The sequence below is a fragment of the Chiloscyllium plagiosum genome, unplaced genomic scaffold (assembly GCF_037043375.1).
Source record: "Chiloscyllium plagiosum isolate Xiang-an unplaced genomic scaffold, Cpla_swu_hap1 HiC_scaffold_13, whole genome shotgun sequence".
Taxonomy (NCBI): Eukaryota; Metazoa; Chordata; class Chondrichthyes; order Orectolobiformes; family Hemiscylliidae; genus Chiloscyllium; species Chiloscyllium plagiosum.
In genome coordinates, this window is record NW_028270151.1 from 27,683,077 (window position 1) to 27,755,165 (window position 72,089).

At 41.9% G+C, this 72,089-nt stretch overlaps 1 protein-coding gene across 2 annotated transcripts; it reads left to right on the plus strand.

The window, feature by feature from the left end:
• The first annotated feature begins 4,712 nt into the window (after positions 1-4,712).
• LOC122556098 (claudin-1-like) lies at positions 4,713-50,009 on the plus strand. 2 transcript variants are annotated; one of them, XM_043702559.2, is made up of 5 exons: positions 4,713-4,816; positions 4,931-5,177; positions 31,000-31,164; positions 36,379-36,463; positions 45,958-50,009. In XM_043702559.2, exons 2-5 carry the CDS (start codon positions 4,955-4,957, stop codon positions 46,124-46,126), a joined length of 642 nt encoding a protein of 213 aa, XP_043558494.1. In that variant the 5' UTR covers positions 4,713-4,816; positions 4,931-4,954; the 3' UTR covers positions 46,127-50,009. The 2 variants fall into 2 exon arrangements, with proteins under 2 accessions (XP_043558494.1, XP_087849538.1); XM_087993412.1 differs by lacking the exon at positions 4,713-4,816 and having other exon boundaries at positions 4,877-5,177.
• The last annotated feature ends 22,080 nt before the right edge of the window (positions 50,010-72,089 follow it).

Consider the following 72,089-nt stretch of genomic DNA (forward strand, 5'->3'; position numbering starts at 1 on the left):
CCTCTTAAATGTTGCAATTGTACCAGCCTCCAACACTTCCTCTGGTAGCTCATTCCATACCCGTACCACCGTCTGCGTGAAAACGTTGCCCCTTAGGTCTCTTTTATATCTTTCCCCTCTCACCCTAAACATATGCCCTCTAGTTCTGGACTCCCCGACCCCAGGGAGAAGACTTTGCCTATTTATTCTATCCATGCACCTCATAATTTTGTAAACCTCTATTAAGTCACCCCTCAGCCTCCGATGCTGCAGGGAAAACAGCCCCAGCCTGCTCAGCCTCTCCCTATAGCTCAAATCCTCCAACCCTGGCCAACATCCTTGTAAATCTTTTTGGAACCCTTTCAAGATGACAACATCTTTCCAAAAGAAAGGAGACCAGAATTGCATGCAATATTCCAAAGGTGGCCTAACCAATGTCTTGTACAGCCCCAACATGACCTCCCAACTCCTATACTCAATACTCTGACCAATAAAGGAAAGCATACCAAACGCCTTCTTCACTATCCTATCTACCTGTGACTCCACTTTCAAGGAGCTGTGAACCTGCACTCCAAGGTCTCTCTGTTCAGCAACACTCCCTCGGACCTTACCATTAAGTGTACAAGTCCTGTTAAATTTTGCTTTCCCAAAATGCAGCACCTCGCATTTATCTGAATTAAACTCCATCTGCCACTTCTGAGCCCATTGGCCCATCTGATCAAAATCCGGTTGTAATCTGAGGTAACTCTCTTCGCTCTCCAATTTTGATGTCATCTGCAAACTTACTAACTGTACCTCTTATGCTCGCATCCAAATAATTTATGCAAATGACAAAAAGTAGAAGACCCAGCACCGATCCTTGTGGCACTCCACTGGTCACAGGCCTCCAGTTTGAAAAACAACCCTCCACCACCACCCTCTGTCTTCTACCTTTGAGCCAGTTCTGTATCCAAATGGCTAGTTCTCCCTGTATTCCATGAGATCTAACCTTGCTAGTCAGTCTCCCATGGGGAACCTTGTCGAAGGCCTTACTGAAGTCCATATAGATCACATCTACAGCTCTACCCTCATTGTTACTTCTTCAAAAAACTCTATCAAGTTTGTGAGATATGATTTCCATGCACAAAGCCATGTTGACTATCCCTAATCAGTCCTTGCCTTTCCAAATACATGTACATCCTGTCCCTCAGGATTCCATCCAACAACTTGCCCACCACCGAGGTCAGGCTCACTGGCCTATAGTTCCCTGGCTTGTCCTTACCACCCTTCTTAAACAGTGGCACCACGTTAGCCAACCTCCAGTCCTCCGGCACCTCACCTGTGACGATCGATGATACAAATATCTCAGCAGAGGCCCAGCAATCACTTCTCTAGCTTCCCATAGAGTTCTTGGGTACACCTGATCAGGTCCTGGGGATTTATCCACCTTTACCCATTTCAAGACATCCAGCACGTCCTCCTCTGTAATATGGACATTTTGCAAGATGTCACCATCTATTTCTCTACAGTCTATATCTTCCATATCCTTTTCCACAGTAAATACTAATGCAAAATACTCATTTATATCTCCTCATTTTCTGTGGCTCCACACAAAGGCTGACTTGCTGATCTTTGAGGGGCCCTATTCTCTCCCTAGTTACCCTTTTGTCCTTAATGTATTTGTAAAAACTCTTTGGATTCTCCTTAATTCTATTTGCCAAAGCTATCTTATGTCCCCTTTTTGCCCTCCTGATTTCCCTCTTAAGTATATGCCTATTTCCTTTATAGTCTAAGGATTCACTCGATCTATCCTGTCTATACCTTACACATGCTTCCTTCTTTTTCTTAACCAAACCCTCAATTTCTTTAGTCATCCAGCATTCCCTATACCTACCAGCCTTTCCTTTCACCCTAACAGGAATATACTGTCTCTGGATTCTCGTTATCTCATTTCTGAAGGCTTCCCATTTTCCAGCCATCCCTTTACCTGCGAACATCTGCCCCCATCAGCTTTCGAAAGTTCTTGCATAATACCGTCAAAATTGGCCTTTCTCCAATTTAAAACTTCAACTTTTAGATTTGATCTATCCTTTTCCATCACTATTTTAAATCTAATAGAATTATGGTCGCTGGCCCCAAAGTGCTCCCCCACTGACACATCAGTCACCTGCCCTGCCTTATTTCCCAAGAGTAGGTCAAGTTTTGCATCTTCTCTATTAGGTACATCCACATACTGAATCAGAAAATTGTCTTGTACGGACTTAAGAAATTCCTCTCCATCTAAACATTTAACACTGTGGCAGTCCCAGTCTATGTTTGGAAAGTTAAAATCACTACCATAACCATCCTATTATTCTTACAGATAGCTGAGACCTCCTTCCAAGTTTGTTTCTCAATTTCCCTCTGACTATTAGGGGGTTTATAATACAATCCCAATAAGATGATCATCCCTTTCTTATTTCTCAGTTCCACCCAAATAACTTCCCTGGATGTATTTCCAGGAATATCCTCCCTCAGCACAGCTGTAATGCTATCCCTTATCAAAAATGCCACTCCCCCTCCTCTCTTGCCTTCCTTTCTATCCTTCCTGTAGCATTTGTATCCCGGAACATTAAGCTGCCAGTCCTGCCCATCCCTGAGCCATGTTTCTGTAATTGCTATGATATCCCAGTCCCATGTTCCTAACCATGCCCTGAGTTCATCTGCCTTCTCTGTTAGGCCCCTTGCATTGAAATAAATTGTTTATTTATTACTCCTACCTTGTCCCTGCCTGCCCTGACTGTTTGACTCACTTCTGTTCTCAACTGTACCAGTCTCAGATTGATATCTTTCCTCACTATCTCCCGGGGTCCCACCCCACCCCCCACCTTACTAGTTTAAATCCTCCCGAGCAGCTCTAGCAAATTTCCCTGCCAGTATATTAGTCCCCTTCCAATTTAGGTGCAATCCGTTCTTCTTGTACAGGTCACTTCTACCCCAAAAGAGATTCCAATGATCCAAAAATGTAAATCCTTCTCCCATACACCAGATCCTCAGCCATGCATTCATCTGCTCTATCCTCCTATTCCTGCCCTCTCTAGCTCGTAGCACCGGGAGTAATCCAGACATTCTTGAGGCCTCCTTTTTAAATTCCAGCCTAACTCTCTGTAATCTCCTTCAGAATCTCATCCTTTTCCCTTCGTATGTCATTGGTTCCAATGTGGACAATGACCTCTTGCTGGCCCCTCTCCCCCTTGAGAACATTCTGCATCCTCTCTGAGACATCCTTGATCCTGGCACCAGGGAAGCAACACACCATTCTGATTGGTCGCTGCTGGCCACAGAAACGTCTGTCTGTACCTTGGATTAGAGAATCCCCTAACACAATTGATCTCTTGGAAGCCAACATCCCCCTTGTTGCATTAGAGCCAGTCACAATACCAGAAACTTGGCTGCTCGTGCTACATTCCCCTGAGAATCCATCATCCTCTACATTTTCCAAAACAGCATACCTGTTTGAAATGGGTATATCCACAAAAGACTCCTGCACTAGGTGCCTACCTCTCTTATCTTTCTTGGAGTTAACCCATCTATGTGACTGTATCTGAGACTTTCCCCCTTCCTATAAGTGCCATCCATCACATAGTGTTGCTGTTGCAAATTCCTCATTGCTTCTAACTGTCTCTCCTCCTAACTGTCTCTCCAACCGATCCATTCGATCTGATAAGATTTGCATCCAACCCCATTTATGGCAGATATAATCCGCAGTAACCCTTAAACTCTCTTTAAACTCCCACATCTGACATGAAGTACATATCACTCTACTAAAGGCCATTTTTGCTCCTTCACAGTCTACAGACCCAGAAAATAGCACCCAAAATGGTACATTCAAAAATGCTTTACATATCTATAATTACATTGTTTTACACATATGGAAGGCATTTGTATATGTGTTTATATGAATCCATGTGTTTGTGATTGACAAGGGAATCCAGGGCAATGTGAATAGTCAGGAAAATGGAGTTGAGGCCCTACTCAGATGAGCCATGCCCCTTAATGAATGTGGAGCAGACTCAAGGGGCTACATGGTCTCCTCCTGTTTGTGCTTTTTTTATCTGCATATGTTTTCATGAATGATTATTTCAGTGTCAATGAGCTGGTGGTGTCAGGGGCAATGAATGAAACTTCATTTTGATCTCTATCCAGCACCCTCTAAACAAATGATCTAAGAAGAAACTAGTGCAGAAAGAGCTCTTAGAAAAATAAATTACATTTATCAAATGGAGGTGTCGCAAATTTCCTGGAACATGACGCGGGTGGGGGTGAATTCCTTTTTAAGTTGTTTCCTGGAACTCTCTCCGAAGCTGGAAAACTGGGGACAGAACTGCAGTGTCTTTGAGACTTTGAGAAAAACAGAGACACAGAGTACACTGAGAGAGCAGACTTTGGGAGTGACATGGAGACAAGCATATGGACATGGAGAATTATTTGGTACACGGAGAAACACAGACTTTGAGATACTGAGAGTGATAGAGAGATGGAAAGATATAGGAACTCAGGGACAGGTGTGGGCCATTCGGCCCCTTGAGCCATTCGGCGAGATCATGGCTGGTCTGTGACCTAATTGCCTTTAGCCCGTATCCCTTAATACTTTTGCTGAACGGAAATCCCTGTCTACCTCAGATTTAAAAAGAACAGCTGATGTAGCATCAACTGAAGATTGTTGAAGACTCTGAGCTGGGAGTCACTGAGAGATACCGAGAGTGACATCGGGTTGTGGCCGATGGAAACCTGAATCCGCCCCTTTAAGGTGTGGCTCAGAGCGAAGGTAGATCCCCAGAACTCGGCAGCACAGTAACAAATTCTTCAGCAGAGTCAGGTATAGTTCCAACGAGGGGTGATCTTTGACTGAGGGCTGTTGTCTGTAGGATTGGGGGTGGGGGGGGAGACGGTTTTTCGCTGTGAAGCTGAATTTGCCCCCTTTTCCCTGCAGGCAGAGGTTTTGGTCAGAACGCGAATGGCTAACTCGGGTCTGCAGATCCTGGGCTTCGCCCTGGCTTTTTTCGGATGGATCGGAATCATCACTAGCACCGCTCTACCCCAGTGGAAAACCTCGTCTTACGCGGGCGACAACATCGTGACGGCGCAGGCCATCTATGAGGGGCTCTGGATGTCCTGTGTGTCCCAGAGTACCGGCCAGGTCCAGTGTAAAGTCTACGATTCGCTGCTGAAATTGCACAGTAAGTCGATGTGGGCGACGGAGAGTAGTCTTCCTCTTTCTCTCTCTAACAGAACGGAGTTTTCATTGGTCAGTAGGAGGCTTTAATATCCCCTCTACCAGGTAATGGTTCATCTCCTGAAAGCCTGGACACGCACTTTCCCGGGTCACCGAGTGACTGCAATGATGGGGAAACCGCGTTCTTTCTGCTTTCAGGTCTCCACGCCGAGCACTGAGCTCTTTCTCTCTCCGGAGTGAACGGGCGGATTTACAAGGATTCCCCATTTCCCAGGTCCCGGTACGTGCTCTGTTGCCCAATTGTTTAGAAGTTACTCAATTGTTAACTCCAGTTAACGTGCTGCAGACTACACTGTCTCCGTGTGTCTGGATCTGAGGGCAAGTTGCAACTGGTCTACCTGGGGCAGGCAGCCTCTGAAATTCTTCCCTCTCTTTCTAAAACTGTGAACAAAAATCAATCACCTGTTTCTGCCTCTTCTGTCGCCCGCAGACTAAAACAGAGGGAACTGTGAGTTGGCTGGTTCTGCTCTCACTCTTGGCTGTCCATTCTGAGCCCCAGTTCATTCGTAATGGCTTCCTATCCCTTCCTCTGCTGTTTCCCCTACACACCTTCCTGCACCTCATTGCCATGTTCTCCCATATCTCCCCATCTGTAACCGCTGTCAGTTAGCACATGTAGACTGACCACACCTAGCTGGACCTTGCTCAGTCTCTCTTAACCCCTGTACTGCCTCACGTTCATCAAACTGCTGTTCAGCTCCCAGTGCATGGTAGACAAAAGCCAAATGTGTCTTGCAAAGGCAGAAGCCAGAGTCTTTAGTCCACATTGTAAAGTCCACTCCTTCACCCATGAACCCTGTCCCTGGCAATTGCCAGGGGCTGAACCAGAAACAGAAATCTCACAGTGCAAAAAGGGACCATTTAGCCCATCATGCCAGCATCTTCACATGAGCATCCTTATCTACTGCCTGTTCACAACACTTAGCTTTCTTTTCAGTCAGATATGAATCTCCAATGGCATGCTGCTAATGTTAAGGCTGCCATACACTGCCTTGCTTATCCCCTGATCTTCAAACAATCTGCCTTGCTCTTAACCTTCACTGTTCTTGCATTCTCCTGGCTGGGTTTGCACCTTCCGAAACTTTGCTGCCCATGTCCTGTTCGTCCATCACTGCTCACCTCACGGGTCTCTCACTCCAGGTCTCAATTTTTAATTTTCTCAGCTTTGGTCCCAAGTGCCTCCATCACCTTGCGACTCCATATTTCTGCAAAGTCAAATGATTCTACACCCACTGGTGTTACTTTTGCAATTCTGGATTCCCATCACACATGTTAACATGCCTACATACCTGTTGGTCCAAATCTAGAAAGTGAGTGAATACCTGACAGAATGCATGCAAGTAAATGGAATGGGGCCAGCAACCTTATTCTGTAACTAACTTCCACAATGGGACATTCACTGTTTAAATCCATGACTTACAAGGCTTTAGTTTTTGATTAAATAATTCTCATTATCAATGTGCTCAAAATGCCTTCATTTGCACTGTATTGTTCTTACCCTTTCTTTTGAAGTACAAGCTATGCACTCAATCATGAATGATCTCTTCTTCTCATCTCCTGACAGTTGTGGTTCCATCTCACCCTTTGCTACTCAACTTGAGTGATAGTTCTTTTGGGTACCTTTTAGGTTGAAGTTCTGACAAGCCATTTAATCATTGGGACATCACAGTGAAACCTAATTTTATCTTGTGCAGGATTCTTGATGAGAATCACAGCTACCCAGATTCTGCTTAAAATTTCTCCACAATTAATTAACTCAGGGAAATGTCAACCCCCCACCCCAATATTCCCTCTCTGACCAAGGTAATGATCGAGCTGTCCAAAATAATGAAGCCAATTGAATAAATTGTTGAGAATATGGGAATTGCTAGATGATGAAAGATGACATTCTTTTTGCCATTTTGGTTAGTAACACGATGAAATGGTTCTGGAAAAGTTTCAGTGGATTTGAAAACTGTCAATGTAACACCATTATTCAAAAAGATGAGGGGACAAATAGAACAGGTGACTTAACATCTATGGCGGACATGAAGTGAGAAAGATGTAGTAGACCGCTTAAAGAACCATCGTCCAAAATCACTTGTTCCTCTTCAGGCATATGCATTTTCTGTATATAGTCAAGTCTGCTGTAACATGGTAGTTCTATTCTTGTGCAACCCCATGTTATAAGAAAATCATGTAATAGCAACTAATTTAAACTAATGGGGCTGGAATCATGCTTTAGAAACAGTGACCCCAATTCATCGATCATGTTATTAGTGAATGTGCATTAACAAAATGCATGTTATAGCAGAATGATCTGTACTCTGCCTAATGTTACATAAACATTCAAACAAAATATTATCTTATGAAAAGTGTATTTATTTCATTTGAATAAACCAATACTGTTCCCATCATCTCCCTAAGGAACCTGTTCCATAGGTTGACCACATGCTAGTTGTTTTGCATACTAAGTTTGAATTCGTGCCATTTCAAACACAGCTGTGTCTTCTAGGTCCACTGGGTCATGTAAGAATGGTAGTAACTGGGAATAATCTTTCAAGAATCTTTAGATTCTGGAAACGTTTCAGTGGATTTGAAAACTATCAATGTAACACCATTATTCAAAAAGGTGAGGGGACAAATCAAACAGGTGGCTTAACATCTGTTAATGGGAATATGTGAGAGTCTGTTAGAAAGGAAGTAATAACAGAGCATACAGAAAAAAAAAACAATCAAGTGGAATCAGCATGGTTTCATAAAGCATATAGAGTCATAGAGATGTACAGCACGGAAACAGACCCTTCGGTCCAACTTGTCCATGCCGACCAGATATCCCAACCCAATCTAGTCCCACCTGCCAGCACCCAGCCCATACCCCTCCAAAACTTTCCTATTCAGATACCAGATGCCTTTTAAATGTTGCAATTTTACCAGCCTCCACCACTTTCTCTGGTAGCTCATTCCATACAGGTACCACCATCTGCGTGGAAAAAGTTGCCCCTTAGATCTCTTTTTATATCTTTCCCCTTCACCCTAAACCTATGCCCTCTAGTTCTGGACTCTCCCACCCCAGGGAAAAAGACTTTGTCTATTTATCCTATCCATGCCCCTCATAATTTTGTAAACCTCTATAAGGTCACCCCTCAGCCTCCGATGCTCCAGGGAAAACAGCTCCAGCCTATTCAACCTCTCTCTGTAGCTCAAATCCTCTAACCCTGGCAACATCCTTGTAAATATCTTCTGAACCCTTTCAAGTTTCATGACATCAAGTTTCAGGAAGGAGACCAGAATTGCATGCAATATTCCAAAGGTGGCCTAACCAATATATTGTACAGCCACAACATGACCTCCCAACTCCTGTACTCAATACTCTGACCAATAAAGGAAAGCCTACCAAACACCTTCTTCACTATCCTATCTACCTGCAACTCCACTTTCAAGGAGCTATGAACCTGTACTCCAAGGTCTCGTTGTTCAGCAACACTCCCTAGGGCCTTACCATTAAGTGTATAAGTCCTGCTCTGATTTGCTTTCCCAAAACGCAGCACCTCGCATTTATCTAAATTAAACTCCATCTGTCACTCCTCAGCCCATTTGCCCATCTGATCAGGATCCCGTTGTAATCTGAGGTAACCTTCTTCATTGAACACTACACTTCCAATTTTGGTGTCGTCTAGAAACAAACTAACTATACCTCTTAAGCTCACATCCAAATTGTTTATATAAATGATGAAAAGTAATGGTCCCAGCATCGATCCTTGTGGTACTCCATTGGTCACAGGCTTCCAGTCTGAAAAACAACCCTCCACCATCACCCTCTGTCTTCTACCTTTGAGTCAGTTCTGTATCCAAATGGCTAGTTCTCTTTGTATTCCATGAGATCTAACTTTGCTAACCAGTCTCCCATGGCAAACCTTGTCAAACGCCTTACTGAAGTCCATATAGATCATGCTGGAAGTCCATATTGATCATGAAGTCCATACATATCATGCTGGATGAATGTATTCAAATTCATTATGGAGGTGACAAACAGGATAGGTAAAGAGGAACCAATAGAGATAATAAATTTGGATTTCCATTAGGCATTTGATAAAGTGCTGCACACAAAACGCTACATAAGGCTATTTGATAAGACCAAAAGCTGTTGGCGTTGGGTGTAGTTTTTTTTCGCATAGTTAGAGGATTAGCTAACCAATACAAGATTGGGAGTTGGATAAGTTGTTGGAGTTGCACTCATCCAGGCAAGTGGTGATTTTCCATCACACTCCAGATTTGTGCTTTGTAGATGGTGGGCAAGCTTTGAGGAGTCAGGAAGTGAGTTACTCATTGCAGGATTCCTAACTTCTGACCTAGTCTTGTGGCCTTTGTATTTATATGACTGTTTATATTCAGTTTCTGTTTCTGTTCAAAGTTAATAGTGGAGGATTCAGTGATGGAAAAACCATTGAATGTCAAGTGATAATGATTAGACACACTCTTGTCAGAGATGGTCACTGCCTGGCACTTGTGTGGCGCAAAAGTTGCTTGCCAAATCTGAATATTGTCCAGATCTTGCTGTATTTGGGTATGGACTGCTTCAAGGTCTGAGGAGTCACAAATGGTGCTGACCAATCAACAGTGACCACTTCTGACCTTGTTAGAAGGTAAAGGAAGGAGACAACATCTGATTGCTGTTGAATAAGGTATGTTGCTCTGAGAAACTCTTGCACGGATGGCCTAGAGTTGAAATGATAAACCTCCAACAACCACAATCATCTTCCTTTGCAACAAGCATGTCTTTACTGAGCAGAAAACTTTCCCCTGATTCACATTGAAGCCAGTTTTATTTGGGTTTCCTGATGCCAAACTCCGCCTTGATATCAGTGCTTTGAGGAGTCAGGATGTGAGTCACTTGCAAGAAAGTTCTGCTCTTAAGTCCTATAGTCTTACTACATGGCATTATTTGAAGAAAATTGGAAGCATTCCCTCTGGTGTATTAGCCAATACCTGAATCCATCTTGAGAAAAGATGTTCTCATTACTGCACTGTTGTTCATGAGAGTTTATTGTCCAACAGTTAAAGGTTGTCTTTCCTGCATTACAACACTGGAAAAAAAAATTTTTCAATAGTTTTGCCTATTTGAGAGAATAAGGAGGAATCTTTTTTAAAAAAGGTGTCTTTGGAACATCTCCTGAAAATGTGATGGGAGCAGAGTCCTTGAATATTTTTAAGGCAGAAGTTAATAGACCTTTAAGAAAGGAGGTGGTAAGTTATTGTGGGGAAGGCAAGGATGAGTAATCAGCCATGATCCTATAGAATGATGGAGCAGGCTCAAGGGGCCAGCGACTTACTTCTGCTCCTTATTCATATGTATATTCATCCCCTTTGGCACATTGAGGGTGGAAGGCTCCATAGAAATGCAAGTCTTTCTTTTTGTGAACCACCTCTGTAATGAGCCAAAACTCTCTGGCTGATCTTTTGAATATGGGGAGGGGCTGTCAGCTGTATGTTTCTTTCTGTGTCAGAATCAATCCTTCACTTGTTTTCTTCGTTGTTGGTAACATTGGTGACAAAGTAACTTTGAATTAATGTGGTACAAGGGTCAATTGTTGGTTTCAAGCTGTATATTCTATAATTGAAAGTTAACTAAGAGTGGGTTGTTGGAACAAGTTCAAAAATGATAGTACTGAGGGAGTGCTGCACTGTCAGAGGGCCAGTACAAGTGCACAATCCTTTATCTGAAATGCTCGGGGCCAGCTGACTTTCAGAATTTTTTGAATTTCAGAATAAGTGACAGTTGATGGTGAAATTTTAACAAATCTCACCAGAGGAGCAGACTCGCTGAGTAAAACGGGCCTTGAGAGAGAATTGAGGCATGCCAGTGCTGGGCCACATCCTCACTGTCGCATCTGAGTGACACGCATCAAGTGGGTGTTGACTTGGGTTAACTGTTGGCAAGTCAAACAACCTTGTTAATGAGGAAAAAGAACTTCACAAAAAAAACCTTCGGACTTTGGAGCTTTTGGATTTCAGGATTTCCGATAAAGGGTAGTCTACCTGTACTGAAGAAATGCTGCACTATTGGAGGGTCAGTACTGAGGGAGCGAGGCCTCCTCCTGAGGTCCCCAGCATTACAGATACTACACTTTGACAAATTCAATTGACTCCATGTGGTATCAGGAAATAGTTGAAGGCATCAGATACTGCAAATGCTATGGACTCTGATAACGCTCTGGCAATAAACATACTGTTCCAGTACAGCTATAACACTGGCATCAACTTAGCAATGTGGAAAATTGCCTACTTATGTCTTGTCCATAACAAACAGGACAGGTCCAACCTGGCTAATTATTGCTCTTGATCATCAGCAAAGTGATGAAAAGGGTAATTGACAGTGCCACCAAATGGTATTTACAAAGGAATAACCTGCTCATAGACCCTTGGTTTGCATTCTGTCAGAACCACTTTGTTCCAACCTTGGCCTCCTCCATCGCCACAATGTATTGAACCACAAATTGAAGGAACAACACCTCATCTTCCACCTGCGCAAGCTACAGCCCATAGGATGCAGCATTCAGTTCTCCAATTTCAAATACTGTCCCTTTCCAACCCACAAATCTCTTCCCAGCACCTCCCCCTCCCATCCATTCCTCTCAGCCACTACCAGATTCATTCCTCCCACTGAACAACCAGGTCATACCCTCAACCTGTCTTCACTTATTCCCATCTCACCACCCTGCCCCCACTTCCCCCTTTATCCGCAGTTCCCCCTATGCCCATCCACAGTCCTGAAGAAGGGTTGCACTCAAAACATCGACTTCACCTCCTGATGCTGCCTGGCGTGCTGTGTCCTCCAGCCTCCTGCTCGACATTAAGATAGCATTTGAGTGTGATATCAAAGAACTCTACCAAAATCAGACTCAGTTGGAATCAGTGGGAAAGCTGTGCACTGGTTGGAGTCATACTCTGTATAAAGGAAGATGATTATGGTTGTTGGAGGTCAGTCACCTCAGCTGCAGGACATCTCTGCAGAAGTTCCTCAGGATAGTGTCCTTGGCTGAACCGTCTTCAGTTGCGGTCTGATTGACCTTCTGTCCATCATAAGGTCAGAAGTGAGGATGTTCACGGATGGCTACGCAATGTTCATCTGAATTCAGGATTCCTCCGATTCTGAAGCAGCCCATGTCCAAATGCATCAAGACCTGGACAATATCCAGGTTTGGACTGGTAATGAAAATATTCACACGTGCCAGGCAATGACCATCTCCAACAAAACAGAATCAGAAGGGAAGTTCTGTGATATGACCATCTCTGAATCCCCTCACTATCAGCATCCTGGGGATTACCATTGACCGAAACTGAACTGGACTAGCCATATAAATACGGTGACTGTAAGCAGGTCAGAGGCTAGAAATTCTGCAGTAACCAACTCATCTGATTCCTGAAATCCTATCCATCATCAATAAAGTTGGAAGTGTGATGAAATACTCCCCGTTTGTCTGAATGAGTCAGTGCTATTCCAATAACACTCAAGAAGCTTAACAGGATAATTTGCCTGCCTGTTTGTCATTACATTAGAATTAGAATTCAGTTTTGTTGTCAGGATACCAGAGTACATTGAAACGTGAACTAAATTGCCATGCCTTCGCCATCTTAGGTAGAAAGATATCCAGGTATGGAGAATAAAAATTCTAAACAGAGGTAAATATTTAAAAATTACAGTACTTAAGTGCTGAGCCATGGGCCTGAATTGAGTCCAACACCAGCAGGAAGCAGTTGCTCTGGGCTTGCCCTCCCCCTGGCACTGGGTCCGCTCCTCCCCCTCACCAACACTGGGCCCACTCTCCTCTCTCTCCACTCTGCTCCCCCATGCTGGGCCTGCTCTCCGCTCCCCCATGCTGGGCCTGCTCTCTGCTCCCCCACGATGGGCCCTTTCTCCTCTCCCCCATGCTGGGCCTGCTCTGCTCCCCCTACACTGGGTAAAAACAATGACTGCAGATGGTGGAAACCAGATTCTGAATTAGTGGTGCTGGAAAAGCACAGCAGTTCAGGCAGTATCCGAGGAGCAGTGGGGGGCCATTCCCCCCCCCAGCTCTAAGGCCGCTCTTCTACCCCCTCCACACTGGGCCTGCTCTCTTTCCCCCTCCACACTGGGCCCCACCACCACCACCTGCACTGGTCCCGCTGTCTCCCCCCCAGGCTGGTCCATCTTAAAGTAGAAGGTAGGTAAAAGAGAAAAGCAAGAAGAAAAAAAAGAAACAAGAAGTGCCCAGAGCGGACATGCCCCAACATCAGGACCCCTAATCCACCGCTAACATCCAACTATAGTTAGGAGCAGAAAGTGAGGACTGCAGATGCTAGATCTCAGTGTTGAGAGTGTGGTGCTGGAAAAGCGCAACAGGTCAGTTAACATCCGAGGAGCAGGAGATTCGATGTTTTGGATAAAAGCTCTTCATCAGGAAAGTTAGTAGCAGGAGTGTGGACCATCTATAACATGCACTGAAGATATTCCTTATGTAGCATCTTCTATCAGCCACCATCTAGGAAGACAAAGGTAGCAGATATATGGGAACATTAGCACTTGCCAGTTCCCCTCCAAGCCTCACACCATTCTGGCTTTGAAATATATCATCGTTCCTTCAGTAACCTGAGGATAAAATCCAAGAATCCCCTCCTAACAGCATTGTGCTGTCCATACACGTCATGACTGCAGTGATTACAGAAGGCAGCTCACTGTCACTTCTCCAAGGCAATTAGGGATGGGCAATAAATAGTGGAATAGTCAGCACTGTCCACACACAGGGATGAATTTTGGAAGGAAAGGACTGAGGGTAAGTTACATTTGTTTGGATGAGATGTCACACCAAGGCTCTGACTGTCTTCATGGTCTGATGTAGATCTTATTGCACTAATCTGAAGAGGTGCAGAGGAGTTCTCCCGAGTGTCCTGGCTGATATTTACCTCTCCACTATCATCACCACTAAAATTATAAACTGCTCATTATCCTGGTGTTCTTAGTGGGAATTTGGAAAGTAGGAATTTGCTACCACATTCCCTAAAGCAGCAACTATACATTGAGAGAGCTGTAAAATCCTTTGCAGTATTGTAAATGGCACTATAAAGGCATTTTTTTAGTTGTTGTTTCACTCTACATTTTGCCAAATGGTTTGTTGATCTTGCTTGTTGGCACCGTGGTTCGTAACTAGCATTGAGAGCTGCCTTTAATCAGCTTCAGGCAATTACACTCAAAACAGCCAATCATTAGAACAGAGCTTCCCAAACATCTAATGTTCTGGTCAGTCATGTTGACTGTCAATACTGATCTCTCCCAACACATACAGCAAACTTTTTCCATGTTCCAGCATGTTTTGGTTCCACAATCGTTTGCATTGCAGGCGTGTCCTCTTGTAGACTTTCTACTCGTCTTAATCAGATTAGATTCTGGTGCTGACAAATACTGGCAGTTTCTGAAATTGGTTGAGTTCGATCATTTTTGAGTCACTTGTCAGCCTTGGCTCACTGCATGATGCTTCTGTCTGTGAAGGTCACAGAAACGATCTCCATCCAGTTGAGCATAAATCCCAGGTGAGCTTTCTTCACTATCCAAACTGCCATTTCTCAGAGGTCCGTCTCTCAGATATAAAAGATGTCATGAAATAGTGTGTGCAGACGAGCTCTCCATAATGACCTGGTGAACACTCATTCCTTAATTGTCACCAACAAAACAGATTATTTGGTTGTTATTTCATTCTGCAAGATCCCACAAACAACACATTTCTGAAACATCTCCCAAATTCTAGCAGTGAATACGCTTCAAAAGTAGTTAACTGACTATGTAAAATACTTGGGATGATCTGAAAGTCGATAAATACAATGCAAGTTTGTTCTTGCCCATGCAGCCAGCAACACGATACCTCTGTACTGCATGTAGATCAGTTCAAACATAGATTTTTAGGTAGGTTATTGTTTATAAAGAGACTGCATGGTTTAAGGAGCCAATTGCTGAGAGCAATGCTCCAGAAAGTGAAGGCTTACTTAGTGTGTTGAAAAAAATGAGAGGGTGGAGGGAACACTGAGAAATTTGGCTGCAATATTGTTACAGAGCTGGAAAGGGTAGATGTACAAATGCTGTTGCCCCAATTTAGGGGTCTAGCATTGGTGGACAAAATCTTCAAATAAGGGGCAGATCACTTAGTACTCAGATGAAGAGGAATGTCTTCACTAAGGGTGCTGAATCTTTGGAAATCTTTACTCCCGCCACCAATGGAAGCTCAGTTATTGAGCAGAAACAAGACAGAAATCAATATATTTCTCAATACTAAAAATATCAGTGCAATGAAGGATAACGTGTGAAAATGGCATTGAAATCAATAATTAAATTGCAGAGCACATTTGATTGGCTGCATGGCTTACTGCAGCTCCTGTTTCTTATGATCCTAGAAGCCAGACTTGGGGATGGGGAATTTGGATGGAAATAAAGTGCAAGGATTTTGATAGAGATCAAATAAAAAGAGACCATCAGTGTGGTTTATTGACATGAGTGGAGATTGGAAACTAGGGATCAGGAGGCCTGAATTGATCAATAACAAATCATACAAACATTAGATAGAGGCCCTGAAATAGGCCAGTTGAAGCTTTGAATTTTATTCAATTTGGTGGATCCTCTCTGATCTGGGTTTGGTCTCTGCTTCACTTTCCTGTTCATCTTACACATAACCCTTGACTCCCTTGACTACCGAAAATCTATCTAAATCTGCCTTGAATAAATTTAAGGACCCAGCCTCCATTGCCTTCAAGGGAGGAGAATTCCATACTGAAATAATTTGTCCTCATCTCTGTCTGAAAAAGGGCACTTTTTTTTCAAAACTGTGTACCTTAAGTTTTGACTTGCCCCATATTCTTTAGGAATCCACTCTGTCCAGTTTCATAAGACCAGCTTGTTTTTCTAAAGTTCAATGGGTATGCCCAACCTGTTCAACCTTCCCTCATAAGATAACACCTTCATCCCAGAAATTAGTTGAGTGAACGTTTCTAAACTGCCTCTAAAGTGATTATATTTCCTTTCAAATAAGAAGTCCAAAACTGTGCTCAGTACTCTAGTGTGGTCTCACCAATATCCGATGTAAAACTTCACTATATTTATATTCCATTCCCACATTAAATAAACACTGAAATCAAATAAAGAACTTGGGTGGAATTTCTTAACATCGTGGTGAGAATGTGAAACTCAGAGCTTGTTATATATGAGTCAAGATTTGATGTATAACAGAGACGGAAGTGGAAGAAGAAATGAGAGTGGGTGTAGATTTGTACAGAGTACAAGTACCAGAAGGCCCTTTGGGATGTTGTTGTAATTCTACATTGATGAGAACAACTTTCTGGATGGGCTAAGTTTATGAGGTAGAGCTTTGGGAAGGTGGATGTGTTCCAACAGGTGGAACACCTATTGTGCAGAGATGACAGTAGGTTTTGGCAGTTGCAAAACAAAGGTGAGGGTGAAGGCAGCTATATCATGGAGGTGGAAGGTGGCAGTTTTCTGATAAACAGGACATGGAATCTACACGGCTGGACAGGAGCAGGTAGCTCTGGCATGGCTGCGAGGGAGTCACTGTTGCGAGAGTGACTACTAAGGATGTACTAAACCAAGAGTGAAGGAGCAGAGTTTGTGTTCAATAGCCAATTAAGCATTGGTCTATACTCACACAATGGAAGAAATCCCAGCAGCCATTTTATGCACAGTAAGCTTTCTCAAACTGGAATGTGCTAAGTGACCAGGTCATATGTTTAATGGGATTGGGTGGAGGATTGTTGTTGACCAGGGTGCAGAGAGTGTGCTGCATTGTTGTTCTTTCAATAGTGCCTTAACATCCAACTTGGTGGATCTGTTGGGTCTTCATTTAAGGTTTCATTAGAAATACAATCCCTCCAACAGTGCGACATCCTTTCATTGCCATCCAAAATTGTTAGCATACGTCGTCAGCTCAAATGTGCTTAAACCCTGATCTGGGAGCACAAGGAGTGAGCTGGAAGTCAGGACAAACTAACTTTTTAAAATGTGTCATCATAACCTGAATACAAAGCTCTTTACTGAAAGGAATTAATATTTGTTTTCAAAAAGGATGGAGAGGGACTGACAAGGAGTTAAACATGAACAATTTATTTCTGTGAAGGGACTCTCATTTCCAACTCCTATTAAACTATGGTGGGTAAAAACAATGACTGCAGATGCTGGAAACCAGATTCTGGATTAGTGGTGCTGGAAGAGCACAGCAGTTCAGGCAGCATCCGAGGTGCAGTAAAATCAATGTTTCAGGCAAAAGCCCTTCATCAGGAATAAAGGCTGAGAGCCTGAAGGGTGGAGAGATAAGCTAGAGGATGGTGGGGATGGGGAGAAAGTAGCATAGAGTACAATAGGTGAGTGGGGGAGGGGATGAAGGTGATAGGTCAAGGAGGAGGGTGGAGTGGATAGGTGGAAAAGAAGATAGGCAGGTAGGACAAGTCATGGGGACAGTGCTGAGCTGGAAGTTTGGAACTGTGGTGAGGTGGGGGAAGGGGAAATGAGGAAACTGTTGAAGGCCATATTGATGCCCTGGGGTTGAAGTGTTCCGAGGCTGAAGATGAGGCGTTCTTCCTCCAGGTGTCTGGTGGTGAGGGAGCGGCGGTGAAGGAAGCCCAGGACCTCCATGTCCTCGGCAGAGTGGGAGGGGGAGTTGAAATGTTGGGCCACAGGGCAGTGTGATTGATTGGAGCGGGTGTCCCAGAGATGTTCCCTAAAGCGCTCTGCTAGGAGGCGTCCAGTCTCCCCAATGTAGAGGAGACCGCATCGGGAGCAACAGATACAATACAATTAGTGGATGTGCAGGTAAAACATTGATGGATGTGGAAGGCTCCTTTAGCGCCTTGGATGGAGGTGAGGGAGGAGGTGTGGGCGCAGGTTTTGCAATTGCTGCGGTGGCAGGGGAAGGTGCCAGGATGGGAGGGTGGGTTGTAGGGGGGCGCGGACCTGACCAGGTAGTCACGGAGGGAACAGTCTTTGCGGAAGGCGGAAAGGGGTGGGGAGGGAAATATATCCCTGGTGGTGGGGTCTTTTTGGAGGTGGCGGAAATGTTGGCGGATGATTTGATTTATGCAAAGGTTGTTAGGGTGGAAGGTGAGCACCAGAAGCGTTCTGTCCTTGTTACAGTTGGATGGGCGGGGTCTGATGGCGGAGATGTGGGATGTGGACGAGATGCATTGGAGGGCATCTTTAACCACGTGGGAAGGGAAATTGCAGTCTCTAAAGAAGGAGGCCATCTGGTGTGTTCTGTGGTGGAACTGGTCCTCCTGGGAGCAGATACGGGCGGAGGCGGAGGAATTGGGAATATGGGATGGCATTTTTGCAAGAGGTAGGGTGGAAAGAGGTGTAATCCAGGTAGCTGTGGGAGTCGGTGGGTTTGTAAAAAATGTCTGTGTCAAGTCGGTCGTCATTAATGGAGATGGTGAGGTCCAGGAAGAGGAGAGAGGTGTCAGAGATGGTCCAGGGAAATTTAAGGTCAGGGTGGAATGTGTTGGTGAAGTTGATGAATTGCTCAACCTCCTCGCGGGAGAATGAGGTGGCAACAATGCAGTCATCAATGTAGCGGAGGAAGAGGTGGGGAGTGGTGCCGGTGTAATTACGGAAGATGGACTGTTCTACATAGCCAACAAAGAGACAGGCATAGCTGGGGCCCATACGTGTGCCCATGGCTACCCCTTTGGTCTGGAGGAAGTGGGAGGATTCGAAGGAGAAATTGTTAAGGGTGAGGACCAGTTCGGCCAAACGAATGAGAGTGTTGGTGGAAGGGTACTATTGGGGACATCGGGAGAGGAAAAAACAGAGGGCTTGGAGGCCCTGGTCATGGTGGATGGAGGTGTAGAGGGATTGAATATCCTGTTAAATTATCCCAAGCATCAAACTGTCTTGGTGGAGATAATTTTGAATTATTTGGTCATGTTTTAAAGCTGCTGATATTGAAGACCTGTCACCATCCAATAGTTCAATTTGGTTTAGTGCTGTCACTGAAATAAATTAAGCACATATCCATTGAGTCATTTACTGGTCTGCAGTGTGATTCCTAAGTTGTGTACTAGTTCAAAGTCTAACAGTTGAACTGAAACTAATCCAATGTGTCTATTTCAGTAGTTTTGGTGAGGTAGTGATTTAGTGTTTCAGGTGGAATTACAAGATCATATACTTTTGAAGAACAAGATGTTCTTTAAGCAACACCCAAATCAGATGAACTGATTAGTATTCGTGGGAGCAGACTGTGTTCAAATTGGCTGCAGCATTTCCTGCATATGTGACTGCTATATATTTAAGAGACAAAGTTTCTTTATTGGTTTTGGGATGTGCAAAGGTTGTGAAAGGTGCTATATAAATACAAGTTATTCTTTATGGAGACAGAAATTGATTTAATGTAGCGCTTTTTTTTAGAGGTGGTTCTAGGCTGTTGTCGACATTTCGTTCTGTTATTTTGACTGGGCCCCCCTGTGTATACCAGCTCAAAGGCATGAATTGGAAATTGAGTTTTTAATTACTTTAGTTATTCATCCACTGCCTTTTGTGAAGACCAGATCAATTATATCATCTGCAAGGCAGGTTAGAACAGAACATCCTTCAGCATTATTGATGAATGACTGGTGGGTGCTTGGTTGGCAAAATGTGTGTGATACCACCCAGTGATTACATTGCTGGCAAGCAGTACCTCCTGGCCCAGGAACAATGGCCAAGCAACGAGGAGGAGATTCTGGACTCCAGGAATAGATTCATAACTTCAGATTGCAATTCTTGTTGAAGGCTCTATACCCTAAACATATGTTTCAGTCAGGTTTCGAGTTTTAATAATATCTCCGCTCATACACTTAGCCTTTTTTTGCTGAGCAGGTCAACAGAACTCACTAATTCAGTAACTCCCTGAAGGCAAAACGTCGCCAGGTGAACTTGGATACTGGCCCATTTTGTGTTATCTTTATGACACACTGCCTAGTTAACTGGAATATAATTTGCATCCTCCGTCAACTCCTCCAGTTGTACTGGAACCCCATGTTCTTCCAGTCTCTTGGATGAAATAACATTTTGGAAATACTCAGCATTTCTGATAAAAGTTCAAAAGCCTGAGATATTTACACTGTTTTTCTTTTCACGTGGATACTTCCAGACCTGCACTTCCTATTTTTGGTTAAGATTTCCAATATTTTGTTCTGGCCTCCAGCATGTTGTCTATTTTATTCCACTATTGCTGTTATGCCTCTAGAACATAAGCTCTAGAACTCCCTCCCTAAACCTCTTCTCCTTTTGTCCTTTTAGTCATGACTCTTAATGGCACCTTCTTAGGCTCAATGTAAGTTTTTATCTGAAGCCTCTTGGAAAAAGAACATAATAGGAATAGAATTAGACTTGTTAACCCTTTGATGAGATTATGGTTGAGCTTCTGCCTCAACCATCTCACATTATTCCCATAAAACATCCCTTTGCATCCAAAAATCTGTTCATCTCAGCTTTGAATATTCACAATGATTGAACATCCAATGATTCCCTGCAGCTCCACCTCCATACTGCGGAGGATTCCAAAGATTGACAACATTTGAAGTGAAGACATTTTGCACAACTCAGACTAAAATGGCCAACTCCTTATTCTGAGACAGTGATCTATCATTTTTGACAACACAGATAGGGAAACATCTTCCTAAACCTGCCTTGTCAAGCCTGGTATGTATTTTGTAAATTTCAATACCTCAGGGAAGGAAATGGTCAGAATATCAGGCTGATACTCTGGTGGGATATGAGATTAAATCTCACCATGGTAAATGGTGCAATTTGAATTCTAGAAACATCTGGAATAAAAGGTTAGTCTAATAAAATCCCTGCAGTGTGTAAGTAGGCCATTCAGCCCATCGGGCTAACACTGATCTTCCAAAAAGCATCTCACCCAGACCCACCCCCTGCCCTGTAACCCTGAATTTCCCATGACTAACCCACCTAGCCTGCACATTCCATGGTACTATGTGCAATTTAGCATGGCCAATCCACCTTACCTGCACATCTTTGGACTGTGAGAGGAAACCAGAACACCGAGAGAAACCCCACACAGACTTTGGGAGAAGGTGCAAACTCCAAACAGACAGTTGCCCAAAGCTGGAATTGAACCCTGGCGCTGTGAGACAGCAGTGCTAGCTGCTGAGCCACTGTGCCACCCATATAATGGTGACCGTGTAACTGTTGCCATTTGTTGTAAAAGCTGGTTCGGGTTCACTAACATCCTTTAGGGAAGGCAATCAGTCATCCTTACCCAGTCTAAATCTAGACCCACAGCAGTGGTACTCTTAACTGACCTCTGAAATGGTCCTAACAAACCACTCAGATCAGGAGGGAGTTAGAGATGGGCAATAAATGCTGGCCTAGCCAGTAATGCTCACATCCCATGAATAAAGTTTAAAAGAACACTCATTCTCCTAAATTCTGGAGAATGTAGATCTAATCTGCTCCACCTCTCCTCAAACCCCTCATCATAGGAACCAGTCTTGTGAACCTTCATTGCTGATATAGGTATATCTTTCTCTGAGTAAGGAGATCAAAGCTAAATATCTGGAGTACTGTGAGATCACACCAAGGTTCCATGTTGTTGCAGTTAGACCTATTTATTCACGGTACTCCAGTCCTTTTGTTATTTGCTTTTCTAATTGTTTGCTTTTTTGAAAAAAAAATGTTCATGGCATTTGGGCATTGTTGGTTGAGCCAGGATTCATTATCCATCCCTCATGCACCTTGAACTGAGTTGTTTGCTTGGGCCATTTAAGAGAGTAGTTAACAATCACATTGTTGTGGGTCTGGAGTCATGTGTGGGCCAAACTGGGAAAGGATAACGGATTTTATATTGTAAAGGACATTAGTGAACCAGGAGGGTTTTTACAACAATTGACAGTGGTTTTATGTTCAGCATTTAACTAGCTTTTAAATTTAAATTCTTTATTCCATTAAAATGTCCCCATCTGCCATGGTAGGGTTAGAATCCATGACCCAAGAATGTTAGCCTGGATTCCCAATTACTAAATCCAATGATGTAACCACTGCCTCCCTGATTGTGCTTAAACTTCATATTCACTTTCTCTAATTCATATACAAGGACCATGCATCTCTGAGTGGTCACATTATCCATACTGTCTAAATTTTGAAAATATTCCAGCTTTTTTCTACTTTCCCTTCAGAAAGGGGTAGCTTCACACGTCCACATGTTATACTACATATGCCTTGTTATTATTCACTCATTAAAGCTTGGCATACAATCTTGCTGCTGTTCGCACCTTCCACATTGGTTACTTTCCCATCCAACTGCATCATTAGCAAATAGCTAAGGAATCTCTGTGTAAAGTGTTTAAGTTCTTGATGTAGGTTACAAATAGCTGAGGCCCAAAAACTAATGGACCCCATTAATTACAACCTGCCAATCTGAAAATGACCCACTTACTCCGACTCTGTTTTAGGAGTGAACCAATCCTCTAGCCATGTTGATATCCATACTAGTTCTATTAGTCCCAATTACATGCAATAACCTTTCACTTGGCACATGATTGAATGTTTTTTGAAAATCCAAATACTCACTTGTTCTCTCTTTATCCATCTCACTAATGACATCCTCAAAAACTCAAATGATTGTTAATGCAACAATGTTTGTAAATCCATACTATCTCTGCTTGGTTATTCTATGTGCCCAGTTGCCATGTGTATAATGCCATTTTAATATTTTCCCTATTTCTGATGTTAGTTCCTTCCTCCTTTCTTGACTAAGACAAGCTGCATTTGCAACCTTCCAAGATATGGGAGCAGTTCTGGAACAACAAAACCAATGATTGCTGAAAGCAGTATAGTGCAGGCAATTGAATTGAATTGAATTTATTGTCACGTAAACCGAGGCACAGTGAAAAGCTTTGTCTTGCGAGCAATACAGGCAGATCACATAGTTAAGTAACATAGATGGTAAATAATAGGTAAACAGCGGCAAAAACAAAAACACAGGTACGGCGAATGTTAAGAGTTTGTGAGTCCATTCAGTATTCTAACAACAGCAGGACAGAAACTGTTGCAAAACCAGCTGGTGCGTGTGTTCAGGCATCTGTACCTTCTCCCCCGATGGTAGAGGTTATAGAAAAACATTGCCAGGGTGGGATGGATCTTTAAGAATACTGGCGGCCTTTCCTTGACAGCGGGCCTGGTAGATGGATTCTGTAGATGGGAGGATGGCCTTTGTGATTGTCCAGGCCGAGTTCACCACTCTCTGTAAAAGTTTCCGATCTTGAATGGTACAGTTGCCATACCAGATAGTGATATAACCAAATAGAATGCTCTCAATGGCGCACCTATAAAAGTTGGCAAGGGTATTCGCTGTCATGCCAAATTTCCTCAGATGCCTGAGGAACAAAAGGCGTTGTTGGGCTTTTGTAACCAGTGAGTCCACATGAAGAGTCCAAAAAAGCTTGTTGTGGATGACTACTCCCAGGAGCTTGACACTCTCCACTCGTTCCACCTCTGTGCTGTTAATGAGTGAGAGGCATGAGTAACATCCCGCCAAAAGTCAATAATGAGTTCCTTGGTTTTGCTGGCGTTGATAGCTGGGTTGTTCTCTGTGCACAATTTTTCCAGGTCTTCCACCTCCCATCTGTAATCTGATTGTCGCCATCTGAGATTCGATCGACTATGGTGGTGTCATCAGCGTACTTGTAAATGGCATTAGTCTGGTATTTGGCGACGCAGTCATGGGTATACAGTAAGTACAGTAGGGGGCTGAGTGCAGACCCCTAAGACCCCTTGAGTGTTCGTGAGGATGAAATATTGTCCCCAATCTTCACTGATTGTAGCCTGTGGGTCAGGAAACTGAGGATCTAGTTGCAGAGAGTGGGGCTTAGTCTGAGATCACTTGAGGGGATAATAGGTTTGAAGGCTGAACTGTGGTCGATGAGTACGATTCTTACGTAGCTGTTCTTGGTGTCAAGATGTTCTAGGGATGAGTGATGGGCAAGTAGTATGGCATCTGACGTGGATCTGTTGGTCTGATAGGCAAATTGGAGTGGGTCAAGAGTAATGGGGAGGCTGGAGTTGATTAATGCCATGATCAGCCTTTCAAAGCACTTCATGACCACCGAAGTTAGGGCCACTGGGCAGTAGTCATTGAGACATGCTGCATGAGTCTTCGGGCCAACATCATCCCTGTGCCTATTGAAACTGGCAGGGACAGTTGCCTGCTGCAGGGAGAGGTTGAAGATGTCTGAGAAGACGTCTGCTGGTTGATCTGCACATGCTCTGAGTGCACGGCCTGGTACTCCGTCTGGTCCCATTGCTTTCCTTGGTTTCGGATGAAGGAAAACTGATCTGATATCTGATGCAGCGACTATTGGGATAGGTTTGTCAGGACTTGTCGGAATAGGTGTTACCTCTCTGCTGAAATTCTGCTCAAAGTGAGCATAGAAGGCGTTGAGACGACCTAGGAAGTATATGTCATCGTCTGCTATGTTGCACAATCCCTGGTTTGTGAATGGGTTCTGTACCAGAATCTGTTTGCAAGTTGGATATTTGTAAACCAAGGAGCCTCTGTAAATGGAGGTTGTTATTACAATTGGAGATGAAGGAAGAAATGATTGATGTGGACAGTTGTGTATGTTTGATCCAACGCTTCAAAATCTTTTATATTCCTGAGTCAGTGTTGATTTGGAATAACACTGCTCTGTTTATGAAAGCGTTGCACTTATTTCATTGCTCAGCATCTTTTGAGTTGTTTAGTGCCGAGAATGTAATGAGAAAGGTTTAGTCAGCTTGGGTGACTCATGTCATGCTGATCATAATGTTCTTTGTTGATTTTTGTTTGCTGGGTTTGCTTAAAGGAATGTCCTGTGCTAACAAGAAGGATGTATCCAGAAATTGCATCTTATTTAAATCAAACAAAAGCATGGGGCCTAAAGTTCCCATGTGTTCTCCATGGCAACTCCTTGACCTTTATCTTATGCAGTATAGATTCTTATTCCTTTTGGAATTTGGTATTTTTATACCTGCCCTGATGAATGCAAGAAAACTTTCACAATGGTGTTGTCTTTTTCAGTAATGCTCACATGGTGTGTAACCAAGTGACCGAGTGTTTAAAACAACGCATTGAAGAGCTGCTCAGGGCATACTGGAAATCTTCCTCTTGTGAGTCTTTAATGTTTTGAGATAGTGTAACAAAAGAACTTGCATGACTTTGGAGCATCATAAACACTTTACAGACAATAAAATACTTATAAGTGTGTTCCCTGTTATTATGAGACACAGCAGCCACTGTATGCACAGCAAGATCCCACAAACACAAATGAGGCAATGAATAGCTAAATCCCCTGCTCTTTTCCAAATGCTGCTGTGGGGATATTTTTCTGCACCTGAGGGGACAGGTGAAGCCCCTGATTAATATCTCATCCGGACGGCAACTGTGCCAATAGCACAGTACAGAATAATCCCCCTATACTTGAGAGTCAACCCGAATAAAGTCCTCAAACCTCTGAACTGGAACTTGAGTCTGTAACCACCTTGTTCTGAGGCAAGCAGTGCTTCCTATGAATACCAGCAGACACTGGGTTTAAATTATTGCAGAAATGGCTCAGGCAAAGTGACCTTCAGTGGATGAGGCTGGTTCTGAAGGCACATTTCATACTGATAAAACTCACTTTTAAAATGTAACCTCACATCTCAGTAAACTTCCTTCTTTGTTAGGGGGAAAATTGTAGCCATCATAGTCTGTAAAATGAAAGCAACAATTCTGGAAATACACAGTAGATCAGTGAGTGGCTAAAAGACCACCATGGATTTTTTATGTTGAACTGAAGTGTTTACCTGTCTTTTGCAGATGCTGACCACTTGGTGTATGTTTACATTTTTCCTGGTTTTGCTCATGCTGTCTTTAATATCTCAGTGTAATAATTCTTTACAATTAATGGATGAAAGATTAATGACCTATCTGTGATTTGGGGATTATCTTTATTATTCTCCTTTTGAGATTTGATACCAAAACTTGCTAATGCAGCATTTTTGTACATATTTGTTCACAACTACCACCAGGTCTCTCTCATCATACGCTCCCTTTTACATTGTGCCACTTGGCTTGCATTGTCCCTACTCAGTCTTCTGTCAAATTATATCACCTCCGTTTATGTGTTGAATTTCATCATCCATGCAATCATTCCACCAGCCTCTGTATTTTTCTGAAGTCTCTCACTACCTTCCTCATTGTTAAAAATCACACAACACCAGGTTATAGTCCAACAGGTTTAATTGGAAGCACACTAGCTTTCGGAGCGACGCTCCTTCATCAGGTGATTGTGGAGGGCTCGATCGTAACACAGAATTTATAGCAAAAGTTTGCAGTGTGATGTAACTGAAATTATACATTGAAGAATTGATTCTCTGTTAAGCCTTTCATCTGTTAGAATACAGTGATAGTTTCACTTCTTTCATGTGTAAGTCACAAAACCCTTTTTTTTAAAGTTGCATTCTCGGGTTAGCTGTTAACAATGGTGATAGCTAGACAATATGTTGAAGGTGTTAGCCCCCTGTGTTCTCTGTCTATGACCTGATGTTTAGATTGATTCTAATCTAAAAAGTGAGATAACAGAGTTTTACATAAATTCATGCAGTTTTTGAGCTCAGAGTTCTACATGAATGTATGCAGTTTTTGAGCAAAGTGTAATGTAACTCTGCAAGTACAAATTCACCCCACAAAATATATGTGTGCATGTGGATCTTTGTCTGTCTGTGTGTGTGTGTCTGTCTGGGGTGGGGGTTGTGAGTGTGAGAAAGTGTGTGTGTGTGTGTATTGAGTGCAGAGTATCCTAAGTCTGTGAGGGGGTGCATGTGTGAGTGTGGGAGTGTGTGTGTCTATAAGGATATGCGTGGGTGTCTGTGTGCACGTCTGTGTGTACCTGTGTCTGTGTGTATGTGAGAGTGTGTGTGTGTAGGAATATCTGTGTGTGTGTGTATAGTGCAATGGTGGTCACCTGTAATGTGACATGAACCCAAGGTCTCGGTTGAGGCCCTCCCAATGGGTACCGAACTTAGCTATCAGCCTCTGCTCGGCCACTTTCCTCTGCTGCCTGTCCCGAAGTCCACCTTGGAGGATGGTCACCCGAAGGTCCGAGGTTGAATGTCCTGGACCACTGAAGTGTTCCCCAACTGGGAGGGAACCCTCCTGTCTTTTGATTGTTGTGCGGTGCCCACTCAACCGTTGTTGTAGCCTTTGCTCGGTTTCCCCAATGTACCATGCCTCAGGGCATCCTTGCCTGCAACATATAAGATAGACAATGTTGGCTGAGTCACATGAGTACCTGCTATGTACAAGGTGGGAGGTGTTCCCACGCGTAATGGTGGTATCTATGTCCACACTCTGACACGTCTTGCAGCGTCCATCGTGACAGGGTTGTATGGAGTTCTCCTGAGAGCCGGGCAGTTTGCTACGAACAATGATCTGTTTGTGGTTTGGCGGTTGTTTAAAGGCAAGTAGTGGAGGTGTGGGGAAGGTCTTGGTGAGGTGCTCATCCTCATTGATAATGTGTTGCAGGTCATGAAGAACATGGCGTAGTTTTTCAGCCCCTGGGAAGTACTGAACAACGAAGGGTACCCTGTCAGTTGCAGTACGCGTCTGTCTCCTGAGGAGGTCATTGCGGTTCCTTGTTATGGCATGTCGGAACTGGCGGTCGATGAGTTGAGCATCGTACCCCGTTCTTGTGAGGGCATCCTTGAGTACTTCCAGATGTCCGTCACGTTCCTCCTCATCTGAGCAGATCCGGTGTATGTGTAGGGCTTGTCCATAGGGAATGGCTGTTTTAATATGTTTTGGGTGGAAGCTGGAGAAGTGTAGCATTGTGAGGTTGTCTGTGGGTTTGCGGTAGAGTGTGGTGCTGAGGTGTCCGTCCTTGATGGAGACGCACGTGTCCAAGAATGAGACAGACAGTCGAGAGTAGTCCATGGTGAGTTTGATGGTGGGATGAGACTTGTTGATGTCACTGTGTAGTTTTATCAGTGACTCCTCGCCATGGGTCCAGAGGAAGAAAATGTCATCAATGTACCTGGTGTACAATGTTGGTTGGAGATCCTGCATAGAGAAGAAATCTTGTTCGAACCTGTGCATAAAAATGTTGGCATATTGGGGTGCAAATTTGGTCCCCATGGCTGTTTTGTGTGTCTGGATGAAGAATTGGTTGTCAAAGGTGAAGACGTTATGATCGAGGATTAAGCGGATGAGTTGTAGGATGGTGTTTGGAGACTGGCAGTTGTTGGTATTGAGTACTGAGGCTGTTACCGCGATGCCATCCTTGTGGGGGATGCTGGTGTAGAGTGCGGAAACATCCATTGTGACGAGGAATGTTCCCGGTTCGACTGGTCCGTGGGTGCTGAGTTTCTGTAAGAAATCCGTAGTGTCGCGATAGAAGCTGGAGATTCCCTGTACAATAGGTTTCAAGATGCCTTCCACATAGCCAGAGAGATTCTCACATAGGGTCCCATTGCCCGACACGATGGGACGTCCCAGTGTGTTGGCTCATTGTTGACTTGCTTTCAAATTTAATGCAATTAGCTCACTTTGAAATTAATTCCTGCACTACCAAATCCAAATGTTGTTAACAGCAGTAGTCCTGGTACAGAGTCCAGTGGAAATCCACTCTGTACTTTCCTTCAGTTGGTGAACTGCCATTTAAATAGGAAGGTAAGAGCTAGGATCAGGAGTGGGCCATTTAACCCCTCAAACCTGCTCTGCTATTCTGGTAGATAATGGTTTATCCTCTGTCTCAATACAATATTTTGGCACTATTCCCATATCTCTTGATATCTTTAATATCTGTAAGCAATCAACCTCTGCCTTTGATTGACTTAATGACTGAGCCTCCACAGCCGTCTGGATCAGATAATTCCAAAGATTTATTACTCTCTCAGTGAAGAAATTCCTCCTTATTTCAGTCCTAAATAGCCTGCCTCTTATTGTGAGACAGTATCCTTGTGATTCTAGATACCTCACTCAGAGCAAACATCCATTCTTAAGACTATAAGGCATAAGAACAGAAATAGGCTATTCTGCCCATCAAGTCTACTCTGCCATTGAATAAGATCATGGCTGATTTGATAATCCGAAAATCCACTTTCTGGTCATATACCCATAACCCTTGATTCCCTTAATGATTAAACGTCTTTTTTTTTCAGCCTTAAATCGACTTAACAACATAACAGCTACAGCTCTCTGTAATAAAGAACTCCACACATTCGCTACTCTTTAGAAGAGAAATTCCTCCTCACTTCTGCCTTAAGTGGGTGACCCCATATTCTGAGATTAAGTTCTTTGGCCGTCAACTCTCCCACAAGGGGATACAACCTCTCAGCATCTACTCTAGCAGGCACCTTAAGGATTTTAGATACCTTCAATAAGGTCACGTCTCGTTCTCTGAAACTTAAGTGTATACAAGGTCAACCCAGTGAATACTCTCTCATAATAAAATTCCTCCATACATGGTACCACTCTAGTGAACCTTCCGTTGACAGCCTCTCGTCCAGTGTATCTTTCTTTAGGTATAGGTTCAATATTTTTGATGTACATTGACTAGTGCTTTGTGTAGTTTTAGCAAAATTTCCCTATTTTTATATACTATTCCATTTGAAATAAAGACCTTCTCGATTGCCTGCTGAACTTGATTGCCAGCCTTTTGTGATTTATGGACAAGGACTCCCAAAATCCCTCTGTACTACTGCTTTCTCTCATCTCTCTCTTTAAGTAATATTCAGCTCTTCTATTCTTTCTGCCAAAGGGCAAACTCTTTAGCCTATTGACTATGGCATATTTGACATCCCAATTCTAACGCCAAATAGCTATACTACTTCTCCTGTTGTTCATTGTTAACCGAAAGCAACCAGACTGTTCTCATTTGCCTTTGTATTCATGAGGACCCCTACATCCATGTTCTGCCTCACTCAAAAGGTCATGCTACTTGGACTCGCCTGAGGAAATTTCACTCCAACCGAATGAAGCAAATTAGAGAGCAATGCTTTCTAACAGCCTGCACCACCAGTTTAACCATAGTTTCTTCTGCTGATTGCATCTTTAGAACTTGCCCAAATTCACTGCATTGTTCAGATGTACTTTATGTACAATCACATTTATCATTCATCAGCTTCATAATGATTAAGAGACCAAATATCGATTATATATTCAGGCAAAAACACCTAGTTTTCCTTCTTTTCTGTTTTCCATAGCATTCTAGACACCGGTGGTATTTCAAGGTAATTCTTGCTAATTATTCCCTGACTCTGCTCCAAATGTAATGTTGCAGTCCACCAGATCTTTTGCTTCTCTGGTGGATCCATACTTTATCTATTAATTTTGTTCCACCCAAAGTTTAATTATTGATCTTTCAAGCCCAAACAAACTTAATTTATTCTTTTGAACCCGATAAAAATGTTATATGTTCCAATGAGATCATCATTCATTCTCCTAAACTCCAGAAAATCCAGGACCTATATCTCCTTTAAGATTAATCCTGTAATCTCATGGGTCAGTGGAATGTTCGAGATTCCTACATGATATAGTGAGGAAGATAATTTTGTGGCAAGATCTTTTGCCTTTGTAAATGTTTGTAATCTCTTGTGAGATGGGTGACCAGCGATGAAGATTTGGTCAGCATTGAAAATTCTTCTGAACCGTTCAGTTAGAAACTGTGTTAATTGATAGGATAGACAAAAACTGATCTTAACTCATTCTTGGTATTCATAACCATGTGCTTGTCTTTTTCAGGTACGATACAGGCTACTCGCGCACTAATGATCATTGGAATCCTATTGGGAACCCTAGGGATCCTGATCGCTGCAATGGGAATGAAATGCACTACATGTTTTGCCGATGATAAAAAGAGAAAGGGACAAGTAGCTACTGTTGGGGGAATCATGTTCATTATCTCAGGTACAAATGAGGCGAAAGTGCTTTTCACTTACAAAAATGTCCAAAGGCACAAAAATGTAACTTTTCAATTAGGGGAGGGAAGAGTGGAGAAAATCCATTGGCTTGGTTTGCACATTGTGTCTATTTTTATTTTTAAGGAGCTATTTGAGTATTTAAGCATGCTATCGGATTGGTGCCAAAATAGTCAATTCAAGATGCAAGCAATTATCTCAATTTGGAGACTGTGGAAATGTGAAATGAAAATGCATTCATTTTTCAGCCAAAGAGTCAATGATCTAAATGTAAGGTAGCGTCGCTATAGTTTTATCCAACCATAGGGCTATCTTTTCTGTTAGAGAGACATATATAACTGATGATGGTTTAATCTGAGATTCACTGTACTTCTGGCAAGGGGAAAGAATGAGACGGAGAGTCCTTCATTGTAACCTCAGCTGGTGCAAGAATTGAACCTGTGCTGCTGGTATCACATGCCAGCTGTCCAACCAATTGATCTAACCAATTCCCTATATGACTAGAGTGGATGAAATTGAATAGCTAAGTCCAGGTAGTTACAAACTGAAGAAAGAAAGTGTTATCCTGCTTTGTGACTTGGACTTGACTGAATCAAGAAAGGACTTGAGAGATTCTGAGGGTGGTTTTCGATTTTGCAGTGACTACAGACGTCTATGTGTGCAGTCAGTCCCATGGAATGCTCAGTAGATCTGAGTTGAAGTATGAGGAGTGGACTGAATCTTTACAGTTTTATGGTCATGGCTGTCTTTCATTTCTAGTCAGTGAATTATGTTGTAAATCTTGTGAAGAATTGAAACTAGAGGAGGATGCGGCAGGCCCGGAACATATGGGCTCAGGAATCCTCTCACAGCCTACCATGCTGGCACCACCATTTTTGGATGTGGATGAGGATGAACCTTTTCAAAGGGTGTGTAAATTGTTGCATGGGCAAAAGCTACATTGTTTATTCATTCAGGCAGTGTGGATGCCAATAACAAGGCCAAAACTTTTTTGCCCATCCCCAGTTGGCCTTGACAAGGTGGTTGTGAGCTGCAGTTTTGAACTACTTCAATCCAATTAATGTAGACTCATAATGCCATCAGGGTTTTGATCGAGTGGTTCTCAAGGAACAGTGATGCATTTTCAAATCATGAGGATATATGGCTTAGAGGAGAATTACTGTGTATCTGCTGTTCTTCTCCTCCTAGTATTTCAGGCTTTGGAAAGTGCTGTCTAAGGAGCTTTGATGAATTTCTGCAGTGCATCTTGTAGAAGGTACATACTGCTGCTAATGACCATCGGTAGTGCAGAAAATGAATGTTTGCAGAAGTGATGCCAAACAAGCGGGCATGGATCCTGTCAAGTTTCTTGAATATTGTTGGAATGATACTCATCAAAGCAAGCAGGGAGTATTCCATCGCAGTCCAAGGTCTCTTTGTTCAGCAGTACTCCCTAGGATCTTATCATTAAGTGTATAAGTCCTGCTCTGATTTGCTTTCCCAAAATGCAGCACCTCACATTTATCTACCATTGGCCCAAGATCCGGTTGTAATCCGAGGTAACCTTTTTCACTGTCCACTACACCTCCAATTTTGGTGTCATCTGCAAACTTACTAATTATACCATTTATGCTCACATCCAATCATTTATATAAATGATGAAAAGGAGTGGACCCAGCACTGATCCTTGTGGCACTCCATTGGTCACAGGCCTCCAGTCTGAAAAACAACCCTCCACCACCACCCTCTGTCTTCTACCTTTGAGCCAGTTGTGTATCCAAATGGCTAGTTCTCCCTGTATTGCTTGAGATCTAACCTTGCTAACCAGTCTCCCAAGGGAAACCTTGCCGATCACCTTAAAGAAGTCCATATAGATCACGTCTACTATTCTGCCCTCATCAGTTCTTTTTGTTACCTCTTCAAAAAACCCATTCATGTTTGTGAGACATGATTTCCCACGCTCAGAGCCATGTTGACTATCCCTAACCAGTCCTTGCCTTTCCAAATGTATGTATATCCTGTCCCTCAGGATTCCCTCTAACAACTTGCCTACCATCGACATCAGGTTCACTGGTCTGTAGTTCCCTGGCTTGTACTTATCACTTTTCTTAAATAATGGCACCACGTTAGCCAACCTCCAGTCTTCTGGCACATCAATGATACAAATATCTCAGCAAGCAGCCCAGCAATCACTTCTGTAGCTTCCCGCAGAATTCAAGGGTACACCTGATCAGGTCCTGGGGATTTATCCACTTTTACGTGTTTCAAGACATCCAGCACTTCCTCCTCTGTAATATGAATATTTTTCAAGATGTCACCATCAATTTCTCTACATTCTATATCTTCCATGTCCTTTTCCACGGTAAACACTGATGCAACATATTCGTTTAGTATCTCCCCCATCTCCTGCGGCACCAGACAAAGGTCACCTTACTTGGTCTTTGAGGGGCCCTATTCTCTCCCTGGTTAGCTTTTTGTCCTTAATGTATTTGTAAAAATCCTTTGGATTCTTCTTAACTCTATTTGCCAAAGCTATCTCATGTCCCATTTTTGCCCTCCTGATTTCCCTCTTAAGTATACTCCTATTGCCTTTATATTATTCAAAGGATTCACTCGATCTATCCTGTCTATACCTGACATATGCTTCCTTCTTTTTCTTAACCTAAACCCTCAATATCATTAGTCATCCGGCATTCCCTATACCTACCAGCCTTTCCTTTCACCTTAACAGGAATATACTGTCTCTGAACTCTCGTTTTCTCACTGCTGAAGAATTCCCATTTTCCAGCCATCCCTTTACCTGCGAACATCTGCCCCCAGTCAGCTTTTGAAAGTTCTTGCTTAGTACCATCAAAATTAGCCTTCCTCCAATTTAAAACTTTAACTTTTTGATCTGGTCTATCCTTTTCCATCACTGTTTTAAAACCAATAGAATTATGGTCGCTGGCCCCAAAGTGCTCCCCCACTGCCACCTCAGTCACCTGCCCCGCCTTATTTCCCAAGAGTAGGTCAAGTTTTGTGCCTTCTCTAGTAGGTACATCCATATATTGAATCAGAAAATTGTCTTGTACATGCTTAATAAATTCCTCTCCATCTAAACCCTTAACACTATGGCAGTTCCAGACTATGTTTGGAAAAGTTAAAATCCCTTACCATAACCATCCTATTATTCTTACAGATGACTGAGATCTCCTTACAAATTTTTTTCTCAATTTCCCCCTGACTATTAGGAGGTCTATAATATAATCCCAATAAGGTGATCATCTCTTTCTTATTTCGCAGTTCCACCAAAATAACTTGCCTGAATGTTTTTCTGGAAATATCGTCCCTCAGCACAGCTGTAATGCTATCCTTTATCAAAAACACCACTCCCCCTCCTCTCTTGCCTTCCTTTCAATCCTTCCTGGAGCATTTGTTTCCTGGAACATTAAGCTGCTAGTCCTGTCCATCTGAGCCATGTTTCTGTAATTGCTATGATATCCCAGTCCCATGTTCTTAACCATGCCCCGAATTCATCTGCCTTCCCTATTCAGCCCCTTGCATTGAAATAAATGGAGTTTAATTTATCTACCTTGTTCTCTGCTTTGTCCCTGCCTGCCCTGACTGGTTGACTCACTTCTTTTCTCAACTGTACCAGTCTCAGATTGATCTCTCTACTCACTATCTCTCTGGGTCCCACCCCCCACCTTACTAGTTTAAATCTTCCCGAGCAGCTCTAGCAAATTTCCATGCCAGCATATTAGTCCCCTTCCAATTTAGGTGCAATCTGTCCTTCTTATACAGGTCACTTCTACCCCAAAAGAGATTCCAATGATCCAAGAATGTGATTCCTTCACCTGTACACCAGTTCCTCAGCCATGTATTCAACTGCTCTATCCTCCTATTCCTACCCTCACTAGCTTGTAGCACCGGGAGTAATCCAGATACTACCACTCTCAAGGATGTCCTTTTAAAATTCCTGCCTAACTCTGTATGTTCTCCCTTCAGAATCTCATCCTTTTCCCTTCGTATGTCATTGGTTCCAATGTGGACAATGACTTCCTGCCGGCCCCTCTCCCCTTGAGAACATTCTGCACCCTCTCTGAGACATCCTTGATCCTGGCACCAGGGAGGCAGCACACCATTCTGATTTTCGCTGCTGACCACAGAAATGTCTGTCGGTGCCTCGGACTAGAGAGTTCCCCAACACAATTGATCTCTTGGAACCTGACGTACTTTTCATTCCATTAGAGCCAGTCTCAATACCAGAAACTTAGCTGTTCGTGTTATATTCCACTGAGAATCCATCACCCCCTACATTTTCCAAAACAGCATACTTGTTTGAAATGAGGATAGCCTCAAAAAACTCCTGCACTACCTGCCTACCTCTCTTACCTTTCCTGGAGTTAACCCAGCTACATGATTGTATCTGTGACTTTTTTGCCTTCCTATAACTGCTTTCCATCACATCCCCTTGCTATTGTAAATTCCTCATTACCTCTAACTGTTGCTCCAACCGATCCATTCGATCTGAATGGATTCACAATCAACTGCATTTATTGCAGATATAATCCTCAGTAACACATAAACACTCCCTTAACTCCTACACCCGACAAGAAGAGCATATCACTCTACTGAGGGCCATTTTAGCTTCTTCCAATCTGCAGACCCAGAAAATAGCACTATTGTATTCCTCTACAAAACACTGCTCCAGGCTAACTAAATACTTATGCTTATATTTTTAATTTTAATCAAGAGACATATCTCAATAAAACATATAATCAAGAAAGAACCCACTCTACACATTAGTGCAGACTCACAGCAAGGCCACACTTAAAACTATTTACTCATCTATTTTTGTGCTGTGATATCTCCTAAATAGGTTCCTCAAAGATCAGTTGTTCACTTCCTAAGTAGGTTTTGAAGCCTTAACTCCAGAACGTTAGCTGGGCTTCTGGATTACTTAAGTAGTGACTTGGTGTGACATTGCATTTGTTTGATAATAGTCCTGTGAAGCATTTTGGGATATTTTGCTGTGTTAACTGAGCTAAATAAATGGAATATCTTTGTTGTAATTCGGGCATTTCTGCTATTTTTTTTGTCAGCCAATGTTAATACTGCATGGAACGGACCAGATCTAAGACCTGTTACAGGCCTGTTCGAGTTCCTTTGCACTTTGACGCACGTATTTTCTTTTAACAGAAGATGGCTAAAGGCTAACTTTGTTTCTTGATCTCATTCTCAGGTCTTGCAACATTGGTTGCTACAGCCTGGTATGGGAACAACATTACCAGAGAGTTCTACAGCCCCTTAACACCAACCAACAACAGGTAAGTAAGCTATCTGGACCCAAATAAAGCATGAAAGAAATGTCCATTGGAAAGCCTGTTTCAGAATGTTCCAAATTACTGAGGTAATTGTAGTGATTGTAACAAGGTCAGTTAGATGGACTTCACAGTATATTAATTCCCTGATTGGTACTGTTAACATGATCCAATCAGGGAGCCCTGGCTGACAGATATAAACAGGTGTGTCAGAAGTTCTGTTCATTCTGCAAGCTGACTCTGAGGAAGCAGGAGCAAGGACAAGGACTCTGCAAGTGTAAATAAAGGGTGGCTTGGTGACGGGATACCAGCCGTTGAAGAGTTATTTCAATAACAATTTTGTCGGTTTTGATTATTGGATGAATATAGGCCAGAAGATTCACACAATCCCCCCTCCCAACCCCACTCTTCAAATAACATTGGATCTTCTACTTTGAATGAGAGGGCGGGAGTGACCTTCACTTATTATCTTATGTGAGCAATGGCAAATGTGACAGTGTAGCACTCTCTCAGAACAGATGTCACAGTTTAGATTATGTGCTTGAGGATTTAAACCCACCATGTTCTGACCCAAAGACAAATTGTCTACTTCCTGGACCACGGTCTGCCTGCCAGCCAAAAGTGGCTGATTACATAGTAGATCATTTAATTCCATTTGAAATGCAAGATTGTGCGTTTAGTTGAGGAGCTTTCTCCTTTGTTGGTCACTGGGGAGAAAATTGTTTGAGGCAGATGGAGGCTCTGGCTCTTGCAGAAAGCACATCAGACACTACTCTCCTTCCAAATGTCAATCCAGTGAGTGAGGACAGTGTCTGGTTCCATGGTGCAGCACCAACTTGAATTGTATTCTAACAATCTATTTCAAATAAGTCATCCTTGGTAGAGCTGTACCCCTACACAGATTAGGTCCTACGGAAAACTGGTGACCTAAAATGATGATGTCATGCCTTGCTAGAGTACGTAATAAATGAGGTGAGGGGTGCAGTGATTGTTTCCTTACTTCTGGATTAGGAGGTCTGGGTTCAGATTCCACCACCTTGGAGGTATGTTATAACACATCTGAAGAGGTTGAGTAAAATAACAACAATTAATGAGGCTCAGTGCATCTCTGGGATTAATACTGTAAGAATGTCAATAGTTAAAGCAACTTTAGATTGTGGTTTTCACGTACAAAATAAGAGGAAATTCCCAGCGATTGTGGTTGAGATGAGGAAGTTGAATTGGAATCGGTATATTGCTTGTAAATGTCATGTTCTGTGTACTTTTCCTTCTCTTTTTCATTTTCCTCCTCACTTATATTCTCCCCTTAAAAAGGTCAGCTTGATTGAGAGAACTGAAAGTTCTTCAGGGACAAGAACCTGCCAGGACCAGTAATTGGTTCAACTGGAGTCACTTGAGAATCTCTTTCAAAGGTGCAATGGGGAAACGACCCTTAGAGCAAGCTTTGAGCCATACTTCGCTAAGAAGTTAAAACTTTTGAAAATATCTCATGGCTTGTATGTTTGATGTGTAATAAACATTGTAAATATTGAGGCAAAAGTGAGGACTGCAGATGCTGGAAACCAGAGTTTAGATTAGAGTGGTGCTGGAAAAGCGCAGCAGGTCAGGCAGCATCCGAGGAGCAGGAAAATCAATGTTTCGGGCAAAATCCCTTCATCAGGAATGGAGGTCTTGATGCAATTGTAAATGTAGTAGTAATATACAGTTTTGGAAGAGACTGATTTATTTTGAAGGTCATGTAATAATTACATTGTGGTCCAGCAGGACAAAATTTGCTCGATCCCAAAGAGAATAACATTTTAAACTTTATAAAATGAATTTGCAAGTCAGCTCTGGGAAAAATCATTATCATCGGAATTGCAGCAAGGTACAGTTAACAGTCAAACTTCAGTTTGAATCCAAACCAGGCAAATTGACTCTGATTGTCCAAGACATTGTCATGTTCTCACAAGGGGTCACTTGACCCGAAATGTTAACTCTGAATTTTCTTCACAAATGCTGCCAGACCTGCTGAGCTTTTCCAGCAATCTCTATTTTTGTTTCATTGTCATGTGGAATGCACTATATATTAGCTATTCCCCAAGTTGTTGTTCAGTTGAAAAGATACATGTGTGGATATGTACTTTCTATTTGTAATGGATAAGTCCTCCTGTTTTCAATATTTGTGTGATTAACTACCCAATCTGCAGAATGCCACTCCTGCCACTAACAGGATGCTGCCATCAAGCCAAAAATATGATGTGCCTGTCACATAAATGAGTAATGTGGTATATGGGTTTCATTGCCTGGTAAGTAGGACGTAGGTCCCAAAGTCTAACAGATCATATCAAACAACATGTTCCTTTATTACCTCTGTTTCTCTCTGCACCTTCCCAAAGCATCATTTATTGAAATAGTTCACTTTTGATCTGAGATACGCTAGGGGAAAGACTTAATCCATGGTAGTGACAGAAAATTAGCTGATTAGTGAATCAGAAGTGAATCTATTTTCATTAAAGTCAATGGGAAATTGAGTGCAGTGTCTAACAATGATCCCCATCTGTCTGCTGTATGAAACTGGCACAGATCAATTTCACCTTGTGTATCAAAACCACCACTTTTGCAGTTGCATCACATGAGTTTGGATTTATTCTTTTGGCGCAAGGCCCTTCCTCTTTCTCTTTCCAATCTCAAAGACTTTCCTTCCTCTTTAATGGGGGAATAATAAATGTCTCAGTTCCTCCACTGTGGAGGGGTTTCTGTGACTCACAAACTACAGTACAACCACACATTTAATATGAACAGCAAGCTTTGGAAACCATCGGCAGCATCTGTGAAGAGAGAACAGAGGGGCTAAAGAAGAGCCGTGTTGGACTTGAAACATCAATTCTGTTTCTCTCTCCACAGTTGCTAATAGACCTGCTGAATTTCTCTAGTGTTTTCAGTATTCATGTCAGACTTCAGATTTCCAGCATCTGCAGTGTTTTCGTTTGGTCATGATTTGCTAATTGCTTTTCACTTGAAGGCACCCAAAGGAATGTGGAATTAAGCTAGACCTGGATACATTTATCTTATGTAATTCCTGCACATCAGCAAAAATAATTGGTGATTTATGCAGTTCAGCAAGTGGAGGCTGTGCTACTGGGAATTATTATGAACTTTGCTATAGTCAATTTTGAACTATTGACATGGTTTTAAAGGAGCTGGAGTTGTAAAATGTGTGCTAATGCCTATTCAGCTGTACTGTGTCGCCACAGCAGATAGCATTCAGATTTAATGTCTGGATAAGGTAAACTTTTATGCTGAAACATTTTTGGTTGTTTTGTGAATGTGCAAGGGCTGATTTTCACTTGGGCTCACATCTGCTCATAGGTTAATGGTTTGTACAAGATGGAGCAAAGCAGGAAACATTCTTTGAAGAGTGAATGTTTGTGTGTGTTTGCAAATATGCGTGGGGGTGAAGTGAAGTATGAGGGCCCAAATTAATCCCGTAAGCATTGCTAGCTGTAAGGGTATGATTCATATATGCTGTTATTACATTCAATATTGAAAAGAATTTCTTCCGTATTCTCTGCTTTCTTTTCACTTACTCCCTCTTGTTACAAGTCTGTGGCAAGGAGTGCACTGGAAATTAAGTTCCACCACTCTGAGTTCTACCAAAATATTTGATTTTATTTTAATCACTAAAACAGCCAATTTGTTTCTCTTAATTACTGTGCTTAAAAAGAAACAAACCTTTCATCAAGTTTCCCCCGTAAAATAACCTTGTTTGAAAGGTTTAAAACATAGATGTGTTTCTATGTTAAACTGATTATCAATGAAGCTACTATGTAGAGTTAAAATTTGTCCCCTTAATGCCAAATCCATGTATATTAATAAACAAATGGAATGAGATGACAGAGCTCTACCCAGAGAAATAATGAATGGAAAATTAGACAACTGGAATTACCACATAAGCTCAGTCACTACTAGAGTAGGTCACGCTGATACTCAGTAACAGCAATCTGTGCTATCTACAAGATGCACTTCAGGAATTCACCAAAAATGCTTAGACAGTACCTTCGAAATCTAGAAGCACTTCCATCTAGAAGGAGAAGGAGAAACAGATACATGGGAGCACCTGCAAGTTCTCCTCCAAGCCGCTTACCATTCTGACTTGGAAATATATCAGCATTCCTTCACTTTCACTGGGTCAAAATCCTAACAGCATTATTGGTCAACCCACAGCAGGTTCAATAAGGCAGCCCAGCATCACCTTCTTCAACGCAAGTAGGAACTGGCAATAAATGTAGTAATGCCTACATCCCACGATGAATAAAAACAATTCCTTCCCTAAAGGATTTTTAGTGAGCCAGTGTATTGATAATGGATACATGGTCACCATTAGGTTAACTTGCAATTGCAGATTTTCATTGAAGTCAAATTTGACCATCTACCATGATGGCGTTTGAACTCATAACCCCACAACATTAGTTTGAGACTCTGGATTACTTCCACAATTAAACAGTTCTCACGTCTAGCAAAATAGAAAGCAAAATGCAGAGACTGTTGCAAGGCTACACTTGGCCTCTTCAAATACTCAGTTTGTTTGTCTAGCAATTTTAAGCTATTAAGCATTCTCTCATCACTCTTCTAAAACAATTTTCTCTTAAAGCCACTTAGCTTATCAAAAAAATGCAGAAAATACCCAGTTCTTTTGAACTCTTGATTTTTGCATTCCAAAAAGTTGCATGAATAATAACTGGTAATCCAGGAATAGGCCAAGTCTTTAGTTTTCACATTGTTATAATCCACAGATATGTGTTGCCAACACTAAACCCTAATATCAATCCTAACCTGAACTGAGCTGTCTATATCACAGAAAGATTCAGTCTAGATGGAGGCCATTCAGTCTACTGTCTCTGCAAATGTGGTTTACTGAGTGCCATTTCCCACTTTTACTCACAAATTGTTCATTCCAGTTCTTAACCATTCAGTGTGTAAAAAATGTTACTCCTCTTGTTACCTTTTTGCTAACTCCCTTAAATCTACAATGTCTGGCTCTTGATCCTCCCATCAATGAGAACAGTTTCTCCCTATTCACTCTGTCCAGACCCCTCAAGGTTTTGAACACATGACCAAACCTCCTGTCAAACCTGCCTTAAATGGTAGATAATCCCAGCTCCTTCATTCTATCCAGGCAAGTGGAGTTCCCATTGCAGGAAGCACTGTAAAGTGCCTTTTTTGAAAGCCACTCTGGTGAATCTTTTCTGAATCCAAAACTAAAGTGGGATTTGTGACAAAGGTCGGCAGCACGATGGCTCAGTGGTTAGCATTGCTGTCTCACAGTGCCAGGGACCCACATTTGATTCCAGCCTCGGGCAATTGTCTGTGTGGAGTATGTATATTCTCCCAGTGTCTTCGTGTGTTTCCTTTGGGTGCTCCAGTTTCCTCCCACAGTCCAAAGATGTGCAGTTTGGGTGAATTAGCCGTGCTAAATTGCTCATAGTGTTCAGGGATGTGTAGGCTAGGTGCGTTAATAGGGTAGAGGAATGAATCTGGGTGGAATACTCTGGAGGGTTAGTGTGGACTTGTTGGGCCAAATGGCCTGTTTCCACATTGTAAGGATTCTAAATTCTAAAAGCTAACCAAAAATAATGAATAGGAGAATAAAAAGCTTTGAGTTTCCTTGTGATAAAGGCTGATATTCCATGTGCTGCCTTAGCTATTTGTTGTATCTGCCGGTTATCTTTCTATGATCAATGTATAAGGACACCTATATCCTTCTGTATGGCAACGCTCTCCAATCTCTCTCCATTTACCAAATATCAAGCACTTATTTTACCAGAATGTAAACGTTTTCCCATATAATTTTCACCTACCATTGTTTTTACATACTCATTTAATCTGGCTATATCCATTTGCGGAGTCTCTTGTCACTATTACTTGATATCCTCCCTATCAGCAGGGAGGATATCATAACTATAGTATCATAAGGCCATTCATCCAATGCATGGATCATAAATAACTGTAATATTTATTGTGTTGCAGTAGCATTTTGAATTTAAAGTGCAAAAGCAATCTTGTCACCACAAAGCTGGCTTTCCAATTCACTTCATTTAATTGTATATTAATATGAGATGAGCACGACAGATGTTTTCCAACTCCTCCAGGATATCTGTTAACTTTAAAAAACACAGAGAATCGATTAAGCAAATGAGCTTTTGGGCTAACACTTGTTGGGACCTGAGGGGCTGGGAGTGATGAATGGGCATTAGCTCATGTTGAACTCTACACAGATGTAGGATTGTTTGTGTATGTGGTGAATACAATAAGGATCGTGGCTTCATGGGAGTGGTAAAGCAATGGACCATGTAAGGAATGAAATGAAGGTTATAGACACAATACATTTTGTGGACTTACGTGTGGAAATAAAGTGCTGAAAACCAAACCTTTGACTCTGAGATAAGTGTGCCACAAACATGGACAAAAGATCAAGGAGCGTGAACAAAAGTAAAGCCAACTGAATTTGAGGCAAACTCTCTCCACAAGCGAAGGTGGTAGTGATTGCTGGAGGACAGTCATTTCAGTTCCAGGACATTTCTGCAGGAGTTCCTCAGGGTAGTGTCCTTGGCCTAACTGCTTCATTAATGACCTGTCGTAAAGTCAGGAGTGAGAATTTTCAATACTGAGCACAATACTCATCGCTGTTTGCGACTTCTCAGCTACTAGAACCGTCTGTGTCCACATGCAGAATGACCTGGCTAACAACCAGACATGGATTGATAACTGTTTAGAAATGTAAGTGTTTAACAATGAACCGTCTCCATCAAGAGAGAATCTAACCATTGCCTCTTGACATTCAATGACATTTTCATCACAAAATCCCCCTAAACCAACATCCTTGATGTTACCATTGCCCAGAACCTGAATTGGACCAGCCATATTATTAACTGTGACTATATAAGAGCAGGTAAGATGCTACGAATCCTGCAGTATGTAACTCACCTGATCCAAACTGCCTCTGAGTGCAGCTTCAACAACACTCAAGAAGCTTGACACAATCCAGGACAAAAGAATTCACTTGATTGGTATCCCAACCATCACCTTAAGCATTTGTTTTCTCTACCAATGAAACTCAGTAGCAGCAGGATGTGCCATCTATAAGATAAACTGCAGAAATTCACCAAGGCTCCTTACACAGCACCTTCCAAATCCTATAACTACTGTTATCCAAAAGGGCAAGGACAGCAGATTAATGGGAAAATCACTATGTGCAACCTTCCTTGCATGTCACTCACCATCCTAACTTGAAAATATATCACCCTTCCTTCAGTGTCAAAATCCTGGTGTCCCTCCCTAATAGCAGTGGTGGCTGTACCTACATCACAAAAACTGCAACAGATAAATAAGGCAGCTCACCAGAACCTTCTTAAGGGCAATTAGGATTGGGAAATAAATTCTGTACAAGGTAGGGATTTCTGCATTCTGAGAATGATCTAGAAAGACTAAATGTTGAATAAATGCAAATTGTTGACTTCAAAAATTCTTTTGTGTTAACTGTTCAAAATAGGTAATTCTGGGATGGTTAGATTCTCTTTTTGTTGGAGATAGTCATTGCCTTGCACTGTATGGCATGAATGTTACTTGACATTTGTCAGCCCAAATCTGCATATTTTCTAGGTCTTCCTGCATTTAGACATTGACTGCTTCAGTATCTGAGGACTCACAAATGATAAGCATTCTGCAATCCTCAGTGAACATCCCCAATTTTGATCCTATGATGGAGGCAGGGTCATTACTAAAGCAGCCAAAGATCGGTGGGTCTGGGGCACTATGCTAAAGAACTCCTGCAGAGATGTCCTGGAGTTGAGTTGGCCAACCTCAAACAACCAAAACCACCTTCCTTTGTGCCAGTTTCCAATCAGCAGAGAGCTGTCTTCCAATTTATGTTGACTCAAGTTTCACTAGAACTCCTTGATGCCCCAGTCAGGCAAGTGCTGCCTCAATGTCAAGTCACTCTCACCTCACTTCTGAATTTCAGCTGTTTTGTCCATGTTTGAGCCAAGGCTGTAATGAGATCAGGAGCTGAGTGCCCCTGGTGGAACCCAAACTGGACACCAATGAGCAAGTCAGTTTAGCAAGTGCTAAATAAAAACTGAAAGAGCTGCGGATGCTACAAATCAAAAACAAAAACAGAAATTGCTGGAAAAGTTCAGCAGGTTTGGTAACATCTGTGGAAAGAAATCAGAGTTAACATTTCAGGACCCTGTTTTTGTTGCTAAGCAGATGCTGTTTGAAAGCACTGTTGATGGACACTGTCCATTATTTTGCTGACAATTGAGAGTAGACTGACAGGATGATAATGACCTGGTTGTATTTGTCCTGCTTTTTGTGTACAGGTCATACCTGGACAATTTTCTACATTGTTGAGTAGATACCAGTGTTGAGGTGTACTAGAACAGCTTCCCTAGGGGTGCAGTTGGTTTTGGAGTACATGTCTTCAGTGATATTGCCAGAATGTTGTCAGAGCCCATAGTGTATGCAGTAACTGCTGCCTCCAGTTGTTTCTTGATATCATGTGGAGTGAATCACATTGGCTAAAAAACTAGAATCTCTGATGCTGGGGATGTCTGGAGGAGGCCAGGATGGATGTTTCACTGAGTATTTCTGCAGTTCTTCAAGCAGAATTGCTAAGTGGATGATCAAACTCTTCAACATTGAAGGCTTCACTCATATGCTCACTTTCTCACATCCAATCCTTTCTATCCCAATTTTCTACTGTGTGTCTGAATTCCACTTTGATTGTTGGAGGATGATCTATATTGTTGCAAACTTTTAAAATTCAGACCTTTTCTGTAGTGAATGCCAATGAAATCCACAAACAAAGGTCTCTGAATAAACTGATTACTGGTGTACCTTGTAGCTTGGAATATTGAATTGAATTAAGTCCGAAGTTTTGGGAGAACCTATAAAACAAAATTAAAACCCAACAAACATTTTAAAATTGAGCATTGTTTAACCATGTTATAGAAGTTTATAAAATCATGAGAGACATGGATAGGGTAAAAAGACAAGGTATTTTCCCTGGGGTGGGGAAGTCCAGAACTAGAGGGCATAGATTTAGGGTGAGAGGGACAAGATTTAAAAGGGACCCGGGGGCAACTTTTTCATGCAGAAGTTGGTGCATGTATGGAATGAGCTGCCAGAGTTATTGGTGGAGGCTGGTAAAAATACATTTAAAGGGTATCTGGATGGGCATATGGGTTTAGAGGGATGTGGGCCAAGTGCTGGCAAATGGGAATAGATTAACTTAGGGTATCTGGTCGGCATGGACGAGTTGGACCGAAGGGTCTGTTTCCGTGTTGTACATCTCTATGACTCTAATAAACCAATCTTCAAAGGAGAAATCCATTGTTTCATGCAGACCTTACAAATATTGGTTAAGAGCAAACATGGAAAGTTCTCAGGGACCTTTGGCTGTGGTTTGATCAGAGGCTAAATGTATCAAAATATTGATCTCACTTCTCTTTCCTTTTCAGGTTTGAGTTTGGCCAAGCTCTGTTCATAGGATGGGCTGCTGCTACCCTCTGTCTACTCGGTGGAGCCTTTCTGTGCTGCTCGTGCTCCAAAGGTACTGGGGGATCCTACTCAAAGAATGCCTACCCACGAGCACAAGGTGCTCCTTCTACTGCAAGGAACTACGTGTGAGGCCAGTGGAACTACTGAGAGGATCCCACTCAAACTATTCACTTGCTTTGTGACCCTTTAAGTGAGGGATACATAGTATTAATCTTGATGACATTTCCTAAAAGACGAATAGGAAATTAATTAATTTCTTACATTTACTTGCTTACATTTCAATTTTAGTTCATCTTAAATAAAGCAATTGTCAGTTTATTTGTTTTTGAGTACAGACTATAGAATATCTTGCCTGCACATATCATGTATCATATATTCATATCATGTATCAGATCCTGTATGGGTATTTCAGAATGAGGGATTGTAAGGGGGCTTCTCATGCGATGGGGTTAACCGGGTGTTGTTCCAGGATACAGTACAGTGACTCGAATACAGTCAAGCTTTGAATTGCTGCATCACAATATACATCGTTCACACACACAATCCTGTTGGTACAGTTTCTGCTTGATGATTGTTCAGCCTTAATGATCACTCTTATGAAAGGAAAGGGGGTGAAAGAGGAATAGGTGGGGACATAGAATAATTACAGTAACAAAATCGGCCTCTCTTTGGCAGACTTGAAGTAACAGTGAAAATGAGGATGTGTGATGGTGAATGCTAGAAATGCCCCTTTGAAACCTCTTGATTTCTATTGAGAAGAAAAGACACATCAAAAAAATCACTTCACTCTACATGATTACAATTCCCCCACATTAGCAAAAGAAAGACTTTGCTATTTCTCAATCTTGTGTAAATCATTTTAAGGAGTAGAGCTCAAATTCAAATGTAAACATTATCTTAAATACTGAGCTCCAAAACAATCTCTTTGAAATCCTCAAACATATCTTTCTAACATCATTTACAAACCTGCTAAAAACAATAAGCTGTCTGTATCAGAGTTGCCAAATGCACTCATCTCTGAAGTGCTTGTGGTGACCTGCCTTCATGTATGTACAAAGGTGGCTGGTTGATGTGTTAGGTGTACCAATGGTCTGGTATAATAACTGTGTATTTCTGTTTTTGTAACTAATATCCAGTGTACATTTGCCGGTTGCAATTGTTATACTCTATTTTATGCTTTAGCAACATCAGCAGTATTCTCGGTAGGAAAGCATCCCTTTAATTTTCTGAGCTTCTCACCTTCTCCAAACACGGTGTAATTGTTAAATAATTGATATTCATCAGCATATAACATCAGTGTCTCAATGAACCCCAACTTGTCTAAACTAATGTTTATTTTCACATCATGCATCAACAAGTCCATTCTTCATTCAACAACAGCCATTCCATTCCATCAACAGCCTTTCTTTGGTTGCACTTTGTTAAGTAATTAATGTTCGTCAGTCTGAGCCCCATCCTTTGATACAGGGCAAGACAAGAACTGATTTTCTTTTGTCTTGAGTGGGCAAGTACAGAGAATTTGAACCATCTATGGTTGAACATTCGTGATGAATATTTCCAGAATTGCTGGAGGGTCATATTTCACCAACCCTCCCTCCTGATTCTGGGGTGGAACTGTTGGACTGTCAGCACCTTGAATTCCAAAATGGAATTGAAACTAGGCCTGATTCTGAGTAAATCCTGGAGTGTAAGTGAAGCTGTTGCCTTGGCTGCACTTTGTGGGAAACTGGATGGCCTGGAGTCAGTTTGGTGACCTTTTCAATGAGAGATGTCAATGTGTGGGCTCATTAAACTTGTCTTTGATCTGACTGAAATGGAATATATTCTGGTGGAAGTTCACAATGAACTGTTTCTTAATTGTGTGCAATTATTTGTTGAAATTTCCTGCAGTTGATTTAGCTCGTTTTCCAAATAGGACTAGCTTGTGTCTGAAATTTCAACTCAGCAGTGTTTTTAGGTCCTTCCGTTTCATTTACAAAATAGAAGCACAAATATTTATTAAACTATTCTTTTAAGTTTTTAGCTCCTTACTCAGCCTTTGTGTGTTAACTTAAGTGATACATTTCCACAAGAGACAAATTACTCTCAACCAGCAGAGACTAAGTCAATCTCCTTCAACCTACCATTTCTAAAATGCTAAGCATTTTGTTTCTAAAAAAAAACTGAAAAAACTACAGATGCTGGAAATTGAACACAAAAACAAAAGTTGTTGGAAAAGCTTAGTAGGTCTGGTAACATCTGTGGAGAGAAATCAGAGTTAACATTTTGGGTCCAGCGACCCTTCCTCAGAACTGATGATACCTAGGATAAAGTTGGTTTTTATGCAGAAGATAGGGTGGGGGGAGGGGGTAAGGAGTAAATGATAGGTGGAGATAGAGCCCAAAGAGAGACAAAGGGGAGGATAACAATCAACCTGGGAGAATGAATAGCTAATGGAGACAGTTAGTGGCTAATAATAGATTGTGTGTGATAGCAGACCATGTAATATCAAGGCCTGGTGTGAGGGGATGGGGGAAATGTGTGAGGAAGGTGCCTCAATCCCTAAAATTGTTAAATTAATTATTGAGTGCAGAAGGCTGTAGAGTACCCAAGTGGAAAATGAAGTGCTGTACTTCCAGCTTGCATTGGATCTCTGCAGTAAACCTGAAACACAGATTTTGGCCAGGGAACAATGTGGCTAAACAAGCATATACTGTACAAAGAAAGTGCCATGCTCTAGGGCATGCAAATAACTATTACAGCCATATTAATGATCTGACAGTGGCTGTTGATTAGAGCAGGGCTTTTGCCCGAAATGTCGATTTTGAAGCTCCTTGGATGCTGCCTGAACTGCTGTGCTCTTCCAGCACCACTAATCCAGATTCTGGTTTCCAGCATCTGCAGTCATTGTTTTTACGTCAGTCAGTGCAACTCACACTTATCTTCAATTCCTATATAACCCATATTCTGCCATGTGTGCTGGGTTAAATACATGCTATGTTAAAAATAGCAATTAAAGACATGCTTGTTCCAGTCGATGCAAATCTCAACAATGTGTCCAACAACTCTGAGGAAGTCATGGAGTCTTGCAACAAGGAAAAAAAGTCCTTTGACCCATCACTTTCATGCCTCTTTCCTTGGTACAATAGTCTGAATCGATGACTTGCTAGATCATCATTCACCTATCTACTCGAGTTTCGTTTTCCAGCACTTGTACCTAGGCCTTTTATGTTACAGCTTTTCAAGTGATCACCTACAATGGTGTGAAGGTTCCTGTCTGTGCAACCCTTTCAGGCAGTGAGTTCTGGATATCCATCAACCTTTCGGTGAATCTTTTCTCCGTTAAGCCCTGATAGACCTCCTGACATTTACCTTAAATCTGTGCTCCTTTTTGATCTGTCTGATAAGCGTAAATGATTCTTCCCATCTACCCTGTTTATGCAACTCATAATTTGAGACACCTCAATCCAGTCCCTCTTCATCCTTCTCTGTTTAAGGAAAACAACACCAGCCTATTTAGTCTCTCTTCACAGCTGTTATACACACCTCTAAAGTCTCATTTAATATTCTTCTGTACGTTGCAATTAGATTTTTGTTAATCACTGTGTGAAATTTTAGAAGAGGTCTTTTAAAATAATTAGAACTCTAGATCTTTGCAGCTGGAACAAAAAAAGTCATACTGAAATCTGAAATATTAATTCCTGTACATAAACCAGCTTTTTTAAAAACGATCAGGATAACAGTGAGATGGTGTAACCTGCTAAGTGCCCAGATTTTCAAAAGACTATTATTGTGGCCTATTTTGTACTAGCTAACGTGTCCCTTTGGACTTGTTATTCGCCTATCTGTTTTGTGTATTATCCAGTGTTGGTTAATTGTGCCTTTCTAACCTTTCTCAGATAATAGGTTTCTGGTTTTGGACCTATCCTTTTATGCATGACATGAATCCAAATATATGCGGTGAATTGATTTTTTTTCTGTACTGAGCATATTCTATGAATTTTGCAATAAATGGGGTATTATTTATTTTAAACTGAGAAACCGAAATGTTTGAGTCTTTGAAGTATATGTTTAAAAAAGGGGTTGCTCTCTTAGGCCTCTCAACTTCTGCCAAGCAGCTTTGGAGTCATAGAGTCATACAACACAGAAAACAGACCCTTGGGTTCAACCTGTCCATGTCAACTATAATCTCAAACCCAACTAGTCCCACCTGCCTGCGCTTGGCCCATGTCTCTCCAAACATTCATGTCTTTTAAACGTTGTAACTGTGCCCACATGCATCACCTCAGGAGGTTCATTCCACATATGAACCACACTCTATGTTAAAAAAAATGCCCCTCATCTTAAAAATACAGCCCCTAGTCTTGAAATTATCCACCCTAGGAAAAAGACACCCACCATTTACTTTATCTATACCCATGGTTTTTACAAACCTCTCTCAGGTCATCCCTTAACCTCCCACATTCCAGTGAAAACGTTCCAGGTTACCGAGCCTTTCCTTATAACTCAGCCCTCCATTCCCAGAAGCATCCTGCTAAATCTCTTCTGAACCTTCTCTAGTTCAATGACATCCTTCCTGTAACAAAGTGACCAGAATTGGACACAGTATTCCAGAAGAGACTTGTACAATGTCCGGTACAACCTTAACGTGATGTCCCAACTCCTATACAGGTAGTCAAAGGTCTGAGCAATGAGGGCAAGTGTGCTAAACACCTTCTTAACCACCCTATTACATATGATATAAACTTCAAAGAATTATATCCCTGAACCCTTCGGTCTCTGTTCTACAACATTACCGAAGGCACTAGTTTTAATTTTAGAAGTCCTGTCCTTGTTTGTTTTACCAAATGCAATACCTTTTATTTATCCAAATTAATCTCTATCTGCCACTCCTCGGCTCATTGACCCATCTGATCAAGATCTCTTTGTAATCTAAGATCACCTACTTCACCATCCACTCTACCAGCACCTTTGGTGTCATCCACAAACCTATTAAATATGCCTCCTATATCTTCATCTAAATCATTTATGTAAGTGACAAACAAAAGTGGATGCAGTACAGATCTCTGTGGAACACCACTGGTAACAAGCCTCCAGTTCGAAAAACAATCCTCCAGCATCAGTATCTCCTGCCATTGAGCCAATTTTATATCCGATTGGCAAGCTCCCCCTGAATCTCATGATCTAACTTCACTAAACTGAGTCTTCACTTTTCCTTTTCCTTCAATCAACAGTTACTGCCCAAAGTAGGCGGTCTCGAATCATCTGAATGGAATCAGCTAATTTTGTGTAAGACATACTTGCATTTCCGTAGTGTCATTGTTACGACATGGGGTAAACCCCTCTGCTTATTTTAACTCAGCAACACAGAAAAGATTTATCCCGTGCAGTAATCTGTGAAAATTCGATAGGCCAAGAACTAGTTAAAACAAAGGTAGGAACTTTATTTCTTAAAGTATAACAGAGAACAACTAAGTAACAATTATTTACAATTCCTTCCTCTAACCTATCTTTTACCTTCCCCCTCTACAGTACTAGTAGATAAGTGTAATTAATTTAAAAGGGCCTCTCACTTCATGACCGAATATTAACTCATAGTCAGTGAACTGAGTAGATTCATTTGGGGCATCTCTAATGTCAAACAATACATATGTGATATATTTATCACAATCATTCAGGTAATTCTGACAGTATGCTCTCAACATAGTCTTCAAGGTCTGATGACACCTTTCTAAAGCTCCCTCGGATTCAGAATGATGCACACTGGATTTAAAGTGCTGTATACCTGAGCTATCCATAACATCCTTAAACAGCCGAGCAGTAAAATTTCACCTTGGTCTGACTGAATCTCTCTGGGCAGCCCATAGTGTGTGAAGAAAGCTACTGACTCCTCTACTACCCCTTTTTGCCTTGATACTCTGTAATTGAATTGACTCCAGAAATCTGGTAAACACGTCCATTTTGGATAACAAGTACTGGTTTCCACTTTTAGTTCTCTGGAGGGGACTACACAGTCAATTATAATCCACCTGAAAGATTTCTCAAATGCGGGAATTGGCAACAAAGGGGCTGGGTTTATTACTGCCTGTGGCTTACCTACTATTTTGCATGAATGACATGTACGGCAAAAGTTAACCACATCCTTGTGCATTCCAGCCAATAAAAATGTTCTTGTACCTTAGCCTGAATCTTTTGTACCCCTAGATGACCTCCTACAGGTAGTTCATGTGCTACCCATAACACTTCCGAGAGTGCCTTTCTTTAATGACCAGCATTGTGACTTTACGTGTCCCACTTTATCACGGTGGAAACACCTGAAGCCTCTCACCTCCTTTCCACCTCTAGGGCTTCTGTTTTATCCTGTGGTAAAACCTTACCAGTGCTCTCCACTCTTAGTTTAGTAGTGTAGGATCTCCCCTTCTCCTAACTTCTATCCCTCGCAGGATGAAATTCTGACCAGAAGCTTGTCTTATGTACCAACATGTATTCATCTGCTAATTCTGCTGCCCTTCTCACTTCCAGAACTTTCTGTTCATCCATGTGAATTCTCACTATCTCTGGAAGTGAGTTTTTAAACTCCTCCAGCAGAATAATGTCTCTTAGAGCCTCAAAGGTCTTATCTATTTTCAAGGCGCGCACCCATCAATCAAAATGACTATGTTTAATTCTTTCAAAATCAACATAAGTCTGGCCTGGTTCCTTCTTTGTGTTTCTGAACCACTGTCTACATGCTTCTGGTACCAATTCATAAGCATTTAAAATAGCCTGTTTATCCTCTTAGTAATCTCTTGAAACCTCATCTGACAGTGAGGCAAATACCTCACTAGCTCTCCCTACCAGTTTAGTCTGAGCTAGCTTTACCCATAAATCCTCAGACTACTCCATCTGCCTAGCTGATTTTTCAAATGAAATAAAGAAGGTTTCATCTTTCTCATCAAAATGTGGCAGAGGTTTGACATATTTATATATATCACTACCTTCTATTTTAATTTCCATCCTGTTAACTTGACTTTGCTAACTAAGTCGCAACTTCTCAAGTATTTTTTTATTCAACCAAGAACTTTCCCTCTCTTTTTCCTCTCTCTCTCTTTGCTCTCTCTTTCTCTCTCCCTTCCTTCTCTCACTCTTTGCTCAGCTAAGAATCTCTCTCTCTCTCTCTGTTTATCCTCTAACTCAATTTTTCTCAATTGTAATTGAAGTTTTTCTACTTTGACTGCACTTGTCTGTTTCTCTAACACACCTAAGTGTTTGAGTAACTGCTTTACAATTTCAGCTTTACTTTTGTCCTTGGTTAAATCCAAAACTAACTTAATTGCTAATTCTAAAAGTATGGCCTTTTTCTTTCCTTCAAAACTTTCTTGGCAATATTGAGAACCATCTTCAAATCCCCGAAACTCTTTAGCAATTTTAAGAGCCATTTCTCTCACTTTTAATTTAATCAATCATAAGTCACCAAAATTAAACAAATTGTCTCACCTACACTTTATTTCAAGATCTAGGACACCAACCTGCTAGTGTTTAAATCTGCTGGAATTTTTTGTACCCCCAAATCTATTCAAATCTGTCAAAACCAGTTCAAATCCCAACGACAAGCTCCCAAACTGTTACGACACGGGGTAAACTCTCCTGCTTATTTTAACCGAGCAACACAGAAAAGATGCATCCCATGCAGTAATTTGTGAAAATTCAATAGGCCAAGAACTAGAAAAAGAAAAATTAACAACTTTATTTCTTAACGTATAACAGAGAATAATTAACTAACAACTATTTACAACTCCTTCCTCCATCCTATCTTTTATCTTCCCCCTCTACAATACTAGTCCAATAAAACCTTCTTGTCTCAAAATCAGGCAGCTTTCAGTTCTTCTCTGTATTCCGGTCTTCTTTTCTTCTTGGCGAGTCTGCTTCACAGGTAAAGGTACCTTGATAAAGGTACCTTTAAGAGAGCTATTTTTCAGGCAGTTGGTGGCTTGGCAGTTCTCCCCCCAACTGTTCCATTTTTCCTGGTCTTATGCCCCCAAAGCATCGGATGTGTCATTGGATTTCAAGATTGTAAATATACTCAATTCAAACTGGATTGGAATTTGGTATTTTTTGGGGGGCATAATTTAAACTGATTGGCCTAATTCAAATCTGGTTTTGTCTCCAGGCAATCAGCTATCCTAGCTACCCCAGTAGCTGGACCACATGTTACGTTGTATCTTATTGAGAACACTTGGTGCTGTTACTGCTAGCTTTTAACTCTCTTAAAGGTACAGTACACCAACATCATCATAACATCATTCACATCACAAAGTTCTTCCCAGGCAATGGAGTCATTTTGAGTGTGATTGCTTTTGAAGTTTAGTAATTAATTTGTTCATAGCAAGTCCTGCAAACAACAATGAAATGAATGGTCAGCTGAATTTTTTGTTATGTCAAAGTCATAGAGACAGAAACAGACCCTTCGGTCCAACTCATCCATGCTGACCAGATAACCAAACCTAATCTAGTCCCATTTGCCAGTAATTGGCCCATATCCCTCCAAACCCTTCCTATTCATATACCTATCCAGATGCCTATTAAATGTTGTAATTGTACCAGCCTCCACCACTTCCTCTGGCAGATTATTCTCTGCATGCACCATCGCCTGTGTGAAAAAGTTGCTCCTTAGGTCTCCTTTAAATGTTGCCCTTCACCCTAAACCTATGCCTGGACTCACCCACCTCAGGGAAAAGACCTTGTCTACTTACCCAATCCATGTCCCTCATGATTTTATAAACCTGTAACAGGTTGTTTCAGGGAAAACAGCCCCAGCCTATTCAGCCTCTCCCTGTAACTCAAATCCTCCAACCCTGGTAACGTCCTTGTAAATTTTTCTGAACCCTTTCAAGTTTAACAACTTCCTTCCAATAGGAGGGAGGCCAGAATTGCACGAAATATTCCAAAAGTGGCCTAACCAATGTACTGCACAGCCACAACATGACCTCCCATCTTCTGTACTCAATACTCTGACCAATAAAGGAAAGCATACCAATTGCTTTCTTCACTATCCTATCTACCTGTGACTCCACTTTCAAGAAGCTGTGAACCTGCACTCCAAAGTTGCCTTGAACAGCAACACTCCCTAGGACCTTTATTTCAAGATCTAGGACACCAACCTGCAAGTGTTTAAATCTGCTGGAATTTTTTGTACCCCCAAATCTATTCAAATCTGTCAAAACCAGTTCAAATCCCAACGACAAGCTCCCAAACTGTTACGACACGGGGTAAACTCTCCTGCTTATTTTAACCGAGCAACACAGAAAAGATGCATCCCATGCAGTAATTTGTGAAAATTCAATAGGCCAAGAACTAGAAAAAGAAAAATTAACAACTTTATTTCTTAACGTATAACAGAGAATAATTAACTAACAACTATTTACAACTCCTTCCTCCATCCTATCTTTTATCTTCCCCCTCTACAATACTAGTCCAATAAAACCTTCTTGTCTCAAAATCAGGCAGCTTTCAGTTCTTCTCTGTATTCCGGTCTTCTTTTCTTCTTGGCGAGTCTGCTTCACAGGTAAAGGTACCTTGATAAAGGTACCTTTAAGAGAACTATTTTTCAGGCAGTTGGTGGCTTGGCAGTTCTCCCCCCAACTGTTCCATTTTTCCTGGTCTTATGCCCCCAAAGCATCGGATGTGTCATTGGATTTCAAGATTGTAAATATACTCAATTCAAACTGGATTGGAATTTGGTATTTTTTGGGGGGCATAATTTAAACTGATTGGCCTAATTCAAATCTGGTTTTGTCTCCAGGCAATCAGCTATCCTAGCTACCCCAGTAGCTGGACCACATGTTACGTTGTATCTTATTGAGAACACTTGGTGCTGTTACTGCTAGCTTTTAACTCTCTTAAAGGTACAGTACACCAACATCATCATAACATCATTCACATCACAAAGTTCTTCCCAGGCAATGGAGTCATTTTGAGTGTGATTGCTTTTGAAGTTTAGTAATTAATTTGTTCATAGCAAGTCCTGCAAACAACAATGAAATGAATGGTCAGCTGAATTTTTTGTTATGTCAAAGTCATAGAGATGTACAGCACAGAAACAGACCCTTCGGTCCAACTCATCCATGCTGACCAGATATCCAAACCTAATCTAGTCCCATTTGCCAGTAATTGGCCCATATCACTTCAAACCCTTCCTATTCATATACCTATCCAGATGCCTATTAAATGTTGTAATTGTACCAGCCTCCACCACTTCCTCTGGCAGATTATTCTCTGCATGCACCATCGCCTGTGTGAAAAAGTTGCTCCTTAGGTCTCCTTTAAATGTTGCCCTTCACCCTAAACCTATGCCTGGACTCACCCACCTCAGGGAAAAGACCTTGTCTACTTACCCAATCCATGTCCCTCATGATTTTATAAACCTGTAACAGGTTGTTTCAGGGAAAACAGCCCCAGCCTATTCAGCCTCTCCCTGTAACTCAAATCCTCCAACCCTGGTAACGTCCTTGTAAATTTTTCTGAACCCTTTTAAGTTTAACAACTTCCTTCCAATAGGAGGGAGGCCAGAATTGCACGAAATATTCCAAAAGTGGCCTAACCAATGTACTGCACAGCCACAACATGACCTCCCATCTTCTGTACTCAATACTCTGACCAATAAAGGCAAGCATACCAATTGCTTTCTTCACTATCCTATCTACCTGTGACTCCACTTTCAAGGAGCTGTGAACCTGCACTCCAAAGTTGCCTTGAACAGCAACACTCCCTAGGACCTTACCATTAAATGTATAAGTCCTGCTCTGATTTGCTTTCCTAAAATGCAGCACCTTACATTTATCTAAATTAAACTCCATCTGCCACTCCTCAGCCCATTGACCCATCTGATCAAGATCCCATTGTACTCTGAGGTAACCTTCTTTGCTGTCCACTACACCTCCAATTTTGGTGTCATCTGCAAATTTACTAACTATACCTCTTATGTTCACATCCAAATCATTTATGGAAATGATGAAAAGCAGTGGACCCAGCACCGATGATTGTGGCACTCCACTGGTCACAGACCTTCAGTCAGAAAAACAACCCTCCACAACCACCCTCTGTCTTTTACTTTTGAGCCAGTTCTGTATCCAAACGGCCAGTCCTTCCTTTATTCTGTGAGATCTAACCTTGCTAAACAGTCTACCATGAGGAACCTTGTCGAACACCTTACTGAGGTCCATGTAGATCACTTCCACAGCTCTGTCTTCCTCAATCCTCTTGGTTACTTCTTCAAAAAAACTCAATCAAGTTCGTGAGACATGATTTCACATGTAAAAAATCATGGTGGCTATCCATAATCAGTCCTTGCCTTTCCAAATGCAGGTAAATCCTCAAGATTCCCTCCAACAACCTGCCCACCACTGAGGTCAGGCTTATGGGTCTATAGTTCCCTGGCTTGTCCTTACCACTTTTGTTAAATAGTGGCGCCAACCTCCAGTCTTCTGGCATCTCACCTGTGACTATTGATGATACAAATATCTCAGCAAGGGGCCCAGCAATCACTTCCCTAGCTTCCTATAGAGTTCTAGGGTACACCTGATCAGGTCCTAGGGATTTATCCACTTTTATGCATTTCAAGACATACAGCACCTCCTCCTCTGTAATATGGACATTTTTCCAGATGTCACCATCTATTTCCCTACATTCTATATCTTCCATGTCTTTCTCCACAATAAACGCTGATGCAAAATACTTATTTAGTATCTCCCCCATCTCCTGCAGCTCCAAAGATAGCCTGCCTTGCTGATCTTTAATGAGGCCCTATTCTCTTCCTAGTTACCCTTTTGTCCTTAATGTATTTATAAAATCTCTTTGGATTCTCCTTAAGCCTATTTGTGATTATTGCTTAAGGGATAAATGTTGGCCACAGCTTGTGTTGCCTTGCCCAGTCTCTAACAATGACTGTGGGAACTCTCGGTCTACTTGAAGGAGCAAACCTGAAGACAGGCTACACCAAAAACATCAACTTCTCCACCTCCTGATGCTGCCTGACTTGCTTTATTTTTCCAGCCTCCTGCTCATGTATCATCCAATACTTCTGACAGCACAGCACTCCCTCAGCATAACACTGTCTTGGAATTAGACTCTGGAGTTGGCCCTGAACTTACAATGTGGCTGTGAGGCATAAGCAAGGGGCTCAGATTGCAAACTCAAATTATAGTATTTTGGCCTTTGTCTCTCTCTGGGATTGTTTTTTGTTTAAACATGAGTATAGAAAGGCAGACAGCTGTATTCATGCATTGCAGAGGCCTTGAAAGCCAGAAAACAAGTGTAAAAATATGTCCTTCTCATTGTTCTCTGCAACACATGTGAAATTAAAAAGAAAGGCATCTACAATCTTCATGTAACATCTCCTTGAAAAATGGAGCCTCCTCATTTTGCAAAAGCCAAGGCTAATAGCCTACTAAAGGTTTCTACACATGGATTAAAGCCTGTAACATAAAGCCATTTAACACTACTTCATCCCTAAGGAAGAATGGCATTTCTAGTGCAACCCAATGAAACGTCCAAGCTATTTCTCTTCCATTTTTAAAAACATATGTTGACGGTTAAAGTTACTTGAAACTGTCTTCCTCTCAGTCATTATGTATAAACCGTAGCCTCAGATAAACAGTTGATGTTTTGATGGCTTCTCTGCCTGATTGTCCCATCTCCTGATCATCCAACTTGTCATCAGCTGTAATATCTCTCCTTACTCCATTAACAGAATGTAGAAGAAGGCCATTTGAGGCCATTACTAATCCATCGTGGACTGGGCATTGAGCTCAACATGTGATCAATCCTGTGTTGGAAAGAAAAAAAATTATATTGAAGCTTTTAGTTCATCACTTGACAGTTCAATAAATAGTTTGAAATTGTGATACAGAACTCAGCTATCAGTTTAAACACAGCAAGATTCCATAACTCCCTGATGAGTATAATCCCCAATTATGAGCTTGTATTGCTGGACTGGGTGTTGAACCACAGCTCCAGCTGTTTTGCAATGTGAAGGGCATCAGCATTGAAGTTAATACCTTTATGAATTTCAGTGGGAAATATAACCTTCAAACTTGAAGTTGGACTTCCATCAAACCTTGAGTTCTCGGTCTTCTCAAAAGTGGCAGACCCAAAGAAGGAGATAGAGAGGTGGAATTTCATACTTGCAATAAAGAAATTGTATCAACACACCCACGGTCTCAAGTGTAATTATATCTGTATTCTTTTTCTGACTCAATTATTGCAACCTGTTAGAACCTGCAGGCCAAGCCCTGGTGACTTGTATGTAGGATTGACTATCTGTCTGATATGCATGTTCACGTTAAAAAAAATCCCAAAACCCATATTATAAGATCACTGTTTCCTTCCTTCAAGAGAGACAGAGCTGCATGAGACTTTATGGGAATTAACTCTGCTGTTTGGAGACTGACATACAGAGTCTTGGGAAAATTCAGCCAGAGAATTATGTTCAGTCAATGACACCACCACACTTCAGAGAGTGTCTTTGGTCTTGGGAGAATGTGGCTGTTAGTGGTAATCTATCCTTTTCCAGACTGTTGAGCTCAGTTACCAGCTCAAATTTTCAAGAATGTGAACTGATTCTAATAATTCAAAGAGGGGTTTTTCAGATTTGTAGTACAGATTTGTGCCTCACAACTTGTTCTGTGCACAAGGTCTTGTGCAGTGAATCGATCTCTAATTCTGAGCAGAAGGTGCAGGTTCAACAACTCCCACTCCAGGTCTCAATAGCCAAGTAAACATTACATGGACCAAACAGATTGGGGGTCAACCTGAAAGTCCTTTCAGCACTCACTAGTATTGGCTGTAAGAGTGAGAAAAATTGCTGGTCAGCCATGTCTGCAGCCCCAGGCTCCAATATGCTTGTAAAAGAGCATCGTCACACAGCAATTCAACTCCTTGGAGATGTTCAGAAGGATGCAGTTAATACAGTGAGCTGAGTCAGATCAATGCCAACAGCACAGAAATCGAACACTATTTCACTTCGGGTGGATTCAGAGCTTGCACTACCCAGTAGTGGAGGGCCATGACGTGGTCGGGTTAGACCAGCCTTCAGGCAAAGCACTGAAGAAGGGGTATTATGATTTGAAATTTCTCAATGGATTTTCGTCAGCATTGAAATGCAAATCTGCATTCAAACTGTGATAGCATCCACACCCAGATCCCTTGTTTCATTTTGCCTGGTGTCTATTTCCAAACTTGCCAAACGATATCAAGGGTATTTTGCAGTATTGAAAAGGCTGAAATCCAGTCAGTGAGGATATTCCAGTGATTCACCAGAATGTATTCCCAGAGACTGAGTACAATAGAAAGCTGAGCATGTCAGGACTGGAATTAAATAATAAGTTTGAATACTATAAAGGTTTTTCTAAATGATTTTCCTAGCTTCTACCCTCCTGACTGAACTGAATGCAACACTTTTAAATACATTATGACCTTTTTAAAAATTCTCTGATCTCATATAAAAATTCACAGTTGGGGTGGTGTGGGGGAGTGCCAAATATTGAAGTTAGGGACCTACCATAAGAGTCTCTACATTGCCACCTAATGTTGTGAAGTATATGCTTTGAATAAATTTCCATGTCCACCAGGGGACTCTGCTCAACAGGATTTAAGATCATGCTTCAGGGTGTAGGCCCAAGGAAGGGTGTCAAGGTGGAAGGATTTAAAAAGATTCAACAGACATTTAAGTCCACATGGATTCACACTTCCCTTTTAACCATGTTAAATTGTAACATATTCCATGCAGAGGAGACTTCCCTGATAGATTATAGGAAGTGGTCATTAATTGGGAGCCACCATGTGTTTCCTTTATAGATAAGGGAAAAGAATGAAAATGAATCTGATACAGGAAAATACAGCAACAGCAAACACCTGCATCTTATAAAGGGATTCTGCGGAGAATATCTTGTGGTAGCCGGAGTGCAGATCTCAGAATCAGGCTCAAGACCAAACACGCTCAAAATTAGGACTTTAATAGCTTTACATGAGTTCCTAGACTGAACTCTCTTTGTGCCTGAGGACTGACTCCCTGCCAAAGGATGGGCTGAAAATTGGGCAGGTATAAGGAATGTCATGTCCCTGTCCTGGCAAGACATATCTTCGCTTTGCCACCAGACAAGCTAGATGATGCCAAGCTCTCTTAAAGGAGACAGAATTTCAGGGTGATATCACCTGCAACTTGGATCTCTTGCAGCTTCTGAATGCTGGAATGTTCTCAGTGTTCAGTTAGTAAAGGATGATCTTATAGCCAGGAGATATGAAGAAGGAAAGGGTTTCAGGTGCCTATGTGCATAAATCACTAAAACCTAACATATGGTGTACAGAAAGAAACAATCAGAAAGGCAAATGGAAAATTGATCTTTAGCTCAATGTGGCATCAGATTTTCAGAGTGTTGGGAAAACTCCAGTGAATTGCGTTCACTCATTGACACCACCACACTTCAGAAGGCTGTACTGGCCTTGAAGAGAATATGGCAGATTCAGTGGACTATTGCAAAATCTTAAAGGTCTTAAATGTTGGGGCCAAGTTTACAAACAAGGCTTGTATTGTCAAGTCTAGAAGATTGAGGAATGGTCTGATGTGGGGTATTTCTGGAATAAGTGTGTGCATCGTCAAAATTGGAACTCAACCATTTAAGTGTGCAATCAGCAAAAACTCCGTTGTGTTAAGGACAATGGAAATCTGGAACTCCCATCCACAGAGAGCTGTGGGGACCCATTAAAACTTTCAGGATAGGGGTTGCTGGATTATTTGTGGAATTACGAAGATAGTGGATATGGAGCAAGGGCATTTGAGAGATGAGCTATGTTCTAACTGAATAACACATGCTGAATAACATGCCTTCCAATTCTACAGTTCCACGTTGTAAAATTGTCTCTGATCTTAATCATTTTCTGAAATTGAAAACAATCAAATAGGCTCTTAAACCTTTTATCTCAATCTGGTGACTTCTCACTCTGGTGACTATATGATATCAGTTTTCACTTAAACACTATTCCCCATTGGATGCTCAACTCTTCACCACCATTTTTCCTCAATAATCAAGTCCCTGCCCCCTCCCCCCCACCCAAGTTGCTCTTTATGATAATCATTCAATCCTGCCCCTTTTCAGGATAATTCAGCAAGTGCTGGAACTCTGTTTCCTGCCATGGTGGGGACCGGAGGAAACTCTGGCACCCACCTCTTGGGTCTGCAGCTCCCTTTTCTCCATAGTTCATAATAAGAGAGTGGCACAGTTGTGCTAAATTCCACACTGGCCCTATTTTCTGATTCACCTGCAATGTTCCACATTGGATTCCCTTGCTTTTTCTGTTTCACACATAGGAACCTGACTCATGTCTCCACAGAAAACATTGAGATCAGAAGTGGGAAGACAGACATTGTCTGCAGGGTGCACTATGGGGTGGTGGGTGGGCAGAGTGGGGTGAGGTGAATATGGCCAACTTGTTCTGACTATGCTTAGGAAAAGAGGAAGTGTTTCTATACTGACAGTCATGAGAGGGTTCAACTTCTCCTGCATGACGCACACAGCTTACTGCATAAGCACATAATGTAGGATTCTGGAAATGGGTGAGATGGCAAACCATTTCTTGGAAAAATAGTTTGAATACACAACATGGGTAAAGTCAAGGAAGCATGTAACCAATAGGAGGTTCCAAAAACATGAACACCCTCTGTAAAAGTATATTTCATAAAAACTGAAGAAGTGTCATATCACACTTAAAATGTTAACTCTGTTTCTATCTTCCCAAGTGATACCATACCTGCTGAATTTCTACAGCACTTTACGTTTGTATTTCAGTTAAAAACTTTTCTGGTGTTGGGAGTTAGATTGCATGTTTCTTTTGACCTGTATTTACATGATGTGTTTTACTATCTGTGAATTTGTATTGAATAAATCTCCTGTGTCTTGGCCTCAATTCTGAATTCGTGGCTGACAAGTATCATGGGGCAATTTTTTTGTGTTGAAGATGCAACATAAATGCAGTGTGCTGTTCATACACCTGAAGACAGTCCAATCACACTTACCTAAAACTGACCTAGATTGCTCAGTTTTTCCCTATGTCTTAATCCCTCTGAACTCATGCTACGGGGGAGTTATAAAGAAAGGTTGGAAAGGCTAGGACTTTTTTCACTGGAATGTAGGAGGTTGAGCGGTGACCTTCTAGAAGTTTACAAAATCATGAGGGGTATAGATTGGGTTAATGGTGGGCATCTTTTCCCTACGATGAGGGATTTCAAGACTAAGGGGCACATTTTTAAGACGAGAGGAGAATGATTTAAAAAATACATGGGGGCAATTTTTTTACACAGAGGGTGGTTCACATGTGGAATGAACTTCCTGAGGAAGTAGTGGATGTGGACACAATTACAATGTTTAAAAGACACTTAGATAATTACATTAGTAGGAAAGGTTTGGAGAGATATGTGTCAGGAGCAGGCAGATGGGACTAGTTTAGTTTGGGATTATGTTCAGCATGGACTGGTTGGACCGAAGGGTCTGTTTCCATGCTGTATGACTCTATGTGACTCTGTTAGTGGGGAGCTAAGCCAAAAGCCTAGACTAACAATCTAGTGACATGAGTTCAAACCCCAGGAACTGGAAAATTAAAACAAATATTTTGAATAAATCTGCAATTGAAAAGTCTTAGTAATGACGACAATATAACCACTGCTGATTGTTGTAAAAATCTACCTGGTTCACTAACATCTTCTCAGGAAGGAAATCTACCAACCTTACCTGCTCATGTGACACACAGCAATTTGATGGGCCAAATAGAGTCTTAGAGATGTACAGCATGGAAGCAGGCCCTTCGGTCCAACCCGTCCATGCCGACCAGATATCCAAACCCAATCTAGTCCCACCTGCCAGCACCCAGCCCATATCCCTCCAAACCCTTCCTATTCATATACCCATCCAAATGCCTCTTAAATGTTACAATTGTACCAGTCTCAACCACATCCTCTGGCAGCTCATTCCATGCCCGTACCACCCTCTTGTGAAAAAGTTGCCCCTCTCACCCTAAACCTATGCGCTCTAGTTCTGGACTCCCCGACCCCAGGGAAAAGACTTTGCCTATCTACCCTATCCATGCCCCTCATAATTTTGTAAACCTCTATAAGGTCACCCCTCAGCCTCCGACGCTCCAGGGAAAACAGCCACAGCCTGTTCAGTCTCTCCCTATAGCTCAAATCCTCCAACCCTGGCAACATCCTTGTAAATCTTTTCTGAACCCTTTCAAGTTTTACAACATCCTTTCGATAGGAAGGAGACCAGAATTGTACGCAATATTCCAACAGTGGCCTAACCGATGTCCTGTACAGCCGCAACATGACCTCCCAACTCCTGTACTCAATATTCTGACCAATAAAGGAAAGCATACCAAACACCTTCTTCACTATACTATTTACCTGCGACTCTATTTTCAAGGAGCTATGAACCTGCACTCCAAGGTCTCTTTGTTCAGCAACACTCCCTCAGACCTTACCATTAAGTGTATAAGTCCTGCTAAGATTTGCTTTCCCAAAATGCAGCACCTCGCATTTATCTGAATTAAACTCCATATGCCATTTCGCAGCCCATTGGCCTATCTGGTCAAGATCCTGTTGTAATCTGAGGTAACCCTCTTCACTGTGCACTACACCTCCAATTTTGGTGTCATCTGCAAACTTACTAACTGTACCTCTTATGCTCGCATCCAAATCATTTATGTAAATGACAAAAAGTAGAGGACCCAGCACTAAGGATTACTTATGCTTCTATATCTTATGGTCTTCTAATAGTGTGATTGATTCTTAACTGCATCGGAAGTAGCTGAGCAAGCCTCACATGTATGGGGTAGGCAGTAAATGTAATCATGAAAGTCCTCGTGTCCTGAATAAATATAAGAAATACTTGCATCTCAATCTTTGAACTCCTGTCAGGTTTGAATAGCTCCCTTCTTATTCATTTATAGAATATTCGTGTCACTGGCTGGACCAACATCTATTGCGTATCCCTAGTTGCCCTGGAAAAGACAGTGGTGAGCTGCTCTCTTGATCTATTGCAGTCCATTTGTTGTAGGAGTACTCACAGTATCATCAAGGAGGCAGCTCTAGAAGATTTTGACCTAATAACATTGAGTGAATTGAGATACATTTCCAAACCAGGGTGGTGAGTGGCTTGGTGGAGGTGTTCCCATGCATTTATCCTTCTCAATGATGGTGATTGTGGGTTTGGAAGGTGTTATTCAGGGTGAATTTTTGCAGTGCATCTTGTAGATAATACACACACGTTCCATGGAGTGTCAATTGTGGAGGGAATGAATATTTGTGGATGGGGTGCAAATTAAGGGTCTGCTTTATCCTTCTTTAATCTTCTTAAGTATTGTCAGAGTCACATTCCTCAAGGCAGGTGATGAGTATGCCTTCACATTCCTGACTTGTGATATATAGATGGTAACCAGGATTTGGGGAGTCAGGCTACCTGCTTTTGTAGCCACAGCATTGGTATGGTTAGTCTAATTAAACTTTGGTCAATAATAATCCAGGATGTTGATAATGGGGGATTGAGTGATGGTAAACCCACTGAATATGAGTCAGTGATCAAATCTAAACACTGTTCCCAAGGCATGTTTATTCAGAACTCTGTGGTTTTATTGGAATTAATGACAATATACCTTTAAATACAGAGGTACAGCAATAATGTCCTTGAAATAGCAAGCATCCTAAGGTGTTTCTTAGGAGAAATATCAAATTTATCATCAAGTCATGTGAGATACTATGACAGGTGACCAATAGGCTGTCAAAGAGGTAGGCTTCAAAGAGTGTCGTGAAGGAAGAGAGAGGTGTAGAGAGGTGTTCCATTGCTTAGAGCCCAGCAACTTTAAGGCAAGGCCAAAAGTGTTGGTCAATAACAAAGCCAACAATCCACTCAACATCTTCAGCGAAGGCAGTGCAGGTGTTTGTGTTGCCGCTAAGACTAGATCTCTGAGGGCAGGAGTTCACTGTGTGGAGGATGCTCTGACTGAGATGGCCATGGTCACAATTTGCTTATTTCCTCATGTTCCACTTGTCGAGCAAGTGGCCACATCCCCTCAGGACCCTCACCAAACCATTGATGCCTACCTGGATTTTCAGTGGGAGTTTGGAATGTGAGACTTCACTTCTCAGGTCATTTATCTTCATGGTCCTCCTGTCAAAGTCACTTTTTCAAATTGAAGACCTGTAAATTAATACTGTCGAGGAGGTGACTGAACCCCAGTCACAAGGCTCCAGTTCCAGGCAGTAATAATTCATTCAAAATGTATAGCTGCAACAGTGAGGCCAGGGCATGCAGATCAAGGCAGAGCCAGACTGGAACCAGGGCAAGTCAGTGTGCTTAGGGCTAATCAATGAATGAAACTAAGTACATCCTCCAATACTTAAGAATCTGTACTTAGCTACCTTTTTACTTAAGGTGGCGCCCTAAATGGTGACTTGTAAACTTTTCACTGTACTCACGTGAGTACAGGTGACAATAAAGTGAGTTCAAATTCAACTAAATATGAGCAGAGATAAAGACAATAATGTTTTGAATCATCTCAAGTTTGTGGAAAATAGAATGAGTGATTTTGGCCAGGATACTAACAAAGGCATGACTGAGGGCTTCAAAAGCAGGGGGCAAAGGCGGGGCTGAAGCATAGCAGAATTTGCATATTGAAGTGGAAATAGGTGATGGCACTGGCACATGGACAGTGATCAGGGTCAAATGCAACCCCAAGGTTACTAAAGTTCAGCCTTAGTTGTTGGTTGAGGGACAGAGTATGTTGCTGGGAAATGGCATTTTATGGTGAATGTATGATTCAGATATCAGGAAGGTTACAAAACTGCAGTCTGCTCTACATGTTGCATCTTGCCAAATTCTGTTCAGTGAAAGATACTTCAGCAGTCAATACCCACATTTTGTTTGGCCTAAGTCTGGCTAAAAGAAGATTATTTTGTTGAGCTTCATGTCCAAAGAATGTATTTATTTCCTAGAAAAGCACGTTAGAATAGTTTCTTTGATCTTTGTAAATATTTCCTCGTGTTTTGTCTATGTTAACCAAATGCCTCTAACATTTAGAACAAGACAACTCCATGAATCAAGGAACAGGAATGGAATAGTGGTGGCAAACAGATGGAGTTAGGACATGGGTACGTCCCAGAATGGAAAAAGGAGAGAATGGGTTAGCTAGTGGAGCAGGGCAGGAACGGCGTCGGGATGAGGATTGACAGGTGCAAGATGTATAAATCAAGCTTGAAATCTGAGATCTTTTTTATCCTAGTGTGGAAACTTCCTCAATAATGGAGAGAATTACAGTTCGCAAACTACATTCTAATTTACTTTACTCACAGGATGTGAGTGTGACTGGCTTAGTCAACATTTATTGCCCACTCCTGATTGCCCACAGAACAGTTCAGTCAATTATCGTGCTGTGAGTCTTGAATCACACGTAAGTCAGACAAGGTCAGGGCAACAAACTTTCTTCCCTCATGAACCAAGTGGGTTTTTAATGACAATCAGTTGATCAAGCCTAACCACAATTAGATTTCTAATTTAATTCAAATTCCAGAAGCTACAGTGGTGAAGTTTGAACGCATGTTCCCAGCGAATTAATTTGAGACTCTGGATCATTAGTCCAGTGGCTTACCACGACACCACCACTTCTCAACATATACCAAAGAGATTTGCAGTGAATTCAGTTTCACATGAAGCAAAAGTAAAAGACTGCAGATGATGGAAAACTGAAATAAAAATGAAAACACTGCACAGACTTAGCATGTCAGGGAGATGGTATTTGAGTGGGTAATGTAACTGGACTGATAAGCCATATAGAGATGGAAATGTGTTGCTGGAAAAGCGCAGCAGGTCAGGCAGCATCCAGGGAACAGGAGAATCAACGTTTCGGGCATTAGCCCTTCTTTCCTGAAGAAGGGCTAATGCCCGAAACGTCGATTCTCCTGTTCCCTAGATACTGCCTGACCTGCTGCGCTTTTCCAGCAACACATTTCCATCTCTGATCTCCAGCATCTGCAGACCTCACTTTCTCCTGATAAGCCATATATTCAGGCAGTGTTATGGGGTCATGGGTTCAAATCCCACCATAGCATCCATAGAATTTATATTTGATTATCAAAAACTTGGAGTTGAAAACTAATTATCATTGACTGCCATTAAAACACCCACCTCGTTCACTAATGCATTCTTAGGGAAAGAAATCTGCTGTCTTAACCTGGTCTGACCTACTTGTGACTCCAGACCCACGACAATGTGGTTGACTGTAGAATGCAAGCCTCGTGATTTAAGGACAGGTTGGGATGGGCAACAATTACAGGCCTTGCCAGTGACACCCACATCCTATTAGCACACAAAATTGCCTGTGGCAGAGAAACAGAATTAATGACCTGCAACTTGTGTTGCAGTGAAATCTGTGAACTTCATTTAGAGCTGCACCAGATTCACAAATACCCACCTATGGTTGAATTCAGGAGCTGTGGTTGGCCTGAAAGGGCTCCTGGGAGCCCAGGCAAATGGTTTGGGCCCAGAAGCTGTCAGTGAATAAGTGTGAGTTGTGAGTTCTGAGCAGCTGTAGATCAGAATCTTTTAAACCAGGAGGAGAATCAATATACTGTGTCATTATAGCTCTCCTGTGTCTGTAGTGGCCGTGCTGGATAGTGATCTGGGATGTCAGGTGGGGTACTTTATCAAATTAAAAATGGAAAATCAAAAATATTTACAATAATTTCAAATACAGCCCTGTCACTGACCTCAAGGATGGCGTCAAGGGGCTAGTCTTCAGCTCAAGATGTCAAAGTGGTCATGGCCTCACTGATGTTGCACCATCAACTTCAGAGAATGGATCAAAACAGAATGGGGGAGAAAACTCATATTCTCAATGTGATGGTGGGATTTTTTTCTCCACAAAGACTCTGTGGTGGTCACTCTCACTGATACGGTCATACACAGATGCATCTGCAGCCGGCAGATTGTTAAGGATGAGAACAATTATGCTTTTCCCTCTTGGTTCCCTCACCTTCTACTGCAGGACCTGACTGTTGTCCAGCATGGAGGCCCGTTGGAGTAATTAGCAAGCTGGAGTGACTCAGTACCAACTCCATCGTTTATTTTGGGGATTAACACCGTTTAGCTTTTCTCCATTGCATTGATAAATAGGAAAATGCATTTCAATGAGGTGAGATTCTGTATTAATGAGGTGTGATGGAAATAGGCATCTTGCTACTCACTAGCAAGATTCTCATCTTGCTGTTTAAACCTTTGCTGTAAAGTCAGATTTTCTCCCCCAATATCAAAAATCTATTTTTTTAGAAAGTCACCATATTTTCCTAGTTTTTGCTCCTATCATTTAGGGGCTGGAAAAATTCACCCCAAGATGTTTAGTTGAAGTCCCATTTCTCACACACCTCTGTAAATGTGTCAACAATTTTTTTTAAATTGGTTCCGAGGATGTGGGACTCACTGGCTGGGCCAGAATTTATTGCCCATCCTCAACTGCCTTTGGGAAATTGGTGGCAAGCTGCCTTCTGGAATCGTTATAACCTTGTTAGATCTTAGCTATCCTAAGGTCTTTTCAACCTTACATCGTGCTGGGGTTAGACTGACGTGGTGGTGGGTAGCATGATGAGGTTGAGGGCACTCATGTGGTATACAGAGTCTCGGTTGAGGAGATCCTCAAACACTCCTTCCAACAAGTTCTGACTGTCCTATTGTCCTTAGTGAGTTCAACTCTGTTTTTAGCTCTCCGTGGAGTAGACCTTTGGTGCTTGTGCCATAGATGCCCTTTGTTGTGCTGAAGAATCCACGCATTGATGAGTATTGGATTTCCTGTACTCTTTCCAACCACTATCTCTTCTTTAGATTCCAGGAATTTTGTTGACCTTTCACAGCAAAGATGATTCTCGATAGGAGTGAGAGAGGAAGGGTAGTTGTCATGGGAGACTTCAACTATCGAAATATTGACTGGGATCACTACAGTACAAGTACTATAGATGGGTCAGTTTTTGTCCAGTGTGTGCAGGAGGGCTTCCTGACACAGTATGTAGACAGGCCTACAAGGGGCGAAGCCACTTTAGATTTAGTACTGGGTAACGAGCCTGGCCAGGTGTTAGATTTTGAAGTAGGTGGGCACTTTGGAGACAGCAATCACAATTCTGTCAGATTTACTTTAGTGATGGAAAGGGATAGGTGTACTCCACCGAGCAAGAGTTACAGCTGGGGGAAGGGAAATTACGATGCAATTAGGAAAGATTTAGTTTGCGTAGAATGGGGAAGGAAACTGCAGGGGATGAGCACATTAAAAATGTGGAGCTTATTCAAGGAAAAGCTCCTGTGTATCCTAGATAAGTATGGTTCCCTTGTTCAAAAAGGGTAGTAGAGACAACCCTGGTAATTACAGACCAGTGAGTCTCACTTCAGTTATTGGTAAAGTGTTGGAAAAGGTTATAAGAGATAGGATTTATAACAATCTAGAAAAGAATAATCTGATCAGGGACAGTCTACACGGTTTTGTGAAGGGTAAGTCGTGCCTAACGAATCTTATTGAGTTTTTTGACAAAGTGACCAAACAGATAGATGAGAGTAAACAGGTTGATGTGGTATATATGGATTTCAGCAAGGCGTTCGATAAGGTTCCCCACAGTAGGCTATTATTCAAAATGCGGAGGAATGGGATTGTGGGGGACATAGCAGTTTGGATCAGAAATTGGCTTGCTGAAAGAAAGCAGAGTGTTGTAGTTGATGGAACATGTTAATCTTGATGTCCAGTTACTAGCGGCGTACCGCAAGAGTCGGTGTTGGGTCCACTGCTGTTCGTCATTTTTATAAATGACCTGGATGAGGGCTTAGAAGGGTGGGTTAGTAAATTTGCAGACGACACTAAGGTCGGTGGAGTTGTGGATAGTGACGAAGAATGTAGTAGGTTGCAGAGAGACATAGATAGGATGCAGAGCTGGGCTGAGAGGTGGCAAATGGAGTTTAATGTGGACAAGTGTGAGGTGATACACTTTGGACGGAATAATCAGAATGCAAAGTACTGGGCTAATGGTAGGATTCTTGGGAGTGCAGATGAGCAGAGAGATCTCGGTGTCCATGTACACAGATCCCTAAAAGTTGCCACCCAGATTGACAGGGTTGTTAAGAAGGCATACAGTGTTTAGGCCTTTATTAGTAGAGGGATTGAGTTCCATAACCAGGAGGTTATGCTGCAGCTGTACAAAGCTTTGGTACTGCCACACTTGGAGTATTGTGTGCAGTTCTGGTCACTGCATTATAAGAAGGATGTGGAAGCTTTGGAAAGGGTGCAGAGGAGATTTACTAGGATCTGCCTGGTATGGAAGGAATGTCTTACGAGGAAAGGCTGAGGGCCTTGAGGCTGTTCTCTCTAGAGAGAGAATAAGGTTGAGAGGTGACTTAATAGAGACATACAAAATAATCAGAGGGTTAGATAGGGTGGACAGGAGAGCCTTTTTCCAAGTATGGGCACGGCAAACACGAGGGGACACAACTTTAAAGTGAAGGGAGATAGGTATAAGACAGATGTCAGAGGTAGTTTCTTTACTTAGAGAGTAGTAAGGGTCTGGAATGCTTTGCCTGCAACGGTAGTAGATTCGCCAAGTTTAAGTGCATTTAAGTCATCATTGGACAGGCATATGGACGTACATGGAATAGTGTAGGTGGAGTGGGCTTCAGATTAATATGACAGGGTGGCGCAACATCGAGGGCCGAAGGGCCTGTACTGCGCTGTAATGTTCTATGTTCATTTGTCTTTCTTTCCCTGAAATATTTGTGATGTTTCTAGATCAGGAACACTTTGCAACTTTATAGCTCCCTCCCTGAATCTCTTGGTAATTCTTGTCAAACTAGTCTCCTGACAGAGAAAAAAAGAGTGAAAGCTTAATTCCGTGGATGCTAGAAATCAGAAACAAATGCAGAGAATGCTGGAAAAACTCAGCAAGGTCTGGCAGCATCTGTAGAGAAACAGACTTATTGCATCCAGTTTAGTGTGACTCTTCTTCAGAACATGAAAGAACATGAGAAACCACGAATGTCCTTGCAGGTTCTGTTACGGTGGATTTAAA

Coding starts and splice junctions, on each gene's coding strand:
- LOC122556098 (XM_043702559.2), top strand. CDS start 4,955: ATGGCTAACTCGGGTCTGCAGATCCTGGGCTTCGCCCTGGCTTTTTTC. Junction 31,165..36,378: donor AATCATGTTCATTATCTCAG/GTACAAATGAGG, acceptor TCTCATTCTCAG/GTCTTGCAACATTGGTTGCT. Junction 36,464..45,957: donor TTAACACCAACCAACAACAG/GTAAGTAAGCTA, acceptor TTTCCTTTTCAG/GTTTGAGTTTGGCCAAGCTC.